Source organism: Pipra filicauda, unplaced genomic scaffold, assembly GCF_003945595.2.
Source record: "Pipra filicauda isolate LSUMZ 115617 unplaced genomic scaffold, ASM394559v2 scaffold24_size8852520_pilon, whole genome shotgun sequence".
Lineage (NCBI taxonomy): Eukaryota > Metazoa > Chordata > Aves > Passeriformes > Pipridae > Pipra > Pipra filicauda.
Genome location: NW_024104365.1, coordinates 737,383 through 809,471, shown reverse-complemented (window position 1 = coordinate 809,471; position 72,089 = coordinate 737,383).

The window sequence follows — 72,089 nt, the reverse complement described above, 5'->3', positions numbered from 1 at the left end:
TCTTCTAGTTCCAACCTACCTGCCATGAGCAGGAACACCTTTCATTAGACCAGGTTTCTCAAAGCCCCAACCAACCTGTTCTGTTGTCTCACCACTATCCCAGTAAAGAATTTCTTCCTAATATCTAACAGAAACCGGACAGACTGATCCTGACTCCTGGATGGACCTCAGGTGTGAGCAGTAACTTTGTCTGCAGTCTCTGACCCCATCTCCATCCCTGTTTCTGGCCCTGACTCTGGATACTCCTGTTAGGATTCCTCTGATGCAGTTCCAGACCTGTCTTGCCCCACACCAGAAGTTTCAGGGGCTCAATGGCACCCCACACCTTAGCCCCCTCACAGGGCAGCCCCTGCTGGCAGGATACTCTATGTAACCACAGCATGGAGAGAGGAGGGAGCACCACTGAGAGGGAAATATTGAATCTAAAATACTGGAAAAATAGAGGATTTTCAGAAAGCAATTTGCTCCATGGGAAACTTGAACAGAATGTTTTAGTGGGTGAGACAGCATTGCAACCACTTTGGGGAAAAAAGTCTGAAAATAAGCTTCTGTAGTGTGTTCATCACCTGACTGACTGACTGAAAGATAAATCAGAGCCTTATCAAGGCATAATATGAGAGTTCCTCTGGATTAAGAATTTACTTTCTTTCTGGATTTTAAAAAAATCTGTATACACTAAGAGATACATGGAGAAAGAGATATTGTTGCTCTTAATGGGAGGAAATGTAAGAAAATCTTTTTAAGAGTATTAATAGAGAAGACGATGATAATCACCACATAAAAGAGTGGCAGCCTGAAAATATCCTGCTGAAAAGTTAGGCAGAGCTAAAGACAAAACAGAAAAATATCAGAATCCAGGATCCATTTTTACTGAGCTATTACAGCAAGAATGTCATTATAATATCCCATCATGCAGTCTGCAAATACTCATCTCCTAACAATTCACACAAGGAAAGTGAATGTTTTAACTCGTGCTGCTTAGCACGAATTATAGTAATTTGAGATCATATTCTTTCTTTGGAAATACTAAGAGTTTTCTTAAGCATATGTTTCTAACAAATACAAAAATTAAGCAAACCTTGTTCAGTTAGAAATGTCTTATAGTATGTTTATATCCGAAGTGTTGCAGAAAAATTATGCTGATAATACAATGACTTTGTATTTCCTTGAGAGAAAAAAATTACACCAACAAAGATTTTGTAATAAGTATGAGACAGCAAGTTGTTCCTACACTATAGAATCACTGTTATGGAGATTACTGATCTCTGTGATTAAGAGTGTCTCCAAGTTTCCTGATAAAGCTTTACTTTAGTGTTAAGACTTCACCTTTGAAAATTGCTTTGTCTTGGTAATAGCCAGCTATAATCTAATTGCAAAGGAGAATATTTTTTTTAGGTTTGAAGAAAACAAGGAAAATTCATATGTTTTACCTTTTCATTGTAAAATGAATATTTGAAATGCCATTTCAAAACTATGCCTAAGGTTCTAATAAGTAAAGTAGCTTCTTACAAGTCCTTTGTTATTTTTTTAACACAACTCCCTCTTTGTACACTTATGTGAGATCTACTTGTTCCACAGTTATACAATGATTCTTTTTTTTGTCAATAAAAATAAAATTAAATACAAAGTAAAAAAGACATAAAAATAATCAATTTTGGTAGTATTTGCCATTCAACTTAGAAATCAAGAAATATGAAGTTTCACATCGAAATGCTCTGGCACTGTGAGTCTGGTCTTATTTTGCTGAAAACCTACAGGAAAGCTTTAAAAATATACCTGTAATTAAAAAGAATAAGGTAACAAAATTCTATTTAACAAAGAATATTATTCTTACATTGAACAGCTTTGGATCTTATCCTAGTTGTATGGTTTCTTCACGGAAACATAACTGATTAAAAGGTTTTTTTTCCTATACTAAGAAAAGTAAAATCTTATACATGATCTCATATTTCACATGCACATACACACACACAACCCCCCTTATGACTTATATGTGAACTGCTCTGGAGTACAGCCATCTTATACAAACCAAAGTATTGTGAACAATTTTTCTCTCTGCAATATTTTAAACCAAGGACCCTGCTGAATAAGATTCATTAAGCATCGATACTCTTGGTATGTAATCAATAAAGTGAAAGTAAAACCCTGACATTACACCTCTCCAAGGAAATCCAAAGGCAAAACAGCTCAAAGAAAGTAGAGTAAAGTGAAAAGAAGGAAAACTAAATAAAAAATAATAGTACTGTCCTTCTATTCTGTATGAGAGAAAATTCTTCTAAGACAGTCATGTTATAAATTGAAAAATTTCTATTTTAACATGGTTTTTGGATCATCAAACTATAAGTAACTCCATGAGGTAAGTATTCATTCTAAAGTAAGGCTCAAACTACCAGCATTAGCACAAATTACAACCTAGAAAGTACAGAAAGAGGGCCTTAGACTTTGTATAAAGAATAGGTAAAAGCAGCTGTTTAATAGTTTTTTACCAAGCAGGAGACAGGAAGAGCTGTTTGAGAAGCCCCATCCACTGTGGAGTGGGGTCAATTGTCAGTATTAGAAATAACCTTTCTTGTACGTGACGTACTGGACCTTAGCAGTGCTCTTATAGCTAACCATAAGAGAGAGCAGTGTGAGCAGCTTTGGTGGTGCAACTGGAGATTAGAGCGTGGAGCAATCACCAGGAACAGCAAACCAGACAGAATAAAAAGTTGGAAGGAACGTAGCAAAGCTTAAAACCATGGCCAGCAAAAGAAAGAAACAACTCATGGCACCGTTCAGTGGAACCAGTTCATTCCACAAAGTTATTTGTTTGCTTGCATTGAGCTTTGGTATGCTGGAGGGGTTTTATAATAACAATAAAAATAATAACAATTATCATTATTATTGGTTTATTGCAACAAGTCAAAGTCCCCACTAAACCTAGAAGCTGTCCCATTTTGGGGAATAAAAGCTAACTGTAGTTGTATTTTAGATATCATATGCTGACTTGTTCCATCACCTTATTCATGTTTTCTTTCTTTAAAATGCTTTTTGGAGTTCCCATCCAAACCTTGTGAAAATTAGACCAAAATTTTTGATATTCAGGTCATGGTTAGGAGTGATGAAAATTTTATTATTTTTCTCATGGTTTTGGATGGAAAATCTAGCCAGCATTTTAAAATTGAACCTGGATGATGGTGTTAGCTGTCAATTTTTGGCAGAGTGGTTCCATAATCAAATCCTACAGTCACAAATGTGAACTGCAAAGTCATGAAAATAGTCCAGTGAGGTGATTATCTCATACTAAGTGCCCAGTACATTGACAGGTGATAAGTGATCAGTGAAAAATTATTGTGGTGAGGATTCAATTGCAACATCACTGCACAAGTTGAAGGGATTCATAGATGCATCACGTTAAAAGGGGAACTTGCTATCTTAGATCTTACCCTTGGCAGGCCTATGGTACACTCTATAACCTACCTCTTCACTCAAAAGTAAACCTGATCCTGATTTAACTCATATATCCAACGCAAACCTGATCTTGATTTACATCTCCTCATAGAAGAAAAAATAATTCTCAGCTAACATGATGACTTATTTGTGACATGAACCCTTTTTCAGTCACTTGATGGTGCTGCACAACACTTCCCATTTCAAAGAAAATTCTCATAGTATATTTTAATGTCGGAAGTTTTTTGTCCAAAATTCAGTGCAATCTTTGAAAAATTATGCTTTCTTGGAAATCAAATTATCTTTAAATAAAACATCAAATTAATTTTATTTTTATTTTTAAAAATTATTCTCATTGCATTGCTCCAGCACAAATAATATCTAATGAGAATAATGCAACGTAGAGGGCATAAGACAGACAGACTTCAAGGAAAATACAATTCAGATCTTGTCTTAGTCAAATGATTACTATAGTCACATATTTAGGAAAGGCACCATAGAACACCAAGAACAGATTGGCACCTCATTTTGCATCGCTGAACTAAACTTCAAAGAAATGTTGCTTTAGTGAATGCTTTTTCTCCGTTTTAGAGAGGTAGGGATTTTTTTGCTTGCTTCTTTATTGTTTTTTACTCAGCCCTCTCATGCCTCCAGCTCTCCTTTAGACATCTTTTAATCTGGAATTATATTTTACAGCTACCATAACAACACACTCTTTAGCATCCAAATTCTTTGTTAAACTTGACTTTTTAATTGAATTGAAAAATGGGATTACTTTCCAAAAATAAAGCATCTAAGCTCAAAAGATACTGTACTTGAACATAAGTAGCATTATGTAGAGGAAATTTTTTTAAAAAATATGTCTTAGATTACCTTATATCAGTTACTGCAAAATAATGATAGACACAGTATGCTTCAATTCTGTATCAAGGTGAGATTATGATCTTTGACTACAACCTCACCTTCCCTTCCAAACTCCTGACTGGATAGTTGTGAAGATAAATTGTTTGTGAAGTGCTGATATATTTAGTGGGGATCTCTATAAGAAAGTCTGTAACAAAATCAATAACTCTGCCTTCAGAGTAGGCACTTAAATACTGCGCAATAATTTGGCTTGAGGCCATACCTTGAGCAATGAGAATCAAATAAAAATATTGAGTTGCTGCGCATTAAGCAAGAACCACCTATTTTGTGCCCTGAGAAAGGGCAGGAATGGAACATCTCAAACTTATGTTTTGAAATGACATTGTCTTTTAATTTAAAAAGAGTGTTTCCATACTATATAAGGTAAGGATAAGAGATAAGAAAAAAAGAAAGTAAAATTATGCGAATATATACCATTTACTTTTAAAACATGTTTATGAGTCATTTTGCTTCTCACTTTTTTGTTGTTTTTTATTCATTTCTGTTTTCTATTACCTGACTGTATTAGGGCTCAATTAGACGTTGATACTTTTGGCCTGTGTTTGGCCCAGCCACCTGTGAGAGTTTCTCTTTTTCCTGCCAAGTTATGAGGAAACAAGCACTGATAAACAGGAACTTCATCCTTGAAGAGAGCTTCTTGTATAAACTATATTTAATTGCTGTCTTATGATTGGCTCATTACCTTTCAAAGGACTTGGAAGGAGAAAATTGAAGAGGAGGAAGATGAAGTAAAACCCCAAGACTCAATTAGAAAAGACCCCTGAGGTATAACGTGCAAGCGTGAGGGAAATCCGAGGTATCCATGCATGCACAGAAGAGATGCCACTTGCATAATGAGGTGGGACTGAAGGCCTCTAGCTGTGCAGTGTTGGCCACACCTGCCCAGGTAGATGTCACCAATTAATTGTATAAAAAGCAGATAGCTCATTTTGCAGGAGTCACAAGCTTCATATCAAAGGACAACATTGCCTTTTGCAGGGACACCCGCCGTCTCATGAGCCTGCATACACCCCGAGGATGCAGCTTCTGCTATGGGTAATTCTAGGTATTCTGGGGTTGGTAAGATAAATTCGTAAGCAACACCTGTTGAGAGGGGGAGTCATACTGAGGGCTTATTTTCCAACTCCTTCTTCTCTTTTGGGTTTTCACTTTGTTGGTCACCTCTTGGTAATAAATTGCTGTTAAGCTTTCAATGATGTATGGTTTCAATCTCGTCATCCTTTTGAACTCTCCCTATTACACCTGACTCCTTTGTACTCTTCAAGATGCCCTGAAGTAATGATTCCCTTTTTGTTTACATTGCACTTTAACAGTGTAGAATGTGATTGTCAACAGATTCCCTAAACTGGATGTCCAGGGAATCAGAAATGGAGGACTCGCCACGACAAGCACTTGCACTGCTTTTGAGACTATGCTATAGAATGACAAGACACAATAAATGAAAAAATGGTTACAAAGTGTCATGACAATTGTCAAAAAGTATACCCAACTGAATTATTAATTATAAATACTATTAATTACAATTTTGTCCTTTTTTTCTATCTGTGAATTGCTTGCAAACTATTGCTGAGTCTGTGAATGTATTTGTTTTCATATGTATTTGCCTATGAGCTATTCACAGCTGCTCACATTGATTAGTCACTATTTGTTATTTTTAGTGTAAGATTGCTCATCTTATATATATTGTTTTTGCTCCCAGATTGGTTCACACTGCACTATACTAAATAAGATAACAAAGAGCAAGAGATAATGGTGAATTATGACTGCCATCCTATGACTGAAGTTCAGACAAATAATTACTCATAACTAACTTCAAAAAGATATCCAGAATTCACAGACTTTTTTGGATGGCTAGTTGCAATCTGTGTAATCAGGAACAATGGACAATAATGGCTCACACAGCACAATTAACTCACTGCTGTTTATTAGTGAGGATATTTGTATACTATGATCTACATTATTTGACCAGCTGTTCCTACTCTGTTCATATGTGATCACAATGGCTCCCATAATCACCTATGCAGTATTAGTTACTTGGTTTTTAAAAGCTGTATTTTGCAGACAAAGAAGCTTGGTATAATAATAGGAAATGCTCATTGTAACATGCTGACAGCTGGAGCTGGATGATAAATAAAGGAAAGATATTTTGAGTTAAGAAAATATTCTGAACATTAGCAGTTCTTCCAGAAATGATTACCATAAAACCACCATGAACTCATACTCTAGTCACATGAGAAGAACAAGGAAAAAGATTGAATGAGCAAGGAAAAACAGTCATTCTTTCAGCTCAAGGGATCGGATATAGCTGTCACAACAATCTGCAGAGCCTTTGTCATTACCAACCATATTACACTTAACCTCTGAATAAGTGTGTCATGTCTGTAGAACTGCAGGGTTAAATTGCAGCTGTCCTACTTCTATCCATCTTAAAAGTAGATAGTGAAGGTATGTTAGTCATTCTATAATGAAAGGCAAGGCAAATAAGCATCTCATTCAGAAAATTTACACTAAGCCAAGATAAATGTTTTAGACTGTCCTCTGAAGATGTCTATCTTTCTTCAATAGCTGCTGCAATATATGTGAAGCGGCTGTATCATTTTTACATAGTTAAGATTAGTTTGTATTAATTACAGCATAGCCATGAACACTTTAGGCAATAACAAGATTCTTCTTCCTCCCGGGCTGTATTCTAAGATGATTCTTTATTCAGTTCTCTGGGGTGAAGAAGGAATGGAAGCAAATTTTCTCAGGTTCAGAAATGCTTAAGGACCAGATTTTTTCTTCTGTTTTGTACATAAACTATTATGCAACAAGCCTTTGATATTAGGAACAGTTCAATTCCGAAATCTCAGAAATGTTAGAAAGTAGTTTCTTGGATTGTTGTCCTTAATGTAAGTTTCAAAATTACACCTAAGCACACTTAAGGATTCTAAATATTTTGCTTAAAATGAATGTGTATTGGTTTTTTTAGTGATGCTGATAACATCCTTGTTAATTCCTTAAATAATTTTCATTTTCTAGCCATTGTTTGTATTTACCTTGCAACAGATGTTCTTTCCCCAGGAACAGATTTTCTGTGATTTTTTTTAGAAATTAGGCTAAAGTGAATATCTCAGAGGCTAGAATGAGAATTACAGTTGAATGTTGATGGGATGCAGGTAAAAAAAAAGGTAGAAAAGCTCATAGGTCAAGATAAAAGACAGGAACATCAGTAGTCAGCTACCATTCTAGACAAAACAGAGTCAACTAGGAGAAGTGTAATTTATTTTATTGCCAAGTAAAGTGGAAATTAAATTAGAACAACTTCTTCCTTCTCTAACTCCTCAGTCTGAACATAATTTCTTCATTTCCCACTTCTTTACCTCCTCCCCTAACCTCCCAAGTGGCACCAGGAAATTGGGAAGGGGGGATTACAGTCAGTTCAGAACGCTTCCTCTCTGCCACTTCTTCCTCATGTCTTTCCTCTGCTTTAGCATGACTCCTCTCCTTAAGCTGCTGTTCCTGTCAGGACTCTCCTCCAGCTTGGCTTTTTCATAGGCTGCAGCTTCCTTCAGACTATATCTATCTGGTGTGGGAAATACATCTCCAGAGCCTCCAGTGGAGTCTCATTCACAGGCTGCAGGGGAATCTCTTCTGCCTCCTTAACTAACCTTGGTGTCTGTAGGGCTGTCTCTCACAGGGTTTTCCCCCCCTTATTCCTCTCTTAAGGAGGAATATGTTTCTCTTGTTGGGTAACGGAACTTTTTTCTGAGGAAAAGTTGCTATTTTTTGGTGGGTGTTTTGCTTGTTAAGATTTTTTTAAAAACCCTATAGTTACATATATATATATATATATATATATATATCTCCATTCTTTTTACCTTCTTTTATTTTTTCCTAGAGATGAATTTTAGTTTCCTCCAAAATTGATTTTCTTTTAAATCTTCTGAAGAAACCTGTAATTCCTAAGCATTGATATCTCATCTCTTGCATGCTATTTGAATAGTGTTTGTTGATTCATAAGTATGGGGGGTTTCTGTAATTAAATAGAACAATTAAAAGTTTGGCACTATTTTTAACTGACATTAAGAAAATAACAAATAGTGTCTTGCCTAATCAATGAAGTGTTCGAGACCAGGTTGATTGAGGCCCTGAGCAATCTGATCTAGTGAATGACAACCCTGTTCATGGCAGTGGGGTTGAAACTAGATGTTCTTTAAGGTCCCTAGCAACCCAAACCATTCTGTGATTCTATGGTTCTATACTACACTGCATAATAAAAAGTACATAAAATTCTCTATTTTTGTTATTTGAAGAAACCAGATGAATTATGTAAAAGCCAATAAAATAGCCCACCCCTCTATTTCAAAAATAGAGCAATGTGCATCAAAGAAAAAAAAAGATTTTTTTTTTGTTACCACTCATTGTACAGAGCCGGCCTCTGATTTATGACAAATAATCACTAAGACTCCTTTGTAATTCCCTGCTGCTAAATTGAGGCCTCAATCTGCTGTCTGATTAGTAAAATATATTATTAAATACTTTCCCTGAAAAAAGCAATACCTATTCAATTTAGAAAGGGAAAGTTCCTTTAAGCATTATTCATAGTTTTCTAAGGAATAAATGGTATTTCTAGGTGACAATTAATTTCTTCTTAAAATGATGAGGTGAGAGATAAGACGTGGTATCCTATAGAGATGCCTTTTTCTCTCCATTCATTACACAGAAAACCTACAATAGCTGACTTGCACTGCACCATTTGATTTCTAAAATTAAAAAATATGATTCTGATATTATGTAACATTAAAGAATATGCAAGTTGCATGATTTTAAAAGTAAAGAATTAATGGTAATCTTAAAGGAGTACTGCTCGAAAAAGAAATACAAAATTTCACAAATTGAAATAAGACCAGTTCAGGTAAGAAGATTTTCTCAGTAAGAGTGATAAAGTTGTTTAACATGTTACCTTTAGAAACTGTGAATAATGCATTCCTGAGGTGGTCTGGCAGGACAAAAGTCTGAGCAACCTGAGCAAATTTCAAAGTTGTCCTGCTTTGAGTGGGGTTTTGGACTAGGTAACTTCTTAAGGAAAGGTTCTTTCCAGTGTAAGCACTTATACATTCATAAGCAGTTACATTTACTTTACCTTACCGTTCATCCCTCCTATAATATAGAGCTACTTCATTTCTTCGTAATAATTATTTCTGGTTTATATATCATTTTATATATATCATTTTAGCAAATCATGATGTTAAGTAAATATTTTATCCCATTCTAGATGAATGAGAAACACTATGCACGCACAAAGGCAGTCATATCCATAGTTACTACCAAGTGCCAAAAGCGTCATTTCATAGACTTAATACACCTCTTAACACAGTGAGATCATGTTTAGAATACTCTCACATAACCCATTGTCAATGTCTCCTTTTTTAATGACTGAGGATCCTGGAAACTTTTTAGATGTGAAATGTGTTTTCCATCTCTACTCAACTTTCTGAAAAGACTGGAAACTTCTCCATTAAGTGAATGATGTAGTTTAACTGCTTTTCCATCCAAATGTAATAAAAGTTTTAATAAGAACATGATAATGAAGCAGGGACAAAATTGTATCTTAGCTGAAAGAAACGTGAAGTAATTCTGTCAAGATTATATAGTGAGTAAGCAGCAAAAATTCGTTTAACCAAATGAAAGCCTCTGTCTTTAAGTTATTTGCTTTACATGCCCATTGTACTCAATAGAGAGAAAGAGACACTTCCAATAAGCAGCAAATCTCATTTTATATTAGATGTATAAAATAGATCAAATGAATAGCACTCTTGCGATTGACTACAAAGAAGCCTAGGAGTACTACTCAAGTGTAAATGAATCACACAGCACTTCTTGACTCCCACTTAACAGCCATTAGACTAGATCTGAATAGACTTTGGAATTATAGTTTCAAAGGGAATTTCAATTGTTAATTAAGCTTTTATTTCAAACTTGAAAATATACATTTTTTTTCTTCCAAGAAAATAAACTTAATTTTACAAATTTAAATTCAGAATAATATTTTCAAAACTATTTTATATTTAAATAATTTTGAATAAATTTGAAACCTATTCTTGGTTTATTTTAAAATTAAATTTGATATTTTCATATTATTTCATGAATCTCAGTAAGACCAGTGAAAAACATTAAACAATAGAGTTTTGGAAATAACTTTAAAAGACTTACTTGCAGATGTCAGGCAATTTAACAAAATTCAGACAAAAGAAGAAATATGTATTTGGCTTAGAAGAAAATGCATTTTGCAATAGAAAGTATTTTGAGGAACATTTTTTAACCAGTTCCACAGAAAACTACATTGTAGTGTCTTCTTGAATTTTAACCATATACTGATACCTGTAGTTAATCATGAAAACAGACACATATATTCTGAAAAGGACATTCAGTTGCTATGTATGAAGACAAGCTTATTATGTAGGTCACTGAATGATTCACAGTAAATTGCTTATCAAGGGAATACAGTCTCTCTCATAGTGAGTTGTCTTAGAGCAAATAACCTATTTAATTTTGAATAAAGAACCTGTATAAATAATCTTGTTTTCTGGATTGCTCATGATGACATTTTTGTATGACATTGAACTTTTAGCTGGAGAAGAAGTATCAGCATTTTGAATCTCTACCAGGAACGACACCCTTAAGAACCACGAAGGCCAGGAGACAACCTATGAAGACTGGGGTGTAAACAATAGTCTGGACACAGCTGTGTTCCTGGATCAAATTATGTACAGTATTCACAAAGGGAAAGTAATATGTGTAAGGTCTCAGAGTTGATGTAGTAAAGAAAACAGGTAAATATTAATTGATCTTTTAAAGTTAGGAGTTCACGGAAGATATAGAATACTAAGAACAGTGATTCCTAATTCTATGTTCTTCACTTTAACATTTGTATGACATCCATCTTTATATTTGCTTAGGAATGTATATCATTTTAAAGAGCACTTCTGTTTTCAGGCAATGCACACTAGTATTTCCATGCTACTCTTTTTGTTTCCTCAAATTACATAAATGTAACTTAAAGCAAATGATGTTTGCTTCTTGTTAACGAGCACCAACTCCATAAAGGGCCCAAACTCTTTTAAGTCTTCTTACAAAAACATCCCACAACAGAAAACCATAGCATAGGGATGAACCATTCAGCAGCTTAGTGTAGCATACAGATGTTTCTGGAAAAGACAAATCAATCTCTGATGAGACAGTTTTTCCTTTCCCTGCATCACTGTTTGACTACTGATCCCTATTCTGCAAGCTCTGAGGAAAAGGCATTTCAGAATTTCAGAGGATGCTGAGACTGGCCACACAGTACTTTCTGTAAAAAATTATTTGCTTCCATAGCTGTAAGACTGAAATGGAAGTTCAACCTCCTTCTTTAAATCCTTATCTCCCAGTCAATTCTGCTGTGACTGTACACGCTCTCCAAGACTGTTAAAAAAACCCCAACCAAACAGTAAAAGGGGTGCTACAGCGTTTCATCCTACATTTTTCTCACACCTACTTGTATTATTCTCTTGTGAGTTAGTGGCACAACGTGTTTGAGGCTTTCTAGTTCCAAACTGATACAAGTCTGTAAATGCTTACAGTTAAATTCTGCTTTCACAGAATCATGGGAGCATAAATAATTTGGTCTAAAAGGAATTTAGAATGTTTTTAATCTGAACTTCTGCTCAAATTAGGGTCAGCTCTTCATCAGACCAGGTTGCTCAGAGTTTGATCAAGTCCTTGAAAACCTGGAAGTATACAGCCTGAACAGCATCTTGTCAAAAGTTGTCTTGACAAAATTTTTTCTCTATATCCAGTAAGAACCTCTAGCGTCTCACTTTATGCCTGTTGTTTCTCACCCTTCCACTTGTGCTACTGTCATGGTTTAAACCCAGCCAGCAACCAAAAACCACCTATGCACACAGTCACTCCCCCCCCCACCAGTGAGACTGGGGAGGAAGTCGGAAGGGTTAAAAGAAAACTCATGGGTTGAGATAAAGCCAGTCCAATAGAGTAAGCAAAAACCACATGCCACGGTCCGAGGGGGGATGGGGCCATGACACAGCACGGACAGGTCCGGAGACAAGGTAGAGGTGCAAGTGGAATACTTTATTGAGGGGAGTAGGGGTTTTATGAGTTTCAGGTGGGGAAAGGGTTAGAATATGGGGTGGAGCATGAGACAGGCAAACGGGGGAACAAATCGGGGTAGGGACAGAGGCAAAGGGGGAGGAATGTGGGAGGAACCAGGGAAGGAAAAGGTGAATAGTAGCTCTGCAGCTTCTTCAGCCTATCAGAGAGGGAAGCAGGGAAGCTTGCATGCCTGGGCATGCCCAGGAAATACAAATCCTGGGGAAACATACAATGTGTATATTTATAAACACGTAAGAACTGTAAAGTCCGTATCATAAAGTCCTGTCAATTGCTGTATGTTTTTCTCCGTGCCTGGAACCTCTCCCATCCTGAATCTTGTTCCTTCACAGCCACACACAAAAGCAAAGCAAAACAAAGATATAATACACTACTTCCCATGGGCAGGTGTTCAGCCATTTCCAGAAAAGCAATGCCTTATTGCACGTATCAGAGACTTGGGAAGAGAAACTCCATCACTCCAAACGTCTCTGCTTCTTCCTTCTTCTCCCCAGTTTTATATTCTGTGAGTGATGTCATATGGTATGGAATATCCCTGTTGTCAGTTTGAGTCACTTTTTCTGTCTGTGTGTCCTCCAAATTTCCCATGCAACCCCAGCCTTTTTGCCAGCTTGGCAGTATGAAAAGCAGAAAGGTTTTGGCTCCGTGTAAGCACTGCTAAGCAATAATAAAAAATCATCTCTTTTAGCATCACAAACATGAGGTTCCCATTGGTCCATTTCTGTAGGCTGTCAAAGTTCTTTTGAATTGCAGTGCACCAATTTGCTGTACTGATCAATCCTTCCAGTGTATTATCACTGCAAAGATGCTGAGGGTGCACTCTGTCTCATAGTCCATCCTATAAACAAAGATGTTGAAGATTTCTTGACCTTGGAAGATTCTGTTCTTAAAGACCTGACAATTCCCTTGAGCTCCTTGCACTTCAGAGTAAGCCTCTGGGAACCCACCTATGAGTTTTCCTGAATAAACTGAATTTTGTTCATTTGAAGTCCAGGGTCTATACTCTGCTATTCTCCCTCCTTTCTCCCATGAGGAGATCAAACTCCACTGTTCATGGCAATGGCAGACAAAGTTGCCATTGATTGTCATATCCCCAACCAGTTCTTCCTTTTAGTAAAGAACAGATCCAGCTGTGTATCCCTTACTTTTTCCATTTATCATCTGAAGGTCTCACTGTTTAGAAACCTTGACTGCTTCCATTCAGCAGCTGTCAGGGAGTTTAATGTTCCCCATAAGATCCTCGTTGTGTGATACAGAGACCTCCTTGAGATATTTACAAACAATTTTTATGCTTTCTCATGCTATTTGAGTAGTCTAGAACAAACTTGTAACACAACATCACTCACACTGCCCCTCCTCTGAATCTCACCCGCAAGCTCTTAACCTGCAGACCATACATCTCACAGACGAGCTACCTAGGTCTGAGCTGCTCCTTCACAGAGAGGGCAACTTCCTCATCATTTTACTTGATATCTTTCTTGAAGAGCCTTGATCCTTCTGTCACAGAACTTGACTCATGTAAGCTATTCCACCTCAATTACTCTGTTCTTGTGACCATATATAACGTCAGAGATTCTGCTGCGGTTTTTGTAGGCAGTGAGCATTTCTGCATGTTGTGGTCACTTGATCCTGGCTGAACACCAGGTTCACACTAAAGCTGCACTATCACTCACCTCCTCAGCTGGACAGGGGAGAAAAAATATAGCAAAAGGCTTGTGGGTCAAGATAAGGACAGGGAGAGATCACTTACCAATTATTGTCATGGACAAAACATATTCAGCTTGGGGAAATTAATTTAATTTATTAGAAATTAAATCAGAATACAGTAATGAGAAAAAAAAAGTCAAAATATTAGAAAAACTTCCCCCTACCCCTCCCTCCTTTGTGGTCTCCCCTTTTGCCCTGATCTCTACCTCCTCCCTTCAAGAAGTGAAGGGGAAAAGGGAATGGGGGTTACAGTCAGTTCATCACACATTGTCTCTGCTGCTCCTTCTTCCTCACACTCTTCCCCTGCTCCAGCATGAAGTTTCTGACAGGTGACAGTTCTCAATGAAATTCTCCAAAATGGGTCCTTTCCATGGGCTGCAGTCCTTCAGGAATGGATTTCACAGAGTCATGGGTACTCCAGCATGGGCTTCTCTCTCCATGGGTCCTGCCAGGGGCCTGCTCCAGCACATCCTCTCCATTGGAAAGCCTCCTTCAGGCACATCTACCTGCTCTGTTGTGAGGTCTTCTGTGGGCTGCATGTGAGTATCTGCTCCACGCATGGGCTGCAGGGGGACCTCCATGGCCTGCAGGGGGACAGCCTGCCTCACCACAGTCTTCATCACAGCTGGGGGGAATCTCTGTTCTGGCAAATGAAATATCTCCTCCCCACCTTTTTCTTTGACCTTGGTATTTGCAGAGTTTCTCTCACAGATTATCATTCCTCTCTCCTGACTGTTATTCTGCAACATTTTTTCCCCAGTTATCACAAAGGCACTGCCACCATTGCTGATGGGCTCAGCTTTGGTCTGCAGCAGGTCTGTCTGGGTCACCCCTTTGGCCTCCTTGCTATAAAAACCTTGCCGCACAAACCCAGCTTGTGTGTACAGTTGAAGAGGTTCTCCTTTTGCCCTGTTTTTTTATTTTTGAAGTCACTCTCGTTCCCGTAATCTTGCAGTCTTTGTTCTCTACCCGTCTTCCACTTCTTATGCCGTAGAGAGTTTGCATATATTTAGAAATAATAAATTACAAAGGGCATTATTTTAATGCAGGAAATAGTTCCTCTTCCAAGAAAAAATATAAGTGCAGTAAATATGTGGGGGTTTTATTCCTTAATATTTTACAGGAAGATTTTTTTTCTACAGCACACATAGCATGTTCCAATGAACAACTAGATAGTCACATTGTGCTGATTTGGCTGAAGTTTTTGTTCATTTTCAGCTGCTAAACTTACATTAAATGATAACTTCGATACTTTAAGCACTTAATCCTTTGTGTGAAAAATTACTGTTTCAGTCCAGTTATGTTATGCTTTAGTGAATCACGATTCATACTTTTAAAAACTGAGATGTCATACCACAGTACTATAGTTACATAAGAAAAAATATCTATAAATGAGGACATATTAGGGCCATCATATATAAAATCATAAATAATGACTGAAAGCCTGTAGCCAGAATTAAATTATTCCTCAGAATTTAGCTGCTAGTTTCCACTTCGCATTTACATGTTGTTCTTTTTTTTCTCCAGAAATTGAAACTTAATTTACTTCAATTACAGAAAGTTTTAAAAACAAACTTATTTTGATTACTACATCTCAAATTGGCAATTAGTAGCTGAAAAAGAGTGGGACTTTTCCATTACTAGCAAACTCCGTTCCTGGTTTCCTGCAGGCAAGCAAAAGAACTAAATGGAAAGAAACATCCCTCCCCCAAAAAACAAACAAAAAACAACAACAAAAGAAAAACAAACCCAAACCCAAATGTTACAGAATACCACATATCCTTGATTTCCAAAGTCCTAATTCATCAAGGCAGAGAAATAACAGCATCATGTATCAGGTCAGGAACACAAATTGTGAATAAAGAAGAGATTTATTTTCAAGATTTATTATCAGAGCATGTTTGTATTTCTGTTCTCTTCTTCCCGTTTTAATATTTTAAATTTTTCCAGTTATATTGAATCACCATATTCCACCCTGGGGTTAAGCTGTAGGGGAAGACTTATCTTGCAAAATTCATCCTTTATTGTAATATTTCTATTAAAATTACAAAATTATAAAATTACAACAGTTAGGACAAATGGGTCTCAAACACATTATCAGAAGTACTGTAGTCCATACTTCTGCTACAAGTTAAAATACATACATAAACCCTTCCTGACAGCTGTTTGTCTAAGATGTTATTAAAAGCTAAATAAATTATGGAGATTCCACAGCATTCCTTACAAGTTATGGCGTTTCCCCTGGGCCCAATTTTGGTGTCTGTTCTCTTCAAAGTTTTTGTCAATGACCTGGACACAGGAGTCTGGTTCAGACACAGAAGTTGATAATGATACTAATTTAGGAAGAGCTTATCATTGCCTCAGGGGTAGAGAGGCCTTACAGAAAGATCTTGATAGATGAGAGTACTTGGCAAATGCCAGCCTCTGAAGTTTAACAAGGACAAATGCTGGATTCTAAACTCAGATGGTGTAATCCCGGATGTATGTATAGACTGGGGAACCAGAGAATGGAGTAAGGCCCCGCAGAAAGGAATTTGGGGATTTTATTTTATGGTAAGCAAAATGAGTCAAGTGTGCCCTGGCATCCAGCAGGCGAACCATTTCTTGGGGTGCATTAAGCTAACTGGTCAAAAGAAGTCATTGTCTCACTGTACTCAGCATTGGTGTGGCCTCACCTTAGTACTGTGTGCAATTGGGGCTCCAGATTGTAAAATGGATACAAAAATATAAAATGAGTCCAAAGACAGTGAAAGGACTAGAGGACAAGATTTGGGAGCAGCTGGAAAGAGTAGGTTTGTTCAGCTTTGAGGAGTCTAAGGGGCCACCCCACTGCTCTCTAAAATTGCTTTATGACAGGAACCAGAGAGGGAGATGACGGTGTCTTCTGTCACGTATCTGGAGATAGGATGTGAGGGAAAGGTTTACAGCTGCATCAGCAGCAGTTCAGATTGGAAACTGAATTCATTCCAATCGCCTGGTTCAATTTTGGTGCTCTAAACTGGACACAGTTCTCTGAGTGAGACTTTGTAAAGGTGGAAGGATTTCTTCACATTTTATTTACGATAACAATTATCATACATGCCCATTTTCTATTAGCTCTTGTTGTAAACATTCATGGAAGTTACACTACAATTATTCCACTCTTTAGAAGTCCCTGTGAATGAAGACAAAACATCAGTGAAAAACTAGTTGTCATCCATTTTGAAGTAGGTAGAAGATGCATAAAGTACATATATATACACACATACACACACACAAGTAACACAGAGCATGATGTGTAATAATATATGTGTATGTATAATGAAATATGTACTACTTTGCAGTATCTCATAGATTCATTCCAGCTGAATTTTTGTTTTTCTTTGTTTCGATTTGGATTTTTTTTTATTCTGTTTTTGTTTTTTTTTTTTTTTTTGAAGGGGGGAGGGTATTGGTTTGTTTGGGTTATTCTGTATTTCTTCTGACAACATTCTGGTGTTATGTCATTATCTCTATTTCACTAAATCTATGGGACTTTTGAATTTCCAATTATGTATGGTGTTTCTGAACGTTTTGTGAGGATACAGATAATATCAACCTTGCATCCTTCTACATTTCTGAAAGCTGAACAATTTTTCTTCCTCAGCTGACAGATTAGTGGTTCAACTTGAATGAATGCTTACTTCACAGGATTGATTTTTTTTGAAGTTGGATAGGCTAGAAGATATGAGAGCGGTGTTTTTTCTGCATGGATTCACAAGAGCAAAAAGAGAAATATTTTCCTCTGTGACGCAGTTGTGCAAGAGTTCTTCAAAGCTTCCTACTTTATAGCCAGAGTCAAGAATATACATGTTATGCATGCAGTAGTAAAACATCTGTGTGAGTTGCTGAAACGGTAATTTACTGTTATTTGAGCAAATGGCAACTACATTTATTTGAGCAATTTTTAAAAATGCAAAATATTCCCAACTGCTCTTCTGACTATCTAACTGTCTGCAACATACTCATTCCTTAATATTTGTGGTTTATGTAAATATATTGCCTCTTATTCCCACCTCACATATAAAGCTCCAGCTAGCAATAATTTATTTAACTCAGATAATTTTCAAACTGATCTAGCTCTGAATTTGGATTATTTCTTTGACTGAATATGCAGTGTTATACACCTGTCTCCAGATAGTCTGAGAAGATACTGGATATGTTAGAGTTAACCTTTTACTGCAGATGAGGGATAAGTAACTGGTTGCAAGTGATTTAAAATCCCCATAATAGGGGATAGAAGACTGAAATCAGAAGATAGAGTGCATGAAAGTGATCAGACAGAATGGGACGCATTCTGGAAGTGTTCAAGGCCAGATTGGATGGGGCTTTTGTCATTGGCAAACTCGTAGAGGGTGCACTTGATTCCACTGTCCATGTCACAACAAAGATGTTAAACAGTGCTGGTTCCAATACTACTCATCCCCCAGGAAATACCACCCATCACTGGTCTCCACCTGGAAATAGAGCCATTGACTGCAGCTTCTTGAGTGCAACCTTCCAACTGATGCCTTATCCACTGAATGCTCCATCTGTCACATCAACATCTCTCTAATTTAGAGACAAGGATGTCATGCAGGACAGTGTAGGTATGAAGTTCTGCAGTAGAACCAAATTTAGATGTGTTACCAAGGCTAAGTTAACCTATGCCCCAAGAGCCAAAACCACTTCCATAAAGAAAAAAAGACATTATTCTCACAGGAGATTCTCTTCTGAGGGGAACACAAGGTCCAATATGCAGAAAAAGGTCCAATAAGCATATTAACTAATGCCACGTCCTGCACCTGGGTCAAATAATCTCATGCAGCATTACAGATTTGGTGAAGAGTGTCTGGAAAGGTGCCCAGTGGAAAAGGACCCGGGGATGCTGGTTGACAGTTGCTGGACATGAGCTGATAGTGTGCCCACGTAGCCAAAAAGGCCAATGACATCCTGGCCTTTGTCAGTGTAGTGTGGCCAGCAGGACTGGTGAGGGGATCATCCCTCTGTACTCAGCACTGGTGAGGCCACACCTTGAATCCTATGTTCAGTTTTGGGTCCTTCACATTGAGTTGTTGGATGGAGAATGTCCAGAGAAGGGCAACAGAGTTAGTGAGCGGTCTGAAGCACAAGTCTTGTGAGGAGAGGCTAGGGAAGCTGAGGTTGTTTAGCCTGCAGGAAGGGAGGCTCAGGAGTGACCTTATTGCTCTTTAAAATTACCTGAAAGTAGGTTGTAGTAAAGTGTGGATTGGACTCTCTTCACCAGTAGCAAACAAACAGGATGAGAGGAAATGGCCTCAAATTGTTCCAAGGCAGGTTTAGCTTGGATATTAGAAAAAAAATTCTTCACAGAAAGGGCTGTCAAACATTGGAACATGGAAGTAGTCACGTTCACACCCCTGGAGGTATTTAAATGTTGTGTATATGTGGCACCTGGGGATATGATTTAGTGGTGGACTTGGCAGTGTTACATTAATGGTTGGACTCATTGACGTAAAATGTCACTTAAAGTGTGTTTTTTAAAGACTAAATATTTAGCTTACATATATGATGTAGAACAATAATGTTAATAAAATAAATTTATTTGGATTAAAATGAAATTGCTAGATTAAATGATGCAAGAGATAAAACCACAAGCAATAACAAATGTGATATTAATTACTTCAGAATAATATGACTCCATTTAGACTTTCTTTATTGCGTAAGATTATTCTAAATTGTTTGACAGTAAAATATCCTCTTGACAGAACATAATTATAATACATGAATGGATTTTAAAATCACAATAATTTGATATACATTATTTCAGATAAATAATTGTAATCTCTAAATGAGTTTCTCATTACAACTCTCAGGAATTTTTGATTGTCCTATAATATATTATTTATTTATTTTTTTTATTTCTTTAATTTAAAGTATGGAATCTCTAATGACCAGAAATGAAGACAGCAATGGGCATATAAAATTCACTGTGTTGATTAAAATTAAATGAACTGAAAATAAATTATGAATATGAAAAAATATCTAAAAGACTGTTTTCAAAATTTACATGATAGTTTCTTAAAGATGATATTTTGTTTGACAGTAGAGACAAATATGGTTAGTTGTAACCATAGTCTTTCAAAATAGGAAAAAGCTTCTGAAAACCAGGGGACAGTGGGGGGAAGGTGTCAGAAAAATAAAAGGAATCAGATGTAAATCACACAAGCAATGATATCATTGCAAAGTTTATCTGTCCAAGCCTTCAGAATGTTCAATATTACTTTTTTAGTTTCATTAAGAGTGTTCTTCTGAAGCAAATTTCCCAGCTGGCACCAACTATGCATCTCTCTTGCGCTGTGGGTTACATAATGTTCTTTTACTATGTACTTCAAATTCCTTCAAAATTTAACTATTCTGAGATATGCAGCTGTGTAGTGCATCTATGAACTTCACCTATTGTTGTACACTTAGTCCATGAATACATTATAAACAGTCTCAAGAATATGGTTCTGAATGTATATAATGTATTTGTTGGGCTTTCAGTGTTCTTCTCAGTAGTTCTCCTCATATTGAACCACATTATTTGCTAATGTAGTCACTACTGGAATTGTTGTAAAACAATTTTGACAATGAAACAGTGATACTACCTCAAACAAGCATTTACTAAAGAATTTCATCAGCCTCTATAGATGCACGCATCTATTAGAAGAAAGTGTGTACTGGATAAGTGGAGGTGGACTGAGAACTGGCTGAATGGCAGATCCCAGAGGGTTGTAATAAGTGGCACAGGGTCCAATTTGAGGCCTGTCACTAGTGGTGTCCCCTGAGGTTAAATACTGGGACCAGTATTCTTTAACTTAGGCATCAATGACTTGAATGAAAGAGTAGATGCCTCCTCAGCAAGTTTACTGATGACACAAACCTGGGAGGAGTGGTTGATACCCCAGAGTGTTGTACAGCCCTTCGGAAGGACTTGGACAAGTTGGAGAGATGGGCAGAGAACAGTCTGAAAGGCAAATGCAGGGTCCTGCACCTGGGAAAGAATAACCCCAGGCACCAGTACAGGCTGGTGGCCAACCTGCTGGAAAGAACTCTGTGGAGAAGGAGTTGGGCATCCTGGTGGAAAACAAGCTGTCCATGAGCCAGCAGTGTGCCCTTGTGGCCAAGAAGACCAATGGTATCGCTGGGTACATTAGGAACAGCATTGCCAACAGGTTTTGGGAGATGATTCTGCCTCTACTCAGCCTCAACGAATCTGCATTTGGAGTACTGTGCCCAGTTCTTGGCTCCTTAGCACAAGAGAAAAATGGAGCTCCTGGAGCATGTCCAGCAGAGGGCAACAAAGATGGTTAAGGGACTGGAGCATCTCTCTTATGAAGACAGGCTGAAGGAGCTGAGCCTGTCCAGTCTTGAGGAGAGATGACTGTGAGGGGACGCCATCAATAAGTATCTGAAGGGAGGGTGTCATTAGGATGGAGCCAGGCTCTTCTCGGAGGTGCCGAGCAACAGGACAAAATGCAACAGGGCAGAAACTGATGCAGAGCAAGTTCCACCTTCATATGAGGAAGAACTCTTTTACTGTGGGGGTGGCTGATCGTGCAGAGAGGTTGTGGAGTGTCCCTCACTGGAGATATTCAAGACCCATCTGGACTCAATCTTGTGCAATATTCTATAGGATGACCCTGCTTGATCAGGGAGACCGGATCAGATGTTCCACTACGGTCCCTTCCAACCTTGCTCATTCTGTGATTCTGTGGACAGCAACTTAACCATGTCTGTGTGGCACAAATAAAACACTAGTTTTGTTTTTAGGAAACAACAACCTAAAGGCCACTGAAGAAAAATGAGATTTTAACAAGGGTTAAGCACAGGATGACAGAGGCCTTGAAAATACATGCATGAGGTGATATTGGAGATTTAAGACCTATAAACAAAAGCTCCAAAGGATCAGTCTCTGTTCATCAATAAGTACAGCTTTTGGAGCCTGTTTCAAGAACAGCAAATTATTTGTGTTAAAAAACTTAGAAAATAATTCTACATGGACCCAAGAGTACAAAAGAAGAACTGCTGCTCAGATTTTTTTAACAAAGACCTCAAGAATGGTGGTGACCTCTTCCAGTCCCCACCTCACTCTTATCAAAGAAGTCTAGCATCACTGACATAAACATATATAAAAGTCTGGAAGAAGTGAGTGAAACGTAGAAGATAGAAACAGATTATAGAAAATGTGTGCATATCAATTCTGAGGGTATTATTTTGGAGCAAGCTCTAATAGTTGCATAATTTGGACTTAATTTAAGCTATTTTGATTGAAATGCAGCAACCTAATAAAATTATCAATTAGTTCTTGGCTACATATATAAAGTGTGTTTCTTTAGCACACATAAAATGAAATGATGTTTCATGTTGTGCTTTGCCTTTGAGGCCTTGTTGAAATTTGGATGCACTGAAATGTCCATCCTGAATTAGTCCTAATTTTAAGGCTGGATTTTAAGCTAATGATTCTGTTTGTCCTGGCAGAATTAAGATGTCCTGTCCTAAAATAGCTCTTCATGTTCTTCCACAGTAATTTATACGACAAGTTTTGATTAAATTCTTATGGTTTAAACAGTTAAAATTAGATGAGAAGAATCTCATTTACAGTATCAAAATCACCTCCCTTTCAATGTATAAATCTGAATATCCACCTGTCTCAGTTTAAAGAGACTGGAGTATTTTGCTAAGGAGAATGAGTTATGAGGTAGACCAAACTCTTCTCTCTCAGCAGTTGTAAATCTGAAATTAAGAGACTCCAATCGAGGAAGTATGGCAAAAGGAAGAAATAACAACCCTTTATTAAAGGATATATCTATATTGGCAAAAACAGTAAAAGAACACAAAAACAACTAAGCAATAATCCAGCACTCAAAAGTCCCCTTTAAAAAGTAAACAGTCTGATACTTCTCTGTCCTCTAGCCTGATTCTAATCACGGTTGGCAGGCCCGCTGTTGGATCTCTGGAGGTGCAGAACCCGCAGTGCTTGGTGTTGGTCGGCAGGGGGCGCTGTTGGGCTCTGGCGGTCACCACATGGGGGCCCCGGATCACAGGAGAAGCCGAAATGGAGATCTCCCTCCCACCAAGGAGCAGAAGGGCAAGAAAGGGGACAGAAGGGTGATTTCTTTCCCACTAAACTCACCCTGTCTGCAGCTGGCTGTAGACAGGACTCCTCCTTTGTTCATTGGTGAACACAAACTCTATGATGAAATCTGAGCAGATTCGGCTGGCGACAGAGCAGACTGTAGACAAACCAACGCCGGACAACAGACAGATGACCAGGTCGAGAGCAAAATGGCCTCCGAGCTTTTCCAACTCACCTTGCCCTCGTTAAGGCACAAAGTGAAGTGTTCCCTTTTTGTTAGGAGAGGAGGAGAAAAACTCCTCCCCCCTCCCTGCAGTTTTTTTAGATGGGCTATTCTTTTGTATAGTTAATTACCCCTTCGCCCTCTTCATTCAACCTCTTTTTCTTACAGTGGGACAGGGGAAAGGAAAATTTCTGCTTGGATTTTTAGAACAACTAAAGGTATGAAACCACATTATTTTAGTTCTTTTGTTACTAACACAGCAAAATAATAGTTTTATCATCAGGATGGAAATCACCGTAGTCTAGAAACTTTTCAGAACTGTAAAAGATCTGGCATGAAATTACAAAATTAGGAAAGGATGCTCTCTTCTCTGTTACTTGTCTATGGCACTTTATACTATTTATCTTAATGAATCATAAATGACATAAGCCAAAAGTATACTTTTTCAGTGTTATTTTTTTGTCCTGATACTCTTATTACTTGATATATCTTTAGAATACTAAAACACTGATTCTACGGTAAGGTGAGACAATGCCAAGGAACGGCAGTCTGAACGTTGGTATAGTTTAACAGGTGCATTGGATCACAAATCTTATGATGGTCCTCTTCTGTACTGTGCCCAGAAAGATGCCTGCTTTGAGGAAATGTTGTGTAGTAAGAGATGAGTTATACTTTAGTAAATATTGGAGGTGACAAATTAAGAAGTGTTGCAATGTAAAAATTCATGCAATCACTTGTTTAATTTGAATAGATTTATTTAATTACATATTTATTTATTTAAATGTATTTTAAAAATAATATTTTGATTGGTGATTCTAAAGAATTTTGATCCAGGAGGCATTTATCAATTATGAATGCAAACATCTAGATGTTGCTGAAAGTTTATATTTTAGTACAAACCAAATACAACTGAAGACTGGAAAACTGATACTTTGCCTCATTGTTCAATCATCCTGGCGTACATACCTTTGGTAGTGGTGATATTTGTTAATTGAAACTTCAGTTGAGAGGAGATGTCTCAAAGATCTGAGGCTGTGTTTTCTGTTCTCTCATACTGTCCTCAGTACCTTTACCTTGTTCTTTCTCTCTCTCAGTTGACTTGTCTTTAACTGAATTGCATAGTACCAGGACACTGTTTTGATAGTTATGATGTCTGGCCAAGGAAAAGGACCTTGCTGAATCATTAAAATGGTATTCTGTCCTGGATTATTTGGAGTAAAAAAACAGCAATCATAACTCACCTAATACATTCTCAATAAGCATACAACCATGATGGATGAGCCAGCCCAAAAACTTGGATGTTACCTGTATTTTCTGATCCTTTTCTAATTTTACCAGTTATTCTTTTTACATATTCCTTTTTTGTTTTCTGCTCTCTGATGAGAAGCAAAAATGGACAGCACAATTCAGAAAATACTTCACCTTGTGTTCATGCTGTCATTCTGAAGAGACTTTGGAAACAACTCATAAAACTTAAAATTGCCTAGCACATTATAAAGGTAAATAATTATTTTGGGCTTCATGGTATTAAAAACTATAGAAGCTGAAGGTTTACAATACTGTTCTTGCAAATAAAACAATCCATAATCTCAGAATGGTAATACTGTTTTACACACAGGACTAGGCAAGAATTTGTTATATTTTCCATTAGTTTTCAGACAGCTATCAACTCTTTAAAAACTAGAAATCTGCTTAAGATAATTAATCCTGCCAGCTCTTTCTGTAGTCACCATTTAGTACTTTTGCTTTCTAGTTTCTGGAATGAGCAAAATTTGAGTTATTAAAATACCCTCAAGGAATAATTACAGAAATCTGATGAGAAACCTTGACAATTTTTTTCACCTCAATGCCTGGAACACAAACTTTAGTTGCAGTAGTACAAATTTATTTTATGAACCCAAATGTTGGGATATTCCCTAAGTGTAAGGACCCAATTCTGCATCATGAAGTTCTTTAAAATTCTGGATTTGTGTCAGGTCCATTTTGGCTTATAAAAGGAAGCACTGAATAACATAGGCTATATCCTGTCACCTTAGCTGTTCAAAACTTCCCTTGACTTCCTTGATGAGGACAAAGCTCAATACAAATTTCATCGTGAATAATTAAACCCTGCCTCATCAGTGCTATTTAACTGCAACACACAATTTGTTTCTTTTAGAATTGAAAGATTAATATTTCTTCCTGAGAAGTGAGGAAGTTACTTTCTTGAGTTTTTAGGTTGTGAGTTGTTCTTTCTATTACAACCTTTTGTTACAACTTTTACTGCAGGAAAGTAGTTGTAGAAAGAAAAGTTTAGTTTGCCCTTTTTTCTTCTTTTTGAACAAATATAAATGAAAAAAAAAAAAAACAAACAAGGAAAAATCCCAGCATTCACTGGCTTTGTTTTGTGTTAATTTCTTCATATGCCACTGATAGTAGATCCTCTCTGATGACCTTACATTAAGCAACTCAGCTTTTCCTCTCACTATATTTTGGTATATTTTTGGAGCAACAACTATTCCTTCCAACAAACCATCCTGAAGATGGAAAAATAAATTATTTTCCCCCCCTGCTGACATTGTATCTCACAAACTTCAGTGGGTTTCTGATTATGTACTCATGGTCAAGTAATTTTTTTCCATTTTAAATTTTTTAGGACCTGTTTCTGTATTGCACATGCATCTTCCCATCTAAGAATTCAAATCACTCAAGTCCAATAGTGTTTGATGCCTGGGCCCCACTATGCCTCCTGTGGTTCAGCACAAAATTACTTTTTTGTCTTCAAAATAGAATGAGAGCATGAGCTATTTCTTTTTGGTAGTCTAAACACTGAAAGATATGATTACAGAGCTAGAGAAGATTTTATCCTGAGCTGTTATGTGTCAAAATGAACTTTCATGGTCTATTGATTCAAGAAAATCAAAATGTCATTGAAGGAAAGTGATATCTCAGGGTACGCAACCCATCCCTTTATTTTAATGTATCTACCTCTGCATTTGACCTTCCATAGAATGAAGAAGAATGTTTGGCCATATAAAGAAACAAAGGAAATGTAGTTACTTGAAAAAAACTGGAAAATTACAAAAGTTAAAAAAAATAATTTCATGAGAAAACAAACATAATTCTAATGGAAGTCATTTTACAAACATTTATACAAAGAAGTGTTAAATATTACTAAATTGCACCATTTAAGGTTGTTAAGACAACATACTGCTGCTAAGAGATTTTCCCTGTCAATTGAGGAGTTCGTTCAAATAGCCCCAAAATCCCAAACATTTAAGATGTGGAGTGTTGCACCCAACTTTCTATAACATCTTTGTGAAGATAATGTTAATTATCCTGTTGGATTTTACATTCTTTCATCTAATAAAAAAAATCTTCTTTACTGTGTTATTAGTATTTCAATTCCTAAAAATTTTACTTTCATTTACATACTGAACCTTTTGGGAAAATAAAATTAAATTTTATTGGTGGGGTGGCTGACTGTGTTATAATAAGCATTTCTGTAAAGTATGTAAGCAAATAAACAAGTATGCAGAATATGAATAGATGAAAACAACAAAGGGAAAGGGAAATACACAGAGAAAGTAAAAAATTTATTCTGAATGTCTTATTAATGATTGAAAGTAAAAAAAAAAATCCAAACCCAATCAACAAAACAACAAAGAAACAAATAAACCATATTTCAGTAGTAAAATATCTTGACGTTTAGAGTAATTAAGACACTACTTTAGAATTCAGTGAAAGTTATGGCTGATTAATGTTTTGGAAGACCTAAACTCATTTGGATTCAACTGAATCCTTTTATAGGTTTCTTTTTTTGTTTGTTTCTAGAACCTTAGTCAAGTAAATAATCAAGATACAGGGATCTAAATGTAAGTATGCAAGTTTGAAAATACTGACATGTTTTATTTATTTATTTTCTGGTTTTTGACTCAAATTATTTATGTCCTTAAGTTCTTTGAATATTTGACAAATTTATGGAGCTTTAGAATTCCACCCCATGGCAATAGCACTACCTGTTCTATGGGAGAGATTTCACTAGGTGTCTGCTTGGGTAGAAAAAGAAAAACAAAATTTACTTTTATAAGCTGGGCAGAATTTTAATGGTACAGATAATATTAATCAACCCTTAAATATTGTTATTGCATTGAAATTACACCCAAAGTGAACTTACTCCATCAAATTTTTCCATGTAAAATACACTGATTTGAAGTACTTGTCATTTGGCAAGTATTTTGGCATCTTCTAGTAAAAAAGGATGTAATTTTGTAGTATACTGTGTTTTCTATAACTTTCTGTAAGTTCTGCCATAGGCACATCAGAAAATTGTAACTGAACTAAAGCTTCTCTTTCTCATTTTCTCTCTCAGTTGATCACTAGTCTATCTATAGATAGTCTTTTTTTGAGTATACAGCACTAGGTGAAATTTGGTTGATTTACAGGGGGAAAAAGAAGGAAAATTTTATCTCTTGTCAATTATTTCAGGAATTTTAAAAATCCACAGCTTCTTATATTGTTTGGAGCATGTCTCTAAAGAACTATAAATGCACAGAGACATAGCCTTCTGCTTGACAGATTATGATCTTTACGATAACGCAATAGACCACATCATCTGAAAATACATTTGTCTATCAGTCTATCAACATACTGAACTGAATATAGAAAGGTGCTCAGCTGTAGCTTTTAAAATACATTTTACCTTTTCTTCTTACATGAAAGGCTTCCCTTTATGAAAAACATGTTCATATTCTAGATTAAGTAATTACATGTAAAAAGTAAAAGAATTAAATCTGATGTTTTTAGTGATTAAAAATATTATGTTGATTTCTTCCAAAAATTTCATAGCCCTATTTCTTTCAAAATAATACAGAAACAAGAGGTATTTGAAAGTTCAAACTTATCTTCCCCACTGTCTAGAAGTAATTTATATTCTCTTTGAAGGGTATCCATTTCTGATGGCATAATGATCATTTAGCTTTAATGCAAAAAAGCTAAAAAAGCTAAAATGATCTATTTTTATTTTAATTATGATATTTATATGAAGATATTTAATTTTCAGCAGAATTAGATTTCTCTCCCTTTCTTTCTATTGATAGATATATTCATAGACAAATAAAAATATTTAAGCACATTAAGGTAAAATTAAAACATTGTTTAGGCTGAAGTTATCAAGACTTCTTGGCCCAAATCCAATTATATTTCAAGGGGAAGCTAAGAAAACATAGGTAACTAATTATTTGCTATGTCTGGGTGATTGTAACTAAAGATTCTATAAACATTAAAAAACAAGCTAAGAAAGAGTGACAAAAAACACCATTACTTATTTAGAACATTTTAATGTAATATATGTAGTAGTAGATTGGACATGGATCAGGAGTCGTTAATTAATTAATCCCTTTGAGAATATTTCCATTTAGGCTGCCTGATTGGAGAGAATTTTTTTATAATATTTTACATTTGTAAGTGTCTGAGTAGCGCAGAAGCGATTAGATTAATTTGTACCTGCTTAGCAAAATGTACTTGTAGGATATTAATTTGTTCAATGGAAATGAAATTATTTTCCCTGTGTTGCATGACAGTTCTTTTTAGTTTTGCAGAAAGCATCCTAAACAATGGCAGTCTGGACAATTTTTCTCCTGTATTCAATCATTGCCTGTGGAATAGCTGAAAACTTATCTTCCAATGAAGAAGTGTGTTTGGCGTCAGTGCACATCTTCTGCAGAGCTATCACTTTCCAGATTACCTTGGAAGGAGAAACTGGGAATGTGGGAATTTAGTTTGCACTAAAGCAACATCAACAGTTTTGGTGGTGGCTTAAGTGTAAGGTTAGTGAAGTCAGCTAAATAAAAGGTCAGAAACTGATCCTTGTTTCTTAACCAAGCAGTTTTATACCATATTGCTGAGGCCAGATCAGTTTTAAGAAGACTTTTTGGAAGTAAGCCACTTCATATGTTCCAAAACAGGGTCGAGGAGAAAACTAATAAATCAGTAGGATGGACAATTAGGGGTTTGGTTGTCAGCCTTTTTCATTGTTTTATTTTTTATCTACTGTTTTAGTCATACTCATGAGTTTTAAAGGTGTCTATTTGTACCAGAACTGTACAGATGATGCCTGTATTTATTACCAAACCCAAAATCACAAACACCCCCCCCCACCAAACACACAAACAAACAAAACAGAACAGAAAGTGCACACAGGAATAAGACTCTTTATTATCATGGTAGCCCTCAGTGGGGAATGAGTTTCCCAAGCTCTAAGAGACAGGTACGTGACACTTAGGGATGAGTGTGGAACACATGGTGTATGAGAAAGCAGCAAGGTCCTCTGTAGGATAAAGCTTTTTTTTTTCATTGCACAATTAAGTAGCCCTCTCCTCCTAGTATTATCTTGATAGCTAATAGCATGCTCTGTTTATTTTTTCCTTGTTGTTTTAAACTTGTATTATATGCCTGTGAGCATATGCACACACAAGTAGAGGCCCACCTAGTAACAACATAAAAATATATGCTTACCTTCACAATTATTAAGGGATATTAACAGTTAATGAAGAAAACTGAGCAAAACAAGGCTCACTGAAAATCAGATGGCATAAATGAAGGCAGATATTCTTTAAAGTTTTAACATCACTTGACAAATTGCACACGTTATGAGAGAGTCAGTGGGAAATATCAGATAACCTTGACTGTTTTCACCACTCCCAAAATAAACCAAAAAACAAATATCTATCCAGATAAATTGATAAAGAATGGACCAATGAATGGATGACCCTATATCAGAGAATATGTTATTTATATTAGCCTAATTTAGTGATAACAGACTGAGACAGTTCTGACACCAGATTAAATTGGAAAGAATGTGAAGTGGAAGTCTACCACTCATGTGAAATGCGATGCTGCATACAACATGTAAGTTATTACATTTACAGAGAAGTTAGAAAACCTAATAGTTTATAAAGAATTACTAATGAGGTAAAAAGTGGATAGAAGAAAACAATAGAAAAGAAGGTTCCTAGCCTAATGTTATCAAGTAACAAGAACAGGAACTCCCACAACAGCAATGAGCTGCAGTGGCAAGGAAGAATTTATCAACACTTGCCTAATTTTAATCTTGTTTATTGTCACTAGATGCACTATAATTTAAGTGAACATATTCTCTATTTGTCAATACAGAAGTCACAATATAAGTGGTAGAGTGTGCTATTCTAATTGTTCTCTAAAATGGTATTGGTAAATTAGGATATCTGTTCAACTTCACTATTGACTTTTAGGTGCAGCTTGGAGCGAATGGAAATATTTCCTTAATCAGTTAACCTATTTGACATGTGGGAGGATTTTTTTGGTTTGCAACAGTTATATAACCTTTTTTGAATGGAAGTCTTCTGTTCAAGTAATAATTTATTAATTTTTGTCTAATGCATTTATATTTTATATGAGTTGTTATTAAGAGTTTAGGAGGTTGTAATTTTACATTAAGTATTGTCATCTAATGACATTATTTTTGGGGAATTAATATTGATCCTAAATTCTCCTTAATCCTGTATGAAACCATATCATTAAAGTCAGCCTTAACTTAGTGTTGTTTAAAAAGTGTTTTGCGGTCTCCAGCTTTAAACATTCTGTTCTAGTCCCATGTAAATAATTTTTTTGCCATTGATGACTTTAAGTACTTTAATTCTAAGTCATCTGCATAATTGTATCACAAACAATAACAGAATTTAATGACTGGTGAACAGAACTACTTCACCCACTTACTTCTTAAAAATCTAGGCTTTTTATTGATCCTTTGAAATCTCTTTGGTGTTTGTGTTGGGTGCTGGATTTCATACAGACTTTTTCTTCCCTCTGTCACTAACACGACATCTACATTATATTAATATTTGTAAAGAGAAATTTGCATAACAAGTGATTTGATTCTTCAAATTAAATTGATAATTACAGATAGTATTAACAAAGAGATAATTTCTCAACATTTTAGCCTCCTAGGCTGCTTCCTCTTTGCTGTATTTTATTTCCAGCAGACATCTGTTATGTTGAAGTCCCCTATGAGAACAAGGGCTAGTGATCACGAGACTGTTTATAGAATATGTCTTGTCCCTAAATTATGTAGAAAATGAGCAACAAAATGATATAAAAAAGGAGGAAACAAAAGCACAAATTTCCTTCTTACTTTAAAGGTTTTTGTAGTATCCGCATCAAGAAGGTACTTATTCTTGACAATTGTTTACTGTGTTAGTAGATGAAAATTCAAAGTGCTGCTGTAAAAGAGAGAAAATTAAAACAAACCCCACAAACAAAACAGTAAAAATATCTACATCACTGGATCTGTGATATGGAATCCACTTTAAAGGATGCGTACTTGGTTAGCATAGTGAAGTTTTGGTGATTTGAAGGGGTGGAATCTCTGAGAACTTCTTTGTTAACTGTAGAGTGTGGGAATGACTCACACTGGAAAAGTTCATGTAGGACTGTCTCCTGTGGGAGTGAACCCGCATTGGAACTGGGAAAGCAGTCGTACCACCGTGGAGGAAGCAACAGCAGAGACAATGTATGATGAACTGACCACAGTTCGATTTCCAATCCCCCTGCTCTGCTGAGGAGATAGAGAATTGGGAATAAACTTAAGGCCAGGAAGAAGGGAGCTGTGGTGGTAAAGTGTTTTTAAGGTTTGATTTTATTTCTCATTGTAATACTCTGATTTGATTGCTGATAAATTCAATTAGTTTCCCCAAGTTGAGTCTGTTTTTCCCGTGATAGTAATTGATGAATGACCTCTCCCTGTCCTTATTTTGACTCATCAGGCTTTTGTTATGTTTTCTCTCCTCTGTCTAGTTGAGGAAGGGGAGTGCTAGAGCAGATTTGCTTGGTACCTGGCATCAACCAGGGTTAATCCACTACAGGATGTACACATTCTAACTATCTACAGGATACTCAGTATATGCATGTAACAGGAATTAACCAAAGAGTTAATTTTTAATGAGCATTTGCGTATTCACAGCAAGAGAATTAAAATTCCCTGAAATAATTTGTTTTGTTATATGAATTATAGAACTTATATTAAGGAATGAAGTGAAGAAACAGGTATTGGTAATTGGAAGGTATGATAGGTACTTTTTCAAGATTAAATTCAAATCAGAATCAGTGAATGAGCTAGGTTTTCCTTCTGCTCCCATAATATTTCAAATACCAATATAATTTTGCAAACATTTAAATGGGAAGTGCAATATTCGTAATAGCAGGGCTTCAGTTTTATACTCTCTTCTTTCATTATCACGTAGTAGGTGTGTCAATACTGAGAGGTATAACCTTGCAAAAGAATTTATATCAGATGTTTAGAGAAGAATTGGAGTTCCACCTTCCATTTGGTTAATAGATCAACAGTAGCAAACCACTGTCTCCAAGGAAACTGATTTTAAATTCCAATTATCTCTGTTAACTTTGGTTTCTTTATTGAGACACACCTGAAAAAGCTGAATTTCCATCATGAACGTTTCACAAGGACAGCATTTTCAAACTGTTTAGAAGATTCTTATATATTTGTGTAATATGTTCTATACTTGAACTTTTTTGATTTTCAGTAATCATTCATCAATAATTAATATATTTTTCCTGGTCCATAGTTTATTAATACATTATCTAATATTAAGAATCAATTATGCTAACCTTTCCTAAATGGACATTATCCGACTAGTCAAAGCTAATCGCAGAAGCCTCATTTGAGGCAATGTACTGTTAATAGATAGCTTTCATTCCTTCAAGTGCACACATTTATTATTGTACCATGATAGTAAATATAAATAACCAAAAATCCCACAATGGTATGATAAACCACAGATGAAAAGCTACAGTTACAGTGAGATAAAATATTTTTTCCTATTGTGCTATTGTTTCTTGAAAATTAATTAATTTTAAACAATAATTATCAAAGAATAGATTTTTTTTTTTGGTGGTGGCATTTTGTTTGGTTTAAGGGTTTTTGTCAGTGTTATTGGAGCTTTTTATTATTTGAAACTTCTCACTATTTATGCGTTTTAGCAAACAGAGAAGTTGGCTAAGCTGTTCTCTTATTCTATTGGTTAAATGATTCTCTCTTCCAATCTTAATTAGTCCCACACTCTTTCTCTTCTCTTAAAATGGTAGATTCTTGTCTTGAGTTGGTGGCTTGTGGTTTCCCCCTGCTGGACCCAATCAGAGCTGATTTTCAGCACAGCTGCTGAGTTGGCTTTCCTTGTGGATACATTCTTCTCCCTCAGCCTTGTTTACCTTCTTTTTGGCCCTGAAATAACACCTGGACAATAGCTGGCTTACTGAGCTTCATCATCCCAAAGCCAAGAAATTCATTACTACATTTTGGTAGCCAGAGAACTATGACCTGAGAGTTTAGCACCTCCTAATGAATATAATGAACTGTTACTTTTATGTGGCAAGGTTTTGGCAGTGAGGGTGGGTTGCAGGGGTGGCTTCTGTGAGAAGACAACAGGAGCTGTCTCCATGTCAGAGACAGTTCCAGTTGGCTTCAAGAGGGACCTGCTGGTGGCCAGAGAAGAGACAATCAATAATGTTGGAACTTTCTCTGTGATAACATATTAAAGAAAGGCTAAAAAACACTGGAGCAGACTGCTCTTGGAGCTCCTGAAGGACTGCATTCCATGGCAAGTTCCACACTGGAGCAGGAGAAGAATATGAGAAGGAAGGAGCAGCAGAGAAAAAGTTTACCAAATTACCACAACTACATCCTACCCTATTTTTAACTAACAATTAATTAAATTCATCTTCCCCAAGTTGAGTCTGCTTTGCTCATGCGGATGAACAATCAATTGGTGAGCATCTCCCTGTCTTTATCGTGACCCTTGAGCTTTTCCATCTTATTTTCTCTCTGTCTTGTTAAAGGCAGGGAGGAAGACAGTAACTGGGGGTGGGGGAGTGTCTGAATGCCAGCTAAGGTTAGCTCACCATGATGTAATTCATTTCATGGGGTAAGATGTGTGTACAATGAGCCACGTAATTATTTTCTCCAACATTATTTACTAAGTTGATTTTAGTTGTGAGCTCCCTGACACACTCATATTGTTAACATACACTCTGCCTACACTGTTCAGATGTGTTATCAGACTAGTGACATTAATTACTTTGAGGATTATTACTTTGATTGATTATTTATTTAGGCTTATGGATTTATAGACAAATAAAACATCTAATGCTTTAAACTTTCCACTAGTGTTCTAAAAATATTAATACTGTCTATTGTTTTACATACAGTCATAGTTGTCTTTTGTGGTGACTCAGAAGTAAAGTTATCGACTGTACAGCTTGAATTATTGCTGTGTCACAAAACCCATAACACAGCCATCATTCTCATTAAAGAAAACAAACTTGAAATTTAGTTTTCTTGAAAAAAGATACAATGTTTTCAGGCTCTAGTTTCAGACTTAAAAAAAAGTATTAACTAAATATGCATTTACAGCTTGCTGGATTTTGTGTAAAACATGATGAGTAATAAACAGTTAAAATTTTTCATATGAACATAGTTTTTGTTATTGAATGCACGATGAACAAGTTTTTAGACAGTGAGGTATGTGGTAATCGTGAGTTCATTATATTTACTAAAATGAATAAAATGATTAGCATTTCAAACAAGATTATGGAGTTAAATAGTTCGTGTACGGAAAAATTAACTATCCCAATTAATCTTTAATAAACTGAGTAAAAAAATTCAAAACACGAAGTTGAACATAATATTTTATTTGGTTCTGTCTTTATGGGTTGGGTTTTTTTGACACTTTGATAAGTGACATGAGAAGTGTTTCATAAGAAGCTTCTAAATGTGCACAACTTCAATATGCCTGCATTTCACCTACTATAATTACTTAACATGCATCACTTATTTTACAGTACTTTTTCCCTTTGGCTGATAACATGAACTTCTGGGCGATTTAGTCAATCTGATTTTGGATAGTCTTCTCAAGGTTAATCCTGAGAAAGACTGGGTGATTCTTTTGCCTGCCATTACAGAAGCACTGGTGCACATGTGTGTTTCTCTGTCCAGTCTCAAGAATTCTGCAATGGATCTTTCTTCTTTGTTACACTTCCTTTTTCAAGCATGTGGTGAGTTACAGCTGGTTGCAAAGATCAGTTTTGCTTTGCTGAATATAAAAGGGTACACAAACACAACGCAGGGCTGTCTCATTATGCATTTCAAACTGGAAGCAATTTCTTTGATCAAGAAATCCCCAAAGCTCTGTCTGATTTTGGCCTTCACTTAATGGGTCACAACAGCATACAGAAAATTATATAAGGCATTTATAAGTTAATTCTGAAATCTGTCTGAGAAGTCTGCATTTTACCCCACCATTTTGTAATGTTTAATCTTAATTATGTACTTCAAATCTGTAACAGTTTGCTTCAAAGATTCCTTGGGCATGTGTCTGAACAGAAGTTTGACAAATTTTGCTGAAAAAACACCTGATAAAACAGTGATATAATAATAAAAATAATGCTCTGAATTTACATTCTGTTTTGCATTTCAGTAGCAGTGCATGGACATTACCAAATTAACTTTCCTAACATAGCTTTTTGACAAATATTAGCATTCTCTTTTTACATAACTCATCCAAGATTACAGAGCAGTTTATCACAGATGCATATACAGAAAGCTTTATCGTATACTTCTGGCTTTTATTTTCAGAAAAAAAAGATAGTATTCTGCCCTCACTTGAATTCATAGTTCAGACGTTTTCCTGAATAGGAATTGATTTGAAATTACATTTAAGTTCTGAACATACATTTTGAATTTCCCTATGAATTTGTGGGCATTTAATGAGGGTACTAAAGACTGAGTTCACAATATGTGCAAATGGACTTTTAAAAATGAAGGTAAACTGAAAGAAGGTAGGTTCAGATTAGACATAAGGAAGAAATTCTGTTGCTGTGGGAGTGATGAGACACTGGAATAGGTTGCTCAGGGAGGCTGTGGATGCCCCATATCTGGAAGTACTCAAGATCAGGTTGGATGGGGCTGTGAGCAACCTGGTCTAGTGGAAGGTGTCCCTGCCCATTGTAAGCATGTTGCACTAGGTGATGTTTAAACATCCCTTTGAACCCAATCCATTTTGTGATTCTGTGAATCTGTTTCTATCTAAGAAATACTTTACTTCTACAATATCATATTGGTTTACTTTATTGTCAGGGTTTAACCCCAGCTGACAGCTAAGTAAGTACTACAAAACTGCTCACTCCTGGTGGGGAGGAGAACTGGAAAGAAAAGGTAAATCTCATGGGTTGAGATAAGAATAGTTTAATACTTGAACCAAAATAAAGTAATACTTATAGTAATTATAACATTATTGATAAAATACTACTAATGCTAAATATTCTATAAATATTAGTAGTCATGATAAAGAGAGGGGAAGAGAGTAACAGAACCCAACAGAAACGAGTGATGCACAATATAATTGCTCATCACCCACTGACCAATATCCAGACCATTCCCAAACAGCGATGGGCCCCTCCTGGGTAACTACCACAGTTTCCATACTAGGCATGATGTTCTAGGGTATGGAATACCCCTTTGGCAAGTTTGTGTCATCTGTCCAGGCCATGCTTCCTCTCAGCTTTTTGTGAAGCTCGTCACTAGAAGAGAGAATGAAAAATTCTTGACTTAGGGTAAGCACTGCTTAGCAAAAACCAAAAACATTTGTGTGTTACCAACATCTTTCTCATAATAAAGCCAAAAAACATAGCACTGTACTAAGCTACTAAGAAGAAAATAAACTCTGTCCCAGATGAAACCAGGACATTAATAAAGTGAAATGTGTCCTTCCTTGCACAAGCTACTACATAAAACATAACAGAGCCAATATATGACTATATAAATATTTACAGAAATGCGGGTATGTAAGTAAACTTTTTGCCTTAGGTGGTCCCTGTGGCAAACAGCACTAGCATCCAATTTGAGTGAACATGATATTAATATACACTGTCTATCTGTGGTAGCTTCAGGCATTGACAATAACACTCATCAAGATTTAGTAGCATCTGTTTCCTGTTATTACAAGACACTAATTTGGTTAGTCAGTTCTTAATTAGAACTACTTGAATTTTTTTCTGAAACTTACAGAATTACAACATAAATGTTGAAGGGACATTTTGTTACTTCTTTTATCCAATGAAACCTGAAAGTTACATAAATATTTTTTTTTTAAGTTTACCTCCTAGCTACTGTAAGCAATTGCTTTATAGTATCCATGTAAGTCCTGAGAGGATGCTCTCCATCCATAGATGGAATACCATAAATCAAGTGAATAAGTCACATGTTGGTGCTCACATTCCTTTTTTTGACTCTGCATATCTGATGCTTGAAAAGATGTGAAAGCCATGCTTTTCTCCTTTGATAATGATTTAACCTGCCTTTTAAGCTTATCCTTGTGTCTTATTGTTCATTTCCCCATGTGTATTGATTATTTAAACAGAAATTTGAGATAGAGACCCATAAACTGAAGTTGCAAAAAATAGAATGCCTGCCTTCCCTAAAGCTATTGAAAGGTTATTGGTGAATTTCACTTTCCTGAGGATTAGAAAATAAATTACCAATGTGATTTTACTTCATGACCAGCTTTCAACTGTTTGTTCTTTAGGTAGAATGGGGTTTGTTTGCTTGTTTATTAAAGAAGCTCTTTTTCCCCTACTTTTTACTCCCCCAGTTTGTTTACAGATACAAATCATATTCTTCCCTTAGGCTAAGCCTGCCCACTCCAGTACTGATGTTCACAGACCCACACACGTAGAGCTGGCCAGGACTCCACTGGTCCCTCTGATAGCCAGCTCCTCCCCATGCTCTTGCACTTCAAAACACACAGCCCTATATCCTACACCATTTCACATGCCTGCCAGCCAGTCCACCTTGGTCTTAGCTAGCAATCATACACCCACTTGTACTGCTGCACATGCACCAATTGCTGGCAGTGAGGACTCATGAGGCCCTATGGTCCTGGTCCCATCCCAGTGTCTGGCACTTAGTTTAACTTTGGTTTCTTCCGTCACTGAGACATGGGACATGGCATCCAGACACTGGCAGCTGACACATGGCAGCTGACACCCAAACATTCACTTAGATGGAGCACCTTGAACACCCTGTGGCCCAAGATCCCAAACCAGTTGCTGCACTCAGACCCCCTTACACACACACATACACAGAGAATGGAGTTTCCCCTTCCCCAGGCTAAGATTAAGAAATACAGAACTGTAGAGATGCTGCTGAACAAGAACAGGGAAAACAAGTGTACTGGATTTTTTCGTTTGTGACAAGCCCCTTTTATCATTTTATTCCTCCATTTTCCCACCTTTGTTCCTCCCCAAATCACCTAACTTATTGCCTTTTCCCACTTCTGTTTCCTTCCCTAAGAATCTCACAAGAAGGTCTGGGCATTTCAGTCATGAAATGGTCCTTTCAATGCCATATCCCCAGACAGCAACCTTCCCCTAAAGTTCTTACAGGTGCTTTAGTGTTGACTTACCTTGATGGGTTTCACACCTGGACTGAATCTTCGAGACAACCCTGGGGGGACATGAGGTCCCTTCCTCTGAAATTTTAATTTGAGGTCCTCCCTGCAATTGCATCTCTGTCCTCATCTGGGCTTGTGAGGCTGATGGTCCTTCTGTGCTGGGCCTAGAAATAGCCAAGGCAGGGTATTTTTGGGGCTTTCCCATCTGCCATTGTCTCTTTGGGTTCATGTGTTGGTGTGCAGACCAGCTTTTATCATATAACCCAACAATGTTAAGTATAAACATATACAAATGAGTTCTGATACGTAATGAAAATCAGTGCAGATAGCAGAGCTATTTAGCTTGCCATACTGAAATGTCAGCTGATTAGACTTCCTTAATCGTATTTACTGTTTAAAGAAAGGCTTGGCCCATTTCGTTAAAATCTGAATTTAGTTGCATTTGAGAAACCATAGGACATCTGTCATTCACAAAAGATTGGCAGAAGCGACATGGGACTTCTGGGGCACTTGTGCTCTTCAAAAGCAGTAGCTGTCAGGCAGGCAGGATACCTTTTAAATTTTCAAGTTAAATTTTAACTAGTTCACTTAATGAAAGTATTTTCATTTCTACTACATGAAGAAAATTTCTAATAGACTACAGAAAAAGAAATTGTGATTTTTTTAATATATATTTTTGTTGGTGGCTGCTAAAAATAGGTTTCTCTGAAGAATTACATGTGTAGACAAGTGTAGTGAATCAGCAGTGCATTAAACTAGGGCAATGAAACACAAGGATTGCTTTCTTCAAATAAGCTTCCAAATGTAATTTAGGTTTTGTTAGCTAGTAAATAGATTCCAGCAGAACTGATACAGCTGAACCAATATCTAACATCAGTTCACTGAAGTGTGGCTGTCCTCCGGGCTTCCAAATGTCAACATAGCAAAGCATTTTATGAGCAGAATGAAGTGAACAGAATTCGTCTGTATTCTGGACAGTTTTATCAGGCACCACAATTTTGTCTACCTGAATCCTTAATGGATGTGTTTCCTTCACATCTGCAAATCATGGTACTTTTGCAAGGTAAGAAGCCTGGGACCTATTACAATTTGCACACACTAATCTTGTAATTGTTAATTAAAGGTACAGTTTCCTTTTCTTAGCTTACTTTCTGTTTCCTAGTGGTTGTACTGCTACATATTTTGCAGAACATAAGAATTCAAACGGATGTTGAACAAGAAAGCTAAAATGTAAAAATGCTTTTAATGAAAATAATAGAAAAAATGACCTAATTTTTTTGCTCATATAGATTGGTCTTTTTGATCAACAGAAGTTTAATATTTCACCTTCCAAAAAGGACAGAGTCCATCAGTCTTTCTTGAAGAGAAGGCATAAAATCTTTTAAATATAATTAAGGAAAACATTAGTTTTAAAATTGTAATCCCAAACATGTTGCCATTAACAAAGGACTCCTTCTTTAATATAGGGATAGATTAAGTTAAACTGCCCATATTAGATCCTATTTAAATACTAAATAAGAAAAAAAAAATCAGGTACTGGATCCTGATCATAGTAAAGCTAGTGGTCAATTTCTAGCATACTGAATTGGAGATCTTTGCATGGGATGAAAGAAAAAAGAACTGAAAAGAAAATCTTTTATCAAAGACATGTGAGTAAATGGAGAATTTGCAAAGAGGGGAAGGTCTTTGTTTTTTTTTTTCCCCTGGAGGATAGTAACTAAGTCAAGTAATATAGGCACTTGAATTCCTATAATAAGCATTTATTTATAAAGAAAAGGATCAAATAACTTAATATGTTTTATTTAAATGAATTAACAGATTGGAAAAAAAAAAGAAAAAAAAAAACACACCCAAAAAACTACCACAAAAAACAAGATCAAAAAACCAAACAGTCTGCTCCCATAGCTTTAACTTTCTTTGAGATTTCCCTCAATGCAGAGCAAGGATCAGAGAATGGTGTGGGAGAAGAGAAGGGAGGAGGGGAAAAAAAGTCAAATAAAGGTTTAATAATGCCTATTTTTCAGGATACTTACTTCTGATTCACATTGTTGCAAAAAGAAAAAAAAAAGGAATAAAAAATGTTTGCCCAGTGTTATCAAAATAGAGAACAGTATTTAAATTGGTGAGTGGTTGCATACTCTTCTTTCCCCCCTATAGCATCATTGTCTCATTTCTATGATCTCTACCTCTTGCAAGATTTTCCTTTACTCATAATCTCATTTCCTATAATCTCGTACTCTAAACAGAACCCAAACCTCAGTGTTCCTTTTCCTTTCGCTATCCTTTTATATAAAGGTTGGAGTCCTCTTGGATAAGGAATCTAATCCCACTTCTTTACTTCTCCCCCTTATTAAAAGGACACACACTCTGTTCAAACCCTTGATACTTATTTTCACTCTTTTGCCATCACATCTCAACATTATCTTTCCTGTGTTCTTCGACAGTTACCAGAATTCCAGCTCCTGAACTTCAAATTCACTAGAATGCTGTCTTGGGTAACCTATTGTGCAAGTCATAGATAAAACATTTGTTCTCCTTTTAAAGAAAATTTTGATGTCAATTTTAATCTCAGTAGCATGCAGATCTGATTTCATTTATAACTCATTTTGCAGAAGCCTTCTAGACTCTCCCTGCTGTAAGTGCTCTCTGTTAGTCTTTTCAAACAATGAAAGAAAACTGATTATAAGATCTATATATATATCCCTCCTATCTCAGATTGTATTGTGTAAGGGTCTAATAAAGCTATCACGATCCCAGCTATGGGGGCAAAAACTGGAGTCATTTATTGAACACACGAGTGCTATTAAGGGTCTTAGTGGCTTAACACGCTAATGAAGAGGAAGGGTTATTCCAAACAAGGGTTTCCACAATCTAGTAGCATTTCCAGTAACAGGGGTGACATAAGGGGAAAAATGGATTTACATTTCTCAGATCCAGTATTTACATTTGGGGGAAAAAGATTTGATATTTCCAGTAAGCAAGATTATACTGGGGAAGGGTGGTCAGCTTTTCCCAAAATAAGGATTTACACAGGGAGGGAGAAAACAATGAGATATCCAAGAGCATCATGCAAAGTCTCTACGTCCTGCTGGGGGAGATCAGGACAATCCGTACAAAATGAATGTCAATGGATCTTGTCTGGTCTTTTAGATGATGGTTTTTTCCCCAGCCTCTGTGGTCCAAGGTTTCCAGCTTAAGCCCACCAAGACCCTTCCTGATGACAGCTGAGGTTCAACTCTTACAGTATTGGGAGATAAAATGATTTATTCTATCAAAGCATGTTATGTGTAACACACATGTTATGTGTGGAATTTCTAGATTTGGTAGCTGTGTGCAAGAGGTAAAGGCTCTCGTATCAGGAAAAACTAATTTAGAAGGTCTCCTTATAGTCCCTGAGCAGTTAATACATTATAATTTAAACATCTGTGAGTTCAGAGAAATAAAAGTATCAAGTAAGTAGAAATAAAAATAATAATTAAAAAAAAATGGCACCAAAACAGATGCTATCAGTTTTATACCCAACTGATGGGTATATGGTTCCATTCCATATTGATTTATCTCTCTGAAAGTTTAGTCAGTTGGATTTGTGAGAATTATCACTTAATGCTCACAGAATTTAAGTCCCTGAGGAAAATAAATTATTTGGGATATGGACAGGAATTATTTGCTTCATCTACATTTAAATTTTTCAGAAATACATATACATAAATATGCAACACAAGCACTCTATTGTGTTCATATGTCAAGGGTTTAGTAGTAGAGTGTGGGCTGCAGGAGTGTCCGGTGTCATAAGACACCAGGAACTGTCCCTATATGAGACATAAGCAGTACCAGCTGGCTCCAAAACAGACTCACCACTGGCCAAAACCGAGACAGGCGTGACACTGGAAGTTTCTCCATGATAACATACTTAAGAAAGAGTAAAAAATCATTGTGAAGTCACTGTGGAGAACAACTGTGAACAGTGTGAGAGTAAAAGCCCTGCAGACACCAAGATCAGAGAAGAAGGAGGAGGAGGAGATATTCCATGCAACAGAGCAGAGAATCCATTGTTGCAGTCCACAGCAACTCATAGAATGAAATTAGATATATAAGGGGTTCTTAACCAAAACCTGCACTTCCTTTTCTCTTTTTTGTTTTCCCTCCTTCTTTCCTTATTCCTTTTTTCCTTCCTTTACATCTTCCTTTTCCTTCCATTTCCTTCCATTTCCTTCCTTCCTTCCTTCTTGATCCTCTGCTCATTCATTTTTTATTTCTCTCTCTTTGACCATTCTGTACTCCAGTCTTTAGCCACACTGCCAGCAGGCTCAGCTTTTATGTCCCATGGGAGGAAGGCAGGGGGTTAAAAGTGAGCTTGATTTTGTGTAGTGTTACTTGGCTGTGTTCAGGCTCTGCCTCTGCTATCAGTTGCCTGGACAAGTGCCTGCAACGGGGTAGCATTTCCTTTGCTCCACTTTTGATTGGTTTGCACTGTATGAATTGGAGGAGAGTAGGAAGTGTAGTGAAAATGTTTATTGCCTGGGGAATGAAAATAATTGGGACTTGTACTGGCTGGGTGCCTTGGCACATCAACGGCAGTGACCATAGTTAAGAGAATGTTTGGCAACGTTTTTACTGTTAGGCTTTTGAAATACATGAAAAAGCCTTCATGGCTGATGAGCCAGAAAACACTACTAAGCTATGAACATGAAAAGAAACCCAACAAGTAAACAGATTTTCCATAAAACAATATTAGAAAAAGAAAAATTTAGGTGATTGTAATTCAAACTAAAACACTCTATTGCTCTAAAACTCATTTTAGACAGCAAAAAAAAATTCTTATTAAAAGAATTGAAATAGTTCCACAGTGATAGGTTACATATATACATTCTTCTGTAGAGAGCTGCCACCTTACTTACACTTCATTACTACATTCTAATTTAAATATGTCTAAAATACTTTAACTAAATTTACATAAATTACTACATTTAGTCTAAACTACTCACCTACAATACTTCTACAGTCAATGAAGAAAGAACAAACTCTTTGAAACACCAGTGATTCACTTGTTTTAGATGTCTAGATGCCTTTAGACATTATTCTTTTTTCCATAGATGAGTCCTAATGAGTCATAATATGTTACCACAACAGAACCATGATTTTGTACCGCAGAGTAAAAAGAATATAAAAATTAGTAGCATCCCTACCAGAATAACAATGGAAACATTTTTTGCCATGCCTTTCCTCAAGTATTCTTTTTCTATCTTTATATTCTTCCACTTAGCAGGACTACAGTCTTTGCTTCAACAGCCTGAATGAAGTAGAAATAGGCTTTTCTTCCCTCTCTCTAGTGTCATTCCCTCTCCAAAATGTCAAGAAGCAACATTGTCATATATGCAGAGTCAGTAATAGTGTGCTGAGGCATAAGTCATTTTAGTGAGTGAATGCAGTCAAGTCTTTCATCTCCAGAAATTCAACAGAAATCTTCACTGAAACATCACTGACATCACGATATTTGGTCATATAAAATTCCTTTGTATGGCATTGCTATCATGCTTGATATGATACTGTCCACATGAAGACTGTGAAGAAAATACTATGATGAGTTTAAACTATGGTTTTCCATGTAGCTAAAAATAGTTGCAGAACACCTGCTAGGGTCAACAGCACAGAATTTATTAGGATCCAAAATATTTCTGAATAAGAAGAAGCTGCAACAGCTAGTAGCTGCTACAATAGAGTTTTAAAAGCTCTTGATGAAAGTGAAGACATCCTAATAGATAGACATTTTTCCATGCTTGTGAAGGAGCAGGAAGCAGAGTGGGAACAGTTCTAGGCATGGAGGAAGATATACAGCAATTGACAGGACTTTATTATATGGACTTTACAGTTATTATATGGACTTTACCGTTATTATGTGGTTTCAAATATGTGTATTGCATTGTATCCACACTACACAGTGCACAGCCTGGGCATGCCTGGGCTTGACATGAGTCTGCCTACTCCCTGCTTCCCTGCTCCTCCCTCTGATTAGCTGAGAAAGCTGCAGAGAGGAGACAGTTACCATTCGCCTTTTCCTTCCCCAGTTCCTCCCACGTTCCTCCGCTTTGCCTGTGTCCCTACCCCAATTTGTTCCCCCGTTTGTCTGTCTCATGCTCCACCCCGTGTTCTAGCCCTTTCTCCGCCTGAACTCATAAAACCCCTGCACACCTCAATAAAGCATTCCATTTGCACCTCTACCTTGACTCCTGACCCGTCTGTGCTGTGTCATGACCCCATTCCCCTTCCCCCTCGGACTGTGGCACATGCTCACCTACCACCTATGCCATTTTTCAACAAGTCCCAAATGAGGTGAAATTACACTTCTCCAGTAACCTAAGATACATATTTTGAAGTTCTATAAATGCCTACTAGTCATGTTTTAAGGGAACACAAGAAGCAGCACTAAGGAAAGAGGACTATGCACAGCAGTTATTGCTGTCACAAAGTGTGTACTCTGAAAACTCTTTTTCTAGTTTTTATGAATCTCTCACTAAAATTCCATCCTGTCTGGAAAAGTCTATATGGTGTTCCAAAATATACAAATTATTATTTTTTTTACTTAATCGTCTTGTTTTTACAGGATTTTCTTAGAAGCTAGATTTTTTTGGTTTTATTTTCTTCTGTAACACATATTCTTAAAAAATACTTTTCATCTCAGGAGACACAAAAGGTTATGGAACCAACAAGTTGGTTCAGCCATTTTTGTTCCTTTCAGTAATGCTTCCCTCTTCATCATGTGTTTCTGTAACCAGTGTAAATGTGTGGATCACGTTTGTGTATATGTCATTACAGGGTTGAAGTGTTTTCAGAAATAACAGTCTCCATTATACCTAAAAATAATTAAAGCTGTTAGAAAACTGAGGAAAAAAAGTTCTGGACTTAAATTATAAGGTTTTCTAAGCCCTAGTCTTGTTAACCCCATAATTAGCACATGAATAGCACAGTTTTCAGTGGACACAGAAAAGCACAGTTTTGCAGAAGGTTTGAAACTTCCAAGACTCCAAGGCATGGCCAGAATTAATTTTTCTCATAATTTTTCTCAGTGTTTACATGACCTGTACTGAAGTTCATATGGTGATTTCGCTAAGGAACTGATTAGAAAAGTTTAGCACTTTGTTTCATTTTACCTATTTATTTATGCTTTCTGATACAGAATTTAGTCATAGAATCAGAGTACTTTGTGTTGGAAGGAACCTTTAAAGGCCACCTAGTCCAACCCCTGTGCCATGAGCAGAGACATAGATCAGGTTGCTCAGAGCCCCATCCAACTTGTCCTTGAACGTTTCCAGGGACCTAGAAGCCAGCTATAAACCACAGGGCCTTTCATTATCTGGGCTATTGCTGAAGTCCTGAATCAACTTCCTGCTGTAGCTCAAACGCTGGTGCTGCCCTTGCCTTTTGAATGAGCAGCACAAAGTGAATGACTTCTATCCAACCCTTGGCAATAAGATGGCTGCCAGTTCCTTTGCTGACAGTTTCTGGACACACAGAATGAGGGTTTTTTTTCCTACCAAGGCAGAGCAGAGGCCCTACTGCAGAAATTATTACCTGATCTGCCTCTGTTTAGGAAGGAACAAATTTAGGTCTTTTGGGCTCTGAATTATACCTACATTTCTTCAAAACTTCCCTACAGTTTAACTGGATACTTTTCTAGCTCACGTGCGATTGTATGCTACATGTAATTTTCAAGGCAGTTGCTGCTATTCAGCTACTAAATTTTCTTTATCTTTAAGGTAGACTGCATTCACATGACAGCTACAGCTGTCTTGATAGGCTGAATTTTAATGTTAACCTGAAGGTATAGTTCCCACATCATTCTTATCTTCTTGCTCTCCTGTGATTTGACAGAAGAGAAAATGGACTACAAAACAGCTCCTGCAGTGACTAACACTTGTGATAGATTTACCTTAATGTAACCACAAGTTCACAGAATATATGTTTTGGATCAATAATTGGCAGGGGGCTACCTCATGTTAGTAACATACTGAATAAGGACACACCTGACCTGTTGTAGTCAGGTCAGTAGATAACCCCTTCCCTCTGCTATCAGAGTAGCAAAGGCCAGCATGGTTATTCATGTATATGTAGAACAATAAATTTGTGCAGTGGGAAACACCATCAGTCCTCTAAGGACTCTGTTGTTTTCAAGTGGGGAATCCACAGGAATGAGTGAGGGTTCCATAGCAGTATTTGTGCTGGAAAGCATATTAACAGCAAGCAGTAAGGTTTATAGAGTTTAAGAGGGAAGAAAGTAATCTGAGAGAAGTTGTGGTAACTGAGAGATTAAAGTAATGTAAATAAATGAGATTCCAGAAGGGCACAGAAGAAAAAGAGGAAGATGAAGGAAAGGGAGAAAAATAAGGAAAAAAAGAAAAAGAAAAAAAAAAATAGGGAGATAGAGCATAGGAAAAGGGAAAAAAAAAAGTAAAGATAAATGAAAAGGGGAGAAAAGAAGTAAAAAAGAATAAGTAGGTAAGAAAAGGAGGATAAACAAGGTGGAAAAAAAAAAGAAGGTGAAAAGAGGGAAAAAAGGAAAGTAGAACATATCCATAGATAAAGGGAAAAAAAAGAGGAGAAAACTTTCTCAACCCTGGTTCCAGAGACTTCCTTCCTCCACTTTTCATTTCTTTCGTTTCTTTTTTTTCTTCTATTTTCTCCGCTTATTTTTATCTCCCTGCAACAACATCTCACCCTTTTCCACCTTGAGCTTCATAACTGGTCTACTCTTCCCTCCAATTGGGAGGCCTGGAGACACACCATCTTTAACGCTGCCGTTTCCTTTGAGAATGCACGCAGGATCACTCTTGAGGAGAAAAGACAACGCAGAAAGAATCGAATCCTGCTGAATACACCACCTAAGGAGTCTTTCTGCTGTGCCTTTTGCAATCGGTCATGTCTATCTTGTATTGGCCTCATAAGTCACCAGCATGCCTGTAACAAACGTAGATAGTGCCTTCCTAAATCTTCGTTCGCGAAGCCTAGCCATGATGATAAGAGTTTATATAAAGGGATGACTTAGATAATTAATAAAAATTACATTATACCACATTTTATTCTGTTCTTGTAAAAATACTGGGAAGAAAGATAAAAAGGATTTAATTTTGTTTGGTTTGGTTTTACTTACTGTGCGCGTGAAACCAGCACCGCCACTGCTTGAACACCCCCAGCCCCACCTCCAGACCCCACGAACCCCGCACCAGCGCACCTTTCCGCCCAGCGGAAAGCGCCGCAGCTCTGCGCAGCCTGCTGCCCGCCCACATTCGCCCACCTCCTCTGCCGGCCCCCCGCCCATGCTAGAAGCCGCACCGGACCCATAGAAGCCGCACCGCGAACGCGCAGGCACGGTGGACCCCCTGTCCTGCCCAGAGGACCACAGGAGCCCGCAGCCACCTTCTGCCACTCCGTACCTGCCTGTAGCAGCAGCGTACAGCGTCCAAGCCACTGAACGATACACCAGGAGCACTGCACACCATCAGAGAACTTCATGCCGCGTGACTGCAGAAGGAAGGAACACGAGGACTGTCCAAAGATCTGCCTGGAGAGCTCATGTAACAACTACTCTAACAGTTGTGAAGCCTGCTAAGATTTCAATCAATAAGCAGTTCTTAAGCCTCTTCATTTTCTCCCTAGGCAGAAACTAGCTGGGAAGTTTTTTGGAACACTCAGGGAATTGACAGCTAAGTGCAATGGCTGTAAAAATAGGCACAGCCCTAGTATCCAGCTACATCAGAATTGTAACTCTAGGACAAACTCGAGTTTCCTCCTTATATAACAATTAAAAGTTTTCACACATGTAACACAATTGTTATATTTTTGCAAAATTTTACAGATTTGGAGTTTATTGGATGTTAAATAATCGGTTCCATAGAACATTTACTTTTTTTTTTTTTTCAGAAAATAAGAAAAAAGAATAATAGTAAGATCTGGATACAGATTCTTGAAACAGAAATAGGTCCTTCACTGACTTGCACTTTTACACTGCAAGTGAGAATTCACTTGCATTTTTTTTGTTTGTGTTTCATAAGAAAATTAAGACAATACTTAATTGAAAAAACTGTTCTTATATTTTGGGCTCCTGTTTACTACAGTAGCAGAGGTATTAAGAAAACTATAAGACACAGGTTACACAGGAGTTCTTCCTTAGTGTATCTTACCAGTTTCATGGAAATCTCTACTAGTAACTGCAGAGATGAAGTTTACATTCAGATCATTCAAACAGCTGATGCATCCACCATGCTTTAATTTGTCTAATGTCTTTCTTAATACTTACTTGTATGACATTCTGAGGCAAAGAGATTTAGGATGTAAAATAGGTGTGGAGGTGGGTGGGAAAGAAAGCTACCTCTGCTAAAAGTTTTCTAGAAATTTCTGCCTAGAAATTTCAAAGTGGCCTGTAGTTTTGCAGTAAACATAAAATAAATAACAAAAAGGAAAAAAAATCAAATTCAAAGACTTATTTGTCTTCCTTATGATGTCACTGATTCTAGTCATTCACTGTACTTCACCCTCAGCCATCACTTTTTCTCACAGTGAGAGGCAAAAAGATATATTCAGTCTTTTCCTACATGGACAACATTCAATATTCATGACCATTCCTGAAGTCATGGTCAGCTGTTGGTAATTTTTAGGTTTTTTTTAAAGTTCTGATATGATCTATTGACATTACCTATCAGAACTGAAAGGAGTGACCATGGTGTAATGAATTTATGTAATGTTATAATCAGTTCTACTTTTTTTTTTCATTTTCTTCTAGCTGAGGATTGCTCTCACCTTTTCAAAGAGATATCTGTATGAATCCAAGATGTTTTTATTGAGCACTAAAAAATAATTTGGAATCATTCTTGTTTAGACATACATCATATTTTCACTATGCACATTATTTCGAATTTTCCACATTAAAATTCATAAACTGTGAAATCCTTTACAACGTAAAATAACTGAAATCCTACACGACACCATCTATAATGCTGTTGCTTCGTTTGAGAAAGCACGCAGGATCACTCTTGAGGAGAAAAGACAATGCAGAAAGAATCGTGACTCGCAGAATATACCATCTAAGGAGTCTTTCTGCTGTGCCTTTTGCAACGTGCCTATCTCGTACTGGCCTTTTTAGCCACCAGCGTGCTTGTAACAAATGTGGGTAGAGCCCTTCCCAAATCTTCATTTGCGAAGCCCAGCCATGACACAACATAAAACAACTACGCGTAAAATTAGTCCTATTGAGCTTTCAGCATCTCTACAGTGAGCATGGGCTGTAGTCTCTATTTATAGGTGATGGAGACAAACAGGAATTTTGAGATGAATGATTCACTTGTTTTCTTTTCCTGCAAGGTAAAATGAATTGTGCAGTAGAAGCACTTATCACTCTCCACTGAACATAATAGCATTCTAGATGACTGTGTCAGATGTAGCAATAGATATTGTAGACAGAGCTAGATGAACTAACTTCATCTCTTGTCCAAGGCCTTTCTAAGACATCTGAGGTGGAAAGACTTCATCAGAGTTATACCAGGTCTTTGCTTATCATGCTAGTTAATAGGCTATTCATCCACTCTGAAAAATGACTTAAGCTGTTTTATGACGTATAAAGCATTCCAGAATAAATTTAGCCTTCATTCACAGAAAAACCACATTCTTAATTCTTACTAATAGAATAGTGCTTGAGTTTTTTCCCTTGGTTTGTTGTTGTTGTTGTTATTGTTTTAATTAATATGTATAATAATCAAGGAGAAACATAAAACAGTGTAAATTTAAGTCATGAAACAGGATTAGTGAGTAGCCAGTATTCTAAAAATAAATACTGCTTTCTGTACAGTCGCAACTGCAAACAGGAAAATAGCTGAATTATGAAAATTCCAAGGATAATGACATTGTGAATTGTACAATGGACATATCATATCTTTTGAGATCAGTCCCTAAATCAACAAAGGAAAAGAATTTTTCTTTTAATCAACAAGAATTTTTTTGTGTTATGAAGAAAAATAAATTTGAAATCTAACCCAAGGATCATATCTAATCCCCCATTAACCCCTGTAAGAAATTTTAATATCTATCTGAAGAATTGACAATCTTTACAGAATTTCCATTCAGAAAATAGAAAGCAAATCTTTCTGTACCAGAAAAGAGTTTATGGTCTCATTAAAGGAAGAGAAGCCTGTAAGCATGACAGCTGACACACTCCACAGGGGATTCATCTTTATAAACACTTGTTTTCTGCTGGGGTTTGTGGAGTGTATAAGGAGAATTTTAAAGAAAGAAAAAATGGTTTCATAAAATCTTAGCAACTTAATTAAAGCTTACTGAGAAGAAAATAAGATGGAAGAACCTCGTGGATCAAAATAATGGCAGTTTAAAAAAAAAGCAAAAACAAAGCCTGAACAGGAAACCAAAGAAAACCAGAAGATTTTATTCCCCAATTCTCATCAACAGGTGATGACTGGCTACTTCCCAGGAAGTGCGGTACATGTAATGGTTGTTCTGGAAGACAAACATCATCATGATGAATGCCTATCCCCCTCCTTTCTCTTAGCTTTTGTTGCTGAACAAACTCCATATGGTCTGGAATATCCCTTTGGTCAGTTTGGGTCAGCTGCCCCAGCTGTTCCCCCTTCCAAGGTTTTGCCTGCCCCCAGCCTACTGGTGAGGGGGCAATGTTGGAGAGACAGTGCTACTGCTCTGCAGCACTGCTCAGCAGTTGCCAAAATACTGGTGTGCTATCAACATCTTTCTAGCTATCAATGCAAAGCCCAACACTGTGATAGCTGCTATTAGGTCTCAGCCAGACCTGATATACCAGGTTAAATAAAACATTTAAACAAGTGTACTACTTCACAGGTGAATATAGACACATATTCCAATAAAATAATTCATAAAACTCCTTCCTAGACTTCTTAGATAATTAAAATTTTGATGTTTCCTGCATTACTTAAAATCTTGAGCTCTTATTCGAACAACTACCTTTGCTGAGATACCTACTTAAGTATCTATATCTACCCTGAAGTAATTTCAGATCTGCAAATTAGATACTCACACTTTTAAATCTCCTGGCGGACACTGTGTATTAGGTCTTTTCAAATCAAGCTTAACTGACTGTACCAGCACAGGATTCAATTAGAAACGCAGCTAGAGCATGAACTGCCAATCATTTAAATAACAGCCTCAGTCAAAGAAGGCTTCAGAACATGACTGTTGCAACTGATAGTGAATGACTGATTCTTCAGGCTCACATGTTCACAGGTAGGTTAAAGGAGACAGTATTGTGTGTTGATCTTGGCTGGTGGTCAGGTGCCCATCAAGCTGTTCTCTCACTCCCCACCTTCCCCCAGAAGGTACAAAACAAAATGAAAAATTTCATGGCTCAAGATGAAAACGCTGAGTTAGTATATCTGAAAAACTATTGGAGAAAGTTAATGAAATTTTTTTGTCCTTGTGGAGAGCAAAAATTAACCAATTAGGAGAGAAACTATTCATGTGGTCACAAATCTCTTATAGTTCTCAGAGATTTCAAAGATATTTGCAAATCCATTTTTGGTTATTCTTGCAGCTAAAATTCTTCAGACCTTTGTTATGACTGATGTTACAGTTTTACTATTATTATTAATGTTATTGAAACTAAATATCTAATATATTCACATGCAAAATCTGTTTTCGGAATCAATACATACAATTAAAAATATCCTACTTAGAGATTTCTATTCACAACTTGAGATGCTTTTATTTCTAGCCTCAGTCATGTAAGCTAAGTATAGTTATCTTTCTACTGCTGCCTGGTATCAGTCTTCCCTACTCTTGGCATTATAACGGACTCAAAAGTCTTAATTACTAGTATAATAAGTAGTACTGTCTCAAGAATTCATTGCAGGTTAATCATCTTAAAGTGGCACAATTCTAAATTGGTCTGGATTCAACAGCACTTTTTGGAACTTCTACACTTTTTTTACAACTTGAAATGAAATTACAACATGATATATATGATTGAATGCCATTAATACCAATTATTGCTCTGCTTATCTCCCAAACTGGCAATGAAATACTGTGAGGGAAGATGAGTGTGAAGCAGTTAAAAATTCCACATAATATATGTCTAATAAATATACTGTTTTAATTAATCATCCTGCATAGATTTTCCACTTCATTCCAACAGTTTTCAAATGAAATTGTAAGAGTTATAATGACTTTAAAATAGTAAACTTTAGTCTACACCAAGTATTAGTTATGCCATCATTAGTTATGTCTAATTTATAGGAAAAATGAGCTATGGTATATTTATGGTTTTTTTTATTCATTTTTATTTCCTCACAGGTTTAATTACAAATTGAAAAATGAGGATAATATTTAAACATTAGACATTAAGAAGGCATAGTGTGTGTATACAGAGAAAGACACTAGCTTACTTATTAGCAGGAACTGTGGGAAATTCAGTAAATTAATTTGTGAGAGAAGGAGGTCTATTTAAAGAAAATCTTCACAATGTAAAGATGAAAGAAAGAGGAAAGAAATATAGTTTAATTTTTTAACATTGAAATATATTAATTTCATGGTAATTGTGGCTTTATTGGATTTTGGTTGTGATGTTTGTTTGTTTGTTTGTTTACTTTGAAATACCACATGAATCAAAACCAGAATTTGCCAGACAAGTGCCATATGTATTACAGTATGAGATTGTTGACTTTCAGGTGAATTCTTAACCACAATTTACAATTAAGCAATACACTGGTTTTACTATATAATTACTATTTAGATATGCAAAATGATTCTCCACTTATATTTCCTCATAAGTCATCTATTTTAGACTATTACCATCAATTCAGATATATATGCAATGTACCTCCATTATTTACTCTTCTTTGTTTAATTGAAAACTGATTGAGTAATATATGAGGAAACATGTAAACATACACTGAATAGGAAAAAGCTTTTTCATGTCTGTTCCCATTGTGCTGGATTTTCTTTCACTGAATCACATTGTTCTTAAAAAAATTTTCTCTTCTTTGGTATAAAATTAGTCAATTCCTTACATGTACTAGAAGCAATTTATTTTATGTCCATATCTACCTAATTTTTTTCTGTTCTAAAGTGATATTTTCTTTAAATGACTTTGTTTTTTTAATTTATCCACTAGCCCTTTGGATAATAGCAGCCCTTAATTTGTAATTATGGTGATTTACTGAAAATCTCAGGAAATATATTGTTTCTTATTTACTCAAGTCAGCAAAAGCCTTCACTTTTGAATATGACACTAATTAACTAAATACTTGCTATTTACCAGACTTTAGCATTGCATACTATCACTACTCAGAACTGAAATCTTTATATTTAGTACCAAAAACTCTTCAGACAGTCAGACAGGTGCAACAGGTTGAACAGAAAGGTTGTGCCATCTCTGTCCTACAATACTTTTAAGACCTGAAAGATCAGAGCAACATGGTCTGATATCCAAGCTGACTCTAATTTGAGGAGGAGTCAGACCTTCACAGCTCACTTCCAGTCTGAGTTATTCTGTGCTTATATGATTTGCAGCTTAGATCCCTCCATTTTAATATCAGTGCAACAACCTAAGGAAAAAAATCTAAAAATGCAATAAAATATTTTAGGATTTAGTGGTGGTGATGAGACACTGCAGGAACTTGTGATTTTGTTGTTTTGGGTTTTTTATGTTTTTTTTTTTCTTTTTTTCCTCAGGCCTTTCTAAAATAGTTGGTTTTCAATAGACTCCTTTTGTTGTCCAACAAATATTCATTATAACCTTTGTTCTATATATGTAACGATGTTTATTTTATACACAAGAGGCAGAATTAATTTGACCTAAATTTGGTCTTCTGAAATACCTTATGGAGTATAACCTTATATTTCATGCCAGCTGAGTAGTTAACATGAAGAAAATTATATCTCTAGAGAATGGCTAATATAATAATAAAATAGATATCTAAAATAGTAAGCATTAATTGACTTTTGAAACCTCATGTCTTCTTCACTGAAATAGCCCAGATGATTAGCAAGGAATTGATATAACATCTAGACAGTCAAAGTAAGGATAAAGTAATAACGTCTACTAAAATTGATTTGGTTAACAGTGTTTCCAGGTGGTACTTTCTGCATAATTATGCTCAGGTATTATCAGAGATTTGCATTCTTGTGGTCAGTTTGCACTGGCTGATCAGGACTTTCCACTGATATACCCTGTAAGTAAGTTTGTAAACTGAGGATTTTGTCCACATTTAAATATGGCTCATTTGGATTTGTTCACAAATTAGTTCACGTGGGATTTGGATTTAAAAGTATATCAGGGATAATACTAGACAGTTATCTTTGGCCAGTACTCTTGCCTGATTTGAAAGCCAAGTCCACATTTCTCATGTCATTCTTTTCAGCACCTTCAAATCTGTCTCTAAAGATCAAAATTTAAGAATCTGGAATACAGGGAATCCAATGTATAATTAAAAGTTTCTAACTATCAATGTTCTACAAACTTTTCCTGAATTTTCCATGCACAGAATAAACTATGCATTCTTTTGTATACAATGCTAGGTAGGAACTGTTACATTATGCAAGCATTAGAAGATAACAGTTAAGTTTTTGGTCAAAATGAACAAATAAGATATTAATTCATTATGTAAATTGGGTTCACATCTGGAATAGTCATTTTGGTAAATATGAGTCATCATACACAAACTCATAAGCAGGGAATATTTTGTTAGAATAGCAATAAGGAATAATTTCCATTGCTGAGTTAGTGAACACCCGTAAATGGGTGATTTGTTATTGTAGAAGTAGAAAGATTTGCTCCTGACTGGGAGAAATGAGACCACTAAATCTTCAGGGATACATCATTCTTTTGTATTTGCTTTGTTAGTGTGAAGTTTCTTGCATCACTCATATGACTTTCAGGAAAGCTTCTTTTCTACACATAACTCAAATCTAAAAAAATTTTGACTTGATGCCTAGAAAGCAATTTAGCAAGCAATTTAGTTTTTGAAGGGAGCACTAAAGTTATCCTAAAGCTTTTTGTTCTCAAGAACAGAAAGAAGCCAAGTGGAAGACTGTCACATTTAGTTTCAAAAGAGCACTCCTCAAGGTTCTGCAAGGCAACCTAGCAGTGAACTGATGGAGAAGGGAGTTAAAGACTTTCTTCTTTTTTTCCATGTCTGTAATTTTTTGTAGCTTAAGCTTCATTATTGTATTGTTGATTGGATGTCACAGAAAGAAATTTCTCTAAGCTGCTAAAGCTCAGAATGAGAAAATTACCAGAAAGAAGAGAAATACATCTGATACCTAGTCAGAGGGATTTCAAATAGAAGATAATACTACAATAATTTAAAAGATAATTCTCTAGACAGGAACAAAGAGATTTTAAAGATAATTGGACTTTTTTCTTACTGTCTGACAAAGCAATCTGATAGCATTTTAAGTCCCTAAATGTCAGGTGTGTTAACTGTTGCCAAAAGCAAGTCTGACAGCATGGAGAGTCAAACCCATAATATAAAGAGTCTGATTGAACAGATAATTTTTATTTTTGAGGGTTTAGTTCTAATGGTCTAGCTTTTGATTCACTGAATAATATCTTAAGACAATTTAGGTGTATCACCAGATTTCAACCACCTGGTTTATCTTGTTTTGAGAAGAAATAATTTGGATAAAGTAAGAATAAAAATATTCTATAGATCTAGTAATATTAATTATTGGAATTTTGTTAACTGTAAAGACAGAGACAAATTCCCAAATATCAACAGCTTCACAAAACTATTTACTAATGCTGCTAGTATGTAAACCCAGATTTTAAGTAGGTCTTAACAAGCTCCTTTTACTGAACAGCCTCACTTCTGTTGGAAATATTTCCAAATCTAGAAGAAAAGAAACAGCTAATGACCCTTCAGCATTGATATACAGAAGACTATAAATCTGCTCCACTGTGATGACATGCCACCTGAAGTACTGCATCCATCTCTATGGCCCAAGAAACATGTGGACCTGCTGGACCGAGTCCAGAGGAGGTCCACGAAGATGGTCGGAGGAATGGAGCACCTCTCCTACAAAAATAGGCTGAGAGAGATGGGACTGTTCAGCCCCCAGGAAGCTTCAGGCTAACCTTTCTAGAAGCCTTCCAGTACATAAAGGGTGCTTACAACAGAGCTCCAGAGGGTCTTTTGACAAGTAAGTAGTGAATAGGACAAGGGTTTACAACTTAGAACTGAAAGAGGGTAGGGTTAGCTTAGGTATTAGGAGGAAATTTCTTTGCCGTGAGGGTGGTGAGACACTGGAAGAGGTTGCTCAGAGAAGTGGATGCCCCATCCCTGGAAGTGTTCAAGGCCAGGCTGGATGGGACTTTGAGCAACCTGGTCTAGTGGAAAGTGTCCCTGCCCATGGCAGGGGGTTTGGAACTAGATGATCTTTAAGGTTCCTTCAATCTGAACCATTCTATGATTCTGTGATATTTCTATAAAATACAGTGTTGGAATCTGTTAGTTCAAGTTAGTTGTCTGAAGTATACTCTGTTTTACTCCATAACGATGGCAAAGAGCTATCAAATACATCGTAAAATTTAATAGTAACATTATTGAATTAAAGCAGAAAACTTTTCATATTGGAAACTTAAAAAACAAAGCAAGGACAACATTAGGTCAAATAACAAAAAGGGTTCTCCTGTCTCAGGCAAAGTGGAAAACAGCACTATGATTAACACGAACATAAATATTGCAGGGCAGAAAAGGTTAAAACTGCTTTATAGGCACATAGGACAGGAAGTTTTAAATAAAAAGAAGATTGCATCTTTCAGCTCCACACAAGATGCAGCTTTATCCTTATTTTTCTCCTCACCTTTCCATGATTTAACAGTGTGCTCCATTGTCCCTTGTCCTGGGTGACTGGTGTACCATGACTGCTGCTTGCTTTAGGTACAGCACAACAATGCATTATTGTAAAGGTACTTGGGAAAAAACTAGTCTGTGAGATTTCATAAGATTCCCAAATATAGGAAAAAGAAGACAAGAAAGTAGTAGAATAATAAAGACAATAGGAACTTTGCAAGATACATATTCATTGAATAAAATGTTAATAGTTATTCACAAATTACTTCTTAATAAATCAGAAAAAGAGTGCTCAAGGAAATACCAAGAGGCTTTCTGTCCATCCATTAAAACTGCACCCTTTAATTAAACCAATAAACCAGCAGGTAATATTATTTTCTACAGACCTAAATGTGCTTTTTGCAAGTAAAATAGAAGACTGGCATCCACTTATACACTAATGCTATTGCATTAAAAATTATTACCTTTCTTTTAAAGAACTGGTCATGTTGTTTATTGAAAGAAATAAATCCACTTTACTTTCATTACTAGGCATTTAAAAATTCTTGAAGTCTTAATAACTAAGGAGTCATAAACCAGATTGAGAAACCCTGCAGCTTATCTCATTTTTTCCATCTGAATGGTCTCTTCATGTCCTAACTCCTCTTCAAAACATGCCAATTCACTGGATTTATTCTTCCTCTAGTCCTTGCATGGTTAGTTGGGGGAGAGTGGGGGATGGAGTATTATATTGTGCATCTTTCAAGCACTATCAGTGAAACAAGAGAAAGGAAGCAGGTTGTCATAGAAAACATTAAAATTTCACCAAAGAAATCCAGGTCTGGGGAGAAAGCAATCCCACCACCATGTGCATCATTCTAGGTAAGCCCTCAAAACAGTGGTGGCTTCTTGAAAATCCACTTTCTCGCTTTGGTTCTTTAAAGGACCAGTGAAAGGTTGAGCATAGCATCCAAAAATAAGAGTAAATAATTGAAAGTTATGCATTAAAATAATAATTGTTCTATTAGTGAGGCATTTCTCTATTAATTAGATCATATGCATTGTTAAATCATTAATTGGTCTAATTTGTGTCTCTGTGTATAGAGTGTGTTTCCTTTTTCCCAGAACAATAATCTGGATTTAGCATAACTGAAAATGTGAAATAGTAGAGTGGAAAATTCAACCACTGTTGTAAAGTTGAATAAGAGTAAGACTACAAATCAATTGTGCCTTATATCAGACTATGCTCAAAACAGAATAAGACACATTAGATAAGTGATCAAGTGTGCTACACAAAATCTCCCTGGATGACATCTCAGATTTCAAATTAGCGACATGATAATTCCATTATTGATAGTTTTGAATTTGTGTTTCTGTTTTGATTCTGTAAAAAATCAAAAAAAAAGCCAACCCCACAGTTGTTCTTATCTCATAAAAACCAGGATTTTTTAAAGTTATTTTTTATTTCAAAAATTATCAAAGTAGGAAAAAACATTCTTCCTTTCCACTAGCTCTGATTAACATGCGTAAGCAACAAGAATCTAGTAAACTGTCCAATAATCTCTGTATACTAAAGCTGGAAACACTAATGATTTATGAAAAGAATATGTGAGACTATCTTGTAATTTTGGTTCAGTCCATGAGTATACTTTTAAAAGAGAATCTTGAAATTGTCCTGTTTACTGAGGTCTTGGTTTGATTCAGAGAGTAGTTTTCAATATGAGTGGATTAACTGGATGATGAGCTCCAATAATTCCTCTGATGACTCCCCTTTTTGACAAATATTCAGTCTAAACCAAATATTTAAATTTTTGCCATATGCATTGGGTGTAGATATTGAGTCCTTGAAATTCTGTTTGTCTGCAACCACTTTTATTGTGCCACAATATATGCTAATTGTCATGGTTTGAGATAGCCCCAACATCCAATTCCCTAGCTCCATTCCCCCTCCCACATCTCAACCTAATGTGAGAGAGGTTTTTCCCTAAGCTCTTAAATAGATATGTTATATTTTAAAAAAAAAGTGCCAGAGCTTGTCTGCTATGTAAGTTTTGACTCTACAAAAATTAACATAACATTGATGTTTTAGGGCTTGTCTGAATGAAAATTTCCTAATTAATCATATTGTGGGCAGCCTGACGTACCATTGCACTTTTCATAAATTTAAGTTTCACTGAAACATGAGAACATATTTATTCATTTCCTGTAAGTCTTCATGTGTTTTAAGGAGAATTAATTGATTAACAGAAAAACTGATGGTCAGCCACAATGTGGTAAAATTTACAAAAAATACTTTTCTAATATTACTACCCACAACAATGACTGGAAAGAACCATATTTGAGTTTCTATGGGTTATCGTTTGGGAGGCAGAGATATACCATTTTTCGTAAAAAACCTAAATGGAATTATTGTATTGATTTCAATCTTATTCAGGCAGAAGAATAATCTTTCATTTCCAGTATTATTCCCGTAAATCCCATTTTAATTAGAACCTTAAAATATAATAGCCTGATCTATAAAACATAACAAATTTCACTGAATTCCCCATCTTCAGATTCCAAAGAATGGGTTTCATGGACAAATATAACTCAATATTTTTGGAAGTCTCCCTTCAACTCTGTAGTTGGAAGTATAGTAATTAGCTATTTTTTTTTCTTTTCTAAAGAAAGACTCTAGAAAAATCATATGTACAAAAATAGTTAAAGACTTTTAAAATATATTATCTATGATACATATTTCAGCTTTAAGTCGCATGTCCAAAGTTCTTAATGGAACTACAACAACACATAGCATAAGGGAAATCCCAAGTAAAATCCCATGAGCTGTCTAAAGTAAGCTCATAAGAAAAAATAAGTATGGGAATATGGGTGTATTTCTGATCTGTTGGAAGTTTTTTGGAGTAGAGATATACAGACTGTAGGACTGCTCTGAACCTATTGCTCAAAACTGAGAGTGAATCACTACAAATATTGTTTAAGATGACATAAATTTTCTGTATTTTCCTTCTTTTTCCCTTCAAATATAGACTATTTTCCTTTAGTTTTAAGATCCATTGCCTCAGGAGTAGGAAAAAGATCAAATTCCATTTTAGCCTGGTAACTTTCAAATTCACGATTCTAACTTTCCTATTTCCATATGGATTTCCTGATCATCAGCACATGGTCTATGAGAGATCATGCATCATAGCTTCTGCTTTAGCTGATTCATGGTAAGGCAAAGAACAAAAATAATAGAGTATAGGTCATAGCAGTTGGCTGAGGCTCTGATTCCTGCTATAGATCTAATAGATCTATAGTGCTTATTTAAGTGTTCTGGCTAATAGAACAAATCTAGAAAAAATTAACGATGAAAAATTCTTTTTTTTTAGCCCTGAAAGTTAATGCATTCCATAGCTTCAAGCTGATGCAGAATAAGCACTTTTCTGGAAAATTGTGAGCGCGGTAGAAAGGTAATTTTTTTGCGATTATTTGTCTTAAATATTGATTCAATCTTACCGACACAGAACTCTGGAAACTCATTCATGTTATCCAGCTCTAACCTAGAAGGTCTTTCATGGCCAAGACCTTGAGCATGGGGACTCTGTACCTACACTTGTCATCTTCATAGAATCATAGAATCCTGGAATCATAGAATAATTTGGATTGAAAGGGACCTTTGAAGGTCAGCTAGTCCAAACCTCCTGCAAGGAGCAGAGGCATCATCAAAGCTCTATCCAATCTGACCTTGAACACTTCTAGGGTTCTCATGGGCCCACTTCTTGACACATCCTTCAGGTGTGTTGACCATACCATGCAATTCTGTGTAATCTGAAAACTTGCTGAGTCTTCCAGGTTATAAGCATGTAGATAGCTCAAAGATAAACTATGGACACAGTGGATTCTTATACTCAGTTGAGTGTGTCAGGTTTATTCCTGTGGAGTTGGAAATAAAAGGGGGAAGTATAAAAAATATCTCTGGATAATATAGCCTGACAAACTGGAAATCAAGACCTTCTGATAAAGCCACAGTAGTTGAAATATAGGAAAATTAGGGTCCTATCTTACAAATTAATTGTGTTGACATAGGCATGTAAATGAGAAAACATTTGTCAGGCCCAGGACCACCATCACTGGAGCTTTTACATTATTATGTAAAATAATCAAGATGTTGGATTATGCTGGGTTTTCATTTAATTCCAGGTTTCAATTTAAGTTAGCAAATAGCTTTAAAGACAATATCTAAACTTACTTTTCTTTGTAGTAAGTTTCAGCAAGTAACCCAAATAGAATTGGGTGGTCTATATGGTTTTCAGTAGGAGAAGATGAGACACATTACAAAAACAGTTAAGATCATCTGGAAAATATACGTTATCTTGACAAGGAATTTCTGATGTGATCAAAGAGAAGCAAATTGTAATCAATTATATTGTAACACTGATGATTTACATTGATTAATATGTCAAAACAAGTTCTCAGAAAATAATGAGTCATATTCATGTCAATCATTTTTTCTTTCTTTCCCTGATTGTAATTCCTCAACTGCAAAAGCAAACTGTATTACAACAACCAAAGATATTACTGTTCCTTATCGAATATAGAATAGAGGTGAATGAATGAATCATCAAATAAACTTATTGCTGAAGACATGATGGACAGGATTAAATTTTACTTTAAATTTGTGTATCTTACACAAAGCTTGTGCATCTGATTTAAGTCAAAATTATTACGTGCTCCTGAACTGCATCATTGAATCACAATACCAAATATTGCTACAGTTGAAATGCAGCAGTCTATGGATCAAAGTAAAAAGAAACAGGTCATCTTTAAATCTCCAGCTGTCAGATGAATTGTAAGGGATTGGTAAAAAGTAAATAGACAAATTATGTGTTGTGAGGGGTTTTTGGGGAAACAGTAGGTGTCAAGGAAAACTTCAAGGTAAGGCTTTGGCAGTTTCAAAGGTTGTTTATGAAATGAAAAAGAAACACATAAAATTTGATAATGTTACTATTCCATTTTGTAGCTTAGTTTTCTGCTCAAAATCAGGATATAGAAAATACAGAATGACTGGCTGAAACCTTGGGACTGATTGTGAGGGAGTTAATTTTCCCCATAGCATCCCTCACAGTGCTGTGTTTTGGATTGATAGTTAGAAAGGTGTTCATAACACATCCGTTTTTTGGCTACCATTGAGCAGTGCTTGCACAGCAGGAAGCTGTCTCTCCAACATTTTCCCCTCACCAGTAGACTAGGACTGAGCAAGTTCTTAGGAGGAGAAGTAGTCAGGACAGCTGACCCAAACTGACCTAAGAGATATTCCATACCATATGGTGTCTGCTCAGCAATAAATGCTCAGGGGGCTGGGTGGTGGGCTGTGGGGTGCGCAGCTATGTGTATTAAAGTGTTATTTCCTAGGAATCAGGTGGGCATCATCTGCTTATGGGAAGTAAAGAATAGATCTAGAGAATAAATATTTTGTTTTTCTTTGCTTCTGCACTTGGTCTTTGTTTTTTGTTTATTTATCTGCCTTTATCTTAACCCATAGGTTTTTTTATATCTTATTTTCTTCCCCTCATCCTGCTGAGAAGGGTAGTGATAGAGCAACCTGGTGGGTTCCAGGAGTTCAGACAAGGTCAACCTATCACAAATCTCTAGTTAGTATTGCAATAAACACCAATGTATCACATTTTTAAACTTGAAGAAACAAGAAACACAGAACTGTAGTTTCATTTTGTTTTCCTACAAAGTATGTGTGCTTCAATCTCAGTAGTGACTCCAGCTGTGCACAAAAGGCACAAAAATCTGCAGGCCTAGATTTTCAAACATAGATGAAAAGGTCAAGAACATTTTATGCACAAAACAATTGTCAGAAAACATGAATTTCAAAATGCTTCTGGTATTCCATTTGTCAATTTCTCTTTTAAAGAATATTTTTAATGGATACTGGTTTACTATTATAAATGTACTAGTTAAGTATTTTCTAAGTCCAACACTGACACCATATTCTCACAGTACCACACGTGTTTAGAAGTAAATACTGTAAAATAGGATGTAAAATATATGATGATGGGTGTCTGCTCACCACAGCGGTGATTCTTGACAGTCCAGGACTGCAGGATTCTTCCAAGTCCTGGTCCTGGGATTTACAGCACAAAATTCACCTTACTCCAAGGAGAATCAAGGCCTTCTCAGTCCTCAATAATATCTTACAGGAAAGAAATCTTTCTCTTTGAAGACACCAAGGTTCTCAGGGTCAAACTATTTAAAAGGATAATGGTTACATATTGACCCCCTAGGGTCATCACCTTGAGTCGTCAATGTGGAACTTATACCACCAAATTGACTAGAAATTTAAAGTTGGGGACAAATCATAGAATCATAGAATGGTTTGGGTTAGAAGAGACTTCAAGATCATCTAGTTCCAAGCCCCTTGCCATGGGCAGGAACATCTTCCACAAGACCAGGTTGCTCAAAGCCCCCTCCAACCTGACCTTGAACACTTCCGGGGAAGGGGTATCCAGAACTTCACTGGGAAACCTGTTACAGTACCTCATCATCCTCACAGTAAAGAATTTCTTCTTAATATCTAGACTTACTTTTTTTTTCAGTTTAAAGCCATTACCCCTTGTACTATCACTAAATGGCCTTGTAAAACAACCCTCTCTGGTTTTCATGTAGGCCCCCTCGTTCTACTTGAAGGGAGGTATAAAAGGGGCTTCCCATGGAAGGGATGAATACCACAGTCTTCTCACAGTAGAATGCTTTTGGCAGCCCACGCCTTCCTTAGCCAGCTCAATTGTAGCTCTGCTCCAACTGGACCTTCTATACCTTGTGTCTTCCATAAACCTATCAGTGAACTTGAGGCTCAGTCTCCTTGACTGAGGTTTATCTCAAGACCTCCAATTATTGCTCTGTTGAGCAAGACAGCTCAACTTTTCTTTGAGTGGCCCTTCTACAGACTCAATCTAACTCTCCAGGTTTTATGAGTTCTATTGTCTAAACCTTATTCCGGATGAGTAAAAAAATGCCTGGATGGCCATTTCTTTTGAGAGGGGCTAGGTGAAAAGGGAATGGGGGTATGGTTAGTTCATAACAGTTCCTCTCTGCTGTTCCTTCCTCTTCACATTTTTTCACTTGCTCCAGTGTATGTTGTCACCATGAACTGAAACCCTCAGGAAAAATCTGCTCAAACATGGATCCATCATGGGCCACAGTTCCTTGACTAAATATCTGTCTGCACCACTGTGGTCTCTCCACAGACTGCAGGGAAATGCCTCCTCCAATGACTGAAATACCTCCTCTCCATTCCTTCACCTCTGATCTTGCTGTCTGCAGGATTATGTCTCTTGGTAAAGAGCTGCAAGGGGGAGAGGAGGTACATCATTATGATGAAAATTAGGACCCTCAGCAAGGCTTCATCCATATTTTCCTTAGGACCTTCTTCTAAGCAGTGACTATCACCCTCAGCCCACACCTGAGCTACAATTCAGCTGTGTTGTAGTCATGTCTGGGTCTACCCATGCACATCATTGATCTGCACTCTGACATGAGATTGGCTTCTCACCACAAATATACTCCATACTCTGGCTGGAATTCCTCTGCCTGTCTCCCTGAGGAGGCTCCCCTTGGTGGGAGCACCTTCCCTGCTGAATCAAGCATCCACCACAGCCTCTGTCCCCCAGGGAGTAGCCAGCCTGCACTACACAGTTTGCATATCATTGTGTACATATAAAAAAAGCGCATTTAACCTCCATACTGAGTTTTACATTCCAACAAAGAAACAGATACAACAGACATCCTAAGAGAAAAGTTAAATGTGATGTTAGACTGCTCTGTATAGATTTTGCAAGTAGCTGTTCCAGAACAGCTGCATTTCCCCACACATTTTCTAAGTAGTCAGAAGTCCATTCAGGCTGAATTACCCACCAGCTTTATGGGTTCTTGGTATGTACCTTAAGGGAGTCCATTTAGACTGAGTCAAAGACCTGTCATTGTCCTGGGAAAGCCAAATGACAGTCAAATGACATTGTTAGAATGGAAGAAAAAAAAGGGTAGGTAGTCCAACAAGGCAATCCCACTCTTTACTTGAGTATGAGAAGCTCTCAGTTTTTACAATTTTATGTTTTTCCACTACTAGAATAAAAGTTCATGTCTATATGTTTTACTTGTTGCAAAAAGAGTTCACTTTCAGTGATGGATGGGGGCAGCAGGGAATCCATACCTTGGGCTGGAGAATTTTAAGACCTTTAATGTGTCAGTTTTACTATTATTCATTTTATTTCTGTGGATATACACTGGTGCTCTAAAATGTTCTTTGTTTCTTAGATACCTTCAAGGACCAGACAAAATACGTCTGTGTTTATCACAGTAAAGAAAAATAACGTCCTCATGCTGTTAGATAGATTTGTGTCGAGCTAGAGCTACGTGAAAACAGTCTCAGTATGAAATGTTCAGTACTACGCCTCATTCTAGTATAGCAGATAAACTTACATGGTTTTAGCCTTTCAGTGGTCTGAATAGTCCCTGAGAGCTGTCAAAAATGGACTGACTTTCTAGCATCACCTTTGACAGCTATTTTTATGTTAAGTGAATGAAATTATGTCCTTCCCACACCTGTTACTACCAAATGTAATCAAATCCAGTATTTTCATTCAGTCTATTCATTATCATACTGCAGCCCACCACTCTTGCCTCAGGATAAGGGAATGGAGAGTAAACTGCAGCTCTGCTTCACACCTAGTTAGAGCTCTGTTAGGCCTTGTGAGAAAGCCTTTTAATTTTATTTGTATAAAATGCTACTGAGAAAGAGGGGAATGCTATGCAGTATTTATATAAGTTCCCTACCATGAGTTTTGCTATTCATATTCACTAGGTGAAAATTATCTTTACAGCCTTTTGAAGCCTTAAAAACCCTTAAGATATGTCTGGTTTGAGCTGCAGCTACTTTTTTTTATTAATCTAAGCTTTTTTTGGCTTTCGCTTCTGTATATTATCTAAAGCTTACTCAGCCAGCTGGCCTGAGGAATAGAGCAAAACTCATTAGAACATGCAAAGTATATGCCTGGCATCACCATTTCAATGCCTGCATGATCAGCTCATAATCTACAAAGAAATTTCAGAAGGACTTTTTTGCCAGGACATCCGCAGGAGATGGGAACTGTGCCACAAGAGGTCAAAGACAATCTAGCTAAGGGTTAGTTTTCTGGGTACAAATGAATAATTTGCTGATCCCACTAATTTTCTACTCAATGTTATTGTAAAACCTCAACCATCAAACCTTTGCTTTTGAATTACTGCTTTTAGCAGACTCATATGCTCATTCTCCAGCACGTGGATAGTGAGGATATAAAGATGTTTCTGGGCTTTAAGAAGACTACTGAAGATAATCATGAGGATTCAAGTAGTCACTTTATTCCTGGCAACTGAGCCAAGATAAAAAAAATATAAAGGATGAATTCCGATAAGCTTAGAAAATTTTCTGGATAGAATAAGAAAAAAAGTTTAAAAATAAACAAAGATGCTGTTCTTATTCACTCAAACCCAGCCCCAGCAATTTCCACAGACAATAAAACAAGGTCTAAGCCTTGAGAATGATTTTGATTAAATGGGACTTTTTGGGTTTTGTAAATACAGCTTCAGGCAACTACTATTGAGAGAGATTGAGACTATCTGGTTCAACACAGTAGAGGTGGTTATCAAGCTGTTTCTGAGTGTCTGTGGGAGCTTTACATATTCCATTAATTTCACAATCTTTCATTGTGTCTGTGCTACTAAATTAAACAGAAGATGGGGTTATTCCTGGCCACCGGCATACTCTTTTTTATACTGCTTATTTATGGAAGAGGAATATTTTATCTGTTCTTGGCATGGAATTTCACTGGGACATTCAGTATTCTCCTTAGCACTTTCCAGACGTGATAAGAGGGGAATTGGTACTGGTCAGGATTATTTCTCATACTAACTTTAGAAAGAGTCTATTTTGGATGTAAAGGAAGAAGTGTAATCTGTTCGCAAATACAATTTTGCCATGTTTGCCTCTGTCCAAAGCCATATTTTATATTAGGGTTTGGGCCTTTACAGTTCTCTGAGCTGATGTATAACTCACTACAGTCACTGAAAAACTGATGCATCCCTGAATGTTTCTATTCTGATCCCCGTACCTTGGCCACATGACTGAAACTTTCAATGCTAATAGTTGTAAAAATGCACATCCTTCAGTTCCATTAAAGAATGTTCATTTGGAAATTTCACAGATTGCAGTGAGTTTTTGGGCGTTTTTTTTGTTTGTTGGTTGGTGGTTTTCTTTGCTTGATTTTGGGTTTTGTTTTGTTTTTTCTTCCAGTGAACCAAAAGGGTTGGCAGAGGAATTTTCTTTTTTTTTTTTTATTAGTTCACTAGCAATATAATTTTCATTTTTAGATGAAAAAAAAACCCACAAGAAAACAAACTCCAAAACCTAAGCAGCACAATTTTCCTTAAAGGGGAAGATAGGAGAATTCCAATCTGAAATGTATCTATTTTCCTCACTTACTGACCCTGTTTTCAACACAATTTCAAAAAAACTCCTCCCTATCCTCATGTATCTTTCCTCATGACTACCTTAGTACTATGCTGGCCATAGACAAAGCATTAAATGAGGTTAAAATTTTATAAATAAAATTACTGCTAGAAACATATTGCCTTACAGTTTCCTTAAATGTGAATTAAATATTCTTTTACACGTTAGATTGGAAAACTGTTTATTCCTTTTGCACCTCATATTCTTGGGGTAGGTTTTCCACATTTCTATAACTTCTTCAAATAATTCATAAAACCCTCCATTTATGCTCATTTCAGAAAATTAGAGGACTTTGATGTAGAATAGAATTCGTGCTAATTTTCAGACTTACACTTATTTATCTAAATCTAAAATAAAAAAAAAGGAAATCCAGTAAAGATAAATTGTTCTCTTTACCTCGTTCATTACCCATTTGATTTCTTCACTTCCTTCCTATTCAAATGGCATGAAGGTAATATGATAGCTACCTCCTGGTAACTCAGTAGCTGTGCAGGAGCACAAATCAGAATTTCTTCTGGTTACACTAAAAATACATATATGACTATATCTGTAGCATCAACCCTGTTACTGATTATTGTTTTCCTGCTTTAAAGGGAAACAAAATAAATATATTGAAAAATTTTAATTTAAAATATTTTGTTGTCATTGCCAAAATGTAATCATAAAATATCTTTTTTAAGAAATGGCTTGTAGCATATTGTAATCATTCAATCAAAATGTCCAGGCTAATTGATTTTCTACTTAATTGCACATAAAAATAATCCTAAGAGTGTTGGTAATATTAATGTGGAAGTGTACTATGTACAAGCAGTGTGGAGGCATAAAGTTGAAAATATTAGAGAAAGAGAACATATGTAAGGGTGTGGTTACTTGTGCTTTTGCTAAGATGTCTCTTAACATCTATGGTTTATCATCCTTTGAGTTAAGGATGTCAAAGGTAAAAACCGCTAACAAAATTAGATGGTAATTGAGCTCTAATTTGAGAGGTTAATAAATCTCAACACGGCTTTTATAATATGTATACACTGAATACTTAGGTATATATATATCAGAATACTTAAGATAACTACTTCTGCCTTTATGGAATAAAAGTGAAAGGATAACAGAGAATTTAGTGATGCCATAAAGGCAGAAGACAAAATTTACAAAAATTTGGAGATCAGAAGAAAAACAAGTTGGGAACTTGCCATAGTTCAGGATGTTTTTATTAGAGAATGAAATAAGGTACAGTCTTTTTTTTTTTCTATGTTAGTATTTAAACCCCAATAATATTAACTGCGATGTTTTGGTATCCCTCATTTTCTCTTCTGTCTTTCTTTGTACCAAAAGCATAAGGAAACATGCTTCCTCACTGCAGAGACAGTAATTCAAACAATGTATCAGACAGCAGTGAAAAAACCACCAAACAACACAGCACATATAAACCGCAGAGATGGAAATGCATATAAAAATATTAAATTCAGAAAAAATTAATTGTGTACTTATATTGCAAGTCTGAAGTTTCTGTCAGGAAAAAAATTTTGCACCACTCACTTATCTTCACAGGCATTGTCATATACCATTTTCTACAGGTGCAACACAACTAAAGCTGAAGGAGGTTCCCTTTAGAGAAAAGTTCTCTGTTAGGATAAGGATGTGCTTTTTTGACAGATTTAGCAAAGTTTACTAACTTTAATTAAGGAGCAGTGGTAATTTCTTGGATAGCCTGTGACTTCAGCAAGGCAAGAAAGGCATAAGAACAAATGTGCGCCCCGTAAGAGAAAAGCCCAAGATAAACAGAAGGAAAGCTTTTTTGCAGTAATGATTCCTTAGGTTGCTAAGCAGTAAATGTTTGGGTTTTTTTGAGACCTGAGAATAAGAGATGCACAAAGAACTTCGCAGCATGAATACAGGATCATACACAACACTTGTTTAAGTGCATCTGCATTTTCTTATTCTCCCTGTGAGGTGATCTGAGACCCCACCCCACATATCAGTAGATCCCTACAGGTTGAACGGGAAATATCAAACAGAAAAAAATGTGAAGTAGTAGTCTTGGTATTATCATCACTCACAGCTGTTTCAAGTGGGCAGCTGGAAGCCAAAGAAAAAAGTAAGGCAGAGGTGACTATTCTCATAAGTAATACTACTGCAGGCACTTACGTTATTTGATTTAAATTGTTACTTTTTATAAATTCCCTGCCCTCATGTTAATACTCTAAAAAGTACCATTGTCTGTTCTACTTCTATTATCTGTGTAAATGGGTATTGTAGTGTCAGATGGACAAAGTAAACTGTTATCTGTTAAAATACTCAAAATGTATTAAAATAAAACTACTTCTCAGTCTTCAAAAATTATTTTGAGCCTTACAGATATGCAGTAAGTCATTGAATCAAAATTCAGTTTGCATCCATGTGACTTTTCAAAATAAGTTTCTTCTGTAGCTGATTTAAAGATATAAGGGAGAGAGCATAATATTATGCCCTTGCATGCATTTTCCTGAGGCTAATCAATATTGTGGAATGCCATTCATTTTGCATTTAAAACAAGAGACCTGTGATGTTTTATGCCATTCTTTTGTTTTAAGTATTGACTGACTATATGAAATACCTAGCCAAGGTTGTCTTTGTACAGGTGAACCCACCTTTTAAAACAAAAGGGAAAATTTTGGTGTCTCTGCTTTAAGTATGGACAATTACCCAGAAAACACTTTAAATTGTAAAATTTGAATGAAACTGTCAGAATAGAACATTAAATAAAAGGAAGAAAGAGAGTACTTGAACATTTTTAGAATACCAAGCCATAGAAGTATTTTTGAGAGAATGGTTTCTGACAGCACTAAATAAAGTGTAAAGAGATCTCCCAATAACACTTCTGTAGGCAACAATAGGATCAGTTTATGTTTTTTTTACAGTGAATATAATTAAATAAAGCTAATGGTCACAATATGTGCAAATGAAAAGATAAATAAATGTTCTGACAGGCTTATAAATTAGAGTAGAGTACATCAAGTTCTAAAATACCCATTGACTGATTTTCATAAATGGACTGATATTGTGATGGCCTTGTAGCAATCTTCAGTATCAGCTTCCAGAGACTGGCTAAATATCTACTGTTGGAAAAATCAGGTGGCCACTCAGCAAAATCTTAGGAAAAACTTGTATCTGCACTAGTGGAACCATTATATGTTCAGTGTGGAAGATTGTATCCACATCCATTTAAAATCAGTTAAAAGAAATAAAAAAATTAAGGATGCAAATCATCTAAGTCATTTTAGACCCCTACCTTAGGCTGAGTGAATTCTTGACCTAAAGTGGCTATCTCTCCCCATTAATTATAAGTAGAGGTTAGCACAAACAGCTTAAAGGTCTGGTTCCTTAGTCTTCTCGTTCCATAGTCCTCTCATTTCACATCTATGAAACATCATTTTCCCAAATTCCATGATAACTCTTCATTTTAAAATGCCCCCTGCATTCCCCAACCATGCCCCTTTGGGTTATCTTGTCAATTCAGAGGTAGCATTTAAAAATTTACCAGATGTTCACAATTGGGCACACCATCACGGAAATAAACTTAACTGTCCACGTAAGTATGTAGACATTCAGAAATACAGAATTTTACTTTCAAAAAGACTCAGCATGAGAATGAAATTTCTGACTGAAAGCAGGGTGAAGGCACTATTGCCAGCAAACTGAATTTATGAACATAGACTCCTTGTTGGGACTGCAAGCAGGCAAGCAGCCAGTTCCGCTAGAGGTTTAC